The sequence below is a fragment of the Arvicola amphibius genome, chromosome 10 (assembly GCF_903992535.2).
Source record: "Arvicola amphibius chromosome 10, mArvAmp1.2, whole genome shotgun sequence".
Lineage (NCBI taxonomy): Eukaryota > Metazoa > Chordata > Mammalia > Rodentia > Cricetidae > Arvicola > Arvicola amphibius.
Window position 1 is genome coordinate 107,583,650 of NC_052056.1, and position 72,089 is coordinate 107,655,738.

The 72,089-nt window shown below is 44.1% G+C and overlaps 1 protein-coding gene and 1 non-coding gene across 3 annotated transcripts; one reads left to right on the top strand and one right to left on the bottom strand.

Annotated features, from left to right (window-relative positions):
• Positions 1 to 9,976: 9,976 nt before the first annotated feature.
• Positions 9,977 to 10,050, top strand: Trnan-guu. Its single transcript has one exon. It is a non-coding gene; the product is annotated as a tRNA-Asn (tRNA).
• Positions 10,051 to 16,791: 6,741 nt separating this feature from the next.
• Positions 16,792 to 51,664, bottom strand: Uspl1 (ubiquitin specific peptidase like 1). 2 transcript variants are annotated; one of them, XM_038346182.2, is made up of 9 exons: positions 51,439 to 51,664; positions 48,523 to 48,688; positions 47,870 to 47,998; positions 38,809 to 39,433; positions 34,922 to 35,035; positions 32,101 to 32,230; positions 28,409 to 28,534; positions 22,143 to 22,300; positions 16,792 to 19,086 (listed from the first exon to the last, which is right to left on the bottom strand). In XM_038346182.2, the coding sequence occupies exons 2-9, from the start codon at positions 48,616 to 48,618 to the stop codon at positions 17,321 to 17,323; spliced, it is 3,144 nt and encodes a 1,047-aa protein (XP_038202110.1). In that variant the 5' UTR covers positions 48,619 to 48,688; positions 51,439 to 51,664; the 3' UTR covers positions 16,792 to 17,320. The 2 variants fall into 2 exon arrangements, with proteins under 2 accessions (XP_038202110.1, XP_038202111.1); XM_038346183.2 differs by lacking the exon at positions 51,439 to 51,664 and adding an exon at positions 50,195 to 50,216.
• Positions 51,665 to 72,089: the final 20,425 nt, after the last annotated feature.

Here is a 72,089-nt window from a genome sequence, read left to right on the forward strand (position 1 = left end):
TCACACTAGCCTCGGCTTTGCATTTTTTAGAAAACATTGCCCCATTGTTCACAAAACAGAGACCACCACCTCCACGACTGTGTTAGTCATTCATTGCTGTGTTGTGACATGGAGGGCCGGCTTGTTGGGGTTTCTGTCCCGCCCGGTACCCCACAGCCGGCAAGTCCCAGAGAAAATCACACAGAGATCTCCATAAGTTATAAAACTGATTGGCCCATTAACTCAGGCTTCTTGTTAACTCTTGTAGCTTATATTAGCCCATTGTTCTTATCTATGTTAGCCACATGGCTCAGTACCTTTCTCAGCTGGGCAGATTACATCTTGCTTCTTCTGTGGTCTGGGCAGGACTGGGAGGAATGGGCTTCCTCCTTCCCAGAATTCTCCTGTTCTCATCGCCCTGCCTCTACTTCCTGTCTGGTTGACCCACCTATACTTCCTGTCTGGCTAATCAGCGTTTATTTAAAACATGATTGACATAATACAGACAATTCTCCCTCACCACTATGTAACAAATTACCCCCCAAAGTTAATGACTTATTATAGAATAAATATTATCTCTCCAGTTGGAGAAACAGCTCAGCAGTTAAGAGCACTTACTGATCCTGCAAAGGACCTAGATTTGGATCCCAGCACCCACATGGTGGCTCACAATCCTCTTCTGCTTCTGTGGACACCAGACACACATGTGGCATACATACATAAATGCAGGCCACTACTCATGCATATACAAGTCAGTAAATCTAAAGATTAAAACTAAACAAGCCAGGTGGTGGTGGCGCATGCCTTTAATCCCAGCACTTGGGAGGCAGAGGCAGGCAATCTCTGTGAGTTCAAGGCCAGCCTGGTCTACAAGAGCTAGGTCCAGGACAGGCTCCAAAGCTACAGAGAAACACTGTCTCGAAAAACAAACAAAAAACAGAAAACAAGCAAACAAACAAAAAATCTAAATAAATAAAAATTTTAAAAAGAAAAAAAGGAAAGCAAACAACAATAAACATTATCTCACTATTCCTGTGGTCAGAACTCCAGAGATATCTTAACTGAACTTTCTAGCTCAGGGTCTCTGTGGGGTTGGGTCATATGTGGCTGTGGCTACCGCTATCCTAAATCTTGATTTGTTCTGGAAGAATCACTGCTAAGATGTCTCGCTCATGTGTAGAACAAAGTTGCAGCTGGCGGTTGGCAGGAGACTCTACTTCCTCCTCCATGTGAGTTTCTCTCGAGACTTTCTGTATCCTCATGACAAGGCAGCTGGCTTCCCCCGCAAGCAGAAAGGAAGGAAAAGGCTAGGTCATCTACGGCCTGATCCTAGAAGTGTAAGAGCATCCTCTCTTCCATATGCACTTGCCCTGTCGGTCCCCAGTGATTCAAAGATTAACAAAGACATTTGCAGTGGGATGAAGGACACCAACAGGTTCGTAAATGAATGGAGGACAGCAGCAGGCATTCGGGGAGGGCCAGGAGAACAACACAGACTCCAGCGGTGATGCCAAGGTGGCTTCTTCTGGACAGGACCTTACCGCTGATGCAGCCATACATGACAACCGTAGTGACCACAAAGACACCAGGAATATGAGCTAAGGTGCATTCATCTTGCCTAGCAAGATTTAGGCACTATCTGCTGACCCCCAAATTAAACAGCTTTGCCCACACCACTCTCTTCCCATGTAGGGAAATTCAAAGAAGACAATAAAGAAAACAGAAAAGAGGATGCTTTAGCATTTGCTACGGGAAGGGTCCTTAGCATGTGAGTTGATGTAAAAATTAGTCAGTTCCCCTCTGAAATGGCCCCACAGCTGACCTTTCTCGTGTACTTGGTAGCCATCCTAGAGAGCACAGGAACACGGGTGTGTCAATTGTCACGACTCCATCGGAACTATGACGTGAGGACCAAGAACAGAAAAGCCAGGGATGGCAGCAAATTCCTGCAATCCTTGCACCCGAGGGCGGGAGCAGGAAGATTAGGAGCTTGAGGGTAATCTGAGCTACACAGAAACTGCCAGGTCAGCCTGAGGAACATGGCAGGACAGGACTGGGGGCATAGTTTATCTGTAGAGCACCTGCCTAGCATGCCCCAGGCCCTCCGTTCAAGCCCCAGCACCAGGAAGAAGAGACAGGAAAACACGCTCTGTAGCCCACAGGCCAACACGAGCCCTGTGGTGGCCATATCAGTTTTGAACCATGACTCAGGACACAGGTGCAGTCCCACTGTTTGGCACAGAGGTTCAATAATGGGATGGGAGGTTTGACTTTATCTCTGTTTTGGATTCCTGAAATATCCCCGTGCATGCTCATTTATTTTTAATGTATTTTCATGCACAGTAATATACATCGCATGCATAAAAAGTATGTGTAAGATCTACGTGCTTTTGAAAAGCTAATCAAAGGAACACCCATGTATTTACCACCTGCTTGAGAACTATATATCAGTTTATTATTATACAAACCCCTAGTATTTTCTAGGTATTTATGACGTGCAATCCTGTTGTAAGTATTGTATATATATTATCTGCAGGGTTTTCCCAGCCCCCTGTGAATTAGGTACTTTAGCATCATCTAACAAACAGAAAGGAGAATCTCAATAGGTGGAGCAGGGCCTTTAACAAAAGAGTCGTGGAGCCCAACATACCAGAAAAAGTGTTCTTAAACCTGCCCAGCATCCTAAAGGGGCACAGAAAGGAAAACGACCAAGTTACACCTTTCTGGCTTAAGATGGGCAGACCCAGCTTAACCTCAGGGTGATTCCATCATAAGGACATAAGGACTGCAGTGTGTGTGTGTGTGTGTGAGAGAGAGAGAGAGAGAGAGAGAGAGAGAGAGAGAGAGAGAGAGAGAGAGAGAGAGAGAGAGAGAGAGAGAGAGAGAGAGTAAAGAGGAGAGGAGAGGAGAGATCCGGGAAGAAAAAGTACAGCATCCCTCAGCCAGGTCACTCTACCCTGTCCCTCTGAAATGTTAGGTCTCCAGCCAGGGGATTGATTCTGGGTGGAGATTCTGTCCTTGGGACTGGAAGTGTCTCCTTAATGAGCCTTTATTGCCATGTTTGTATTGCCTTCTCCCAAGTGTTAGCCTACACAGGTGGCAGCCATCTATACTGCAAGGGAATCCTGAGAGATCTTAATAAACAAGGAACAAGATCTTAAAGACTCTAGTCCTACCCCACCTGCAACTTAAAAAATAAAAACCAAGCCACAAGGGTCTGGACAGATGGATCTGTGGTTAAAAACACCTGCTGCTCTCACAGAGGACCCAGGCTCAGTTCTCAGCAACCACGTGGCTACTCAGATTGGTAACTCCAGTTCTGTGGGATCCAATGATCTCTTCTGAGCTCTGCAGGCTCCTGTATGCAGGACTACTGACTGCATTTGCTAAAGAGAACAAATGAGTCTACGGGGAAGGATGCTCTCCAGGCTTCTGTAGAACCATTGCCTGAGAAATGGGCCTCTATTCCTGTTTGCTTGTAGTACTGGAAATCAAAGCTACGAGCTTGCCTAGGCTCTGCAAGAGCTATTCTACCACGGAGCTCAATGCCAATCAAAACAGACCTCTCGAGATATGCTCAGAAGAGCTGGCTCCACAGCCAAGAACATTTGCTCTTGTAGAGTATCTGGGTTCAGTCCCCTGAATGCATGTGATGACTCCTAACGGCCTTACAGCCTCCCTGGGGACCAACCATGCACATGGTACACACACACACACAAACAGGCAAAACACCCATGCATCTAACATAAAAATAAATGATTAGCTGGGCGGTAGTGGCTCACGTCTTTAATCCCAGCACTCAGGAGGCAGAGGCGGGTGGATCTCTGTGAGTTCGAGGCCATCCTCGTCCACAAAAGCTAGTTCCAGTACTGCTAAGGCTGTTACACAGAGAAGCCCCGTCTCAAAAAACAAACAAATAAAATAAAACAGAGCAGACAGCTTTGCCTTAATGGCCCAAGGCTACATAGTGGCTCAGCCCCTGGCCCCAGCCACAAGTGTCCCCTAACCCTCTGCTCCTCATCCCAAGACCTTGTTTTGAAGTCACCAGCAGTCAAAACTCCAGTTGTCTCTCCAGCCTGCACTGGTTCTTTTTGTTAAAAAATGTTTGGCTGATTATAGAAGCAAAGACGCACTCACTGTGGGACTTCACGTTTATTGGGAGAGTAAATCAGCAGAAACGCTGCCCCCAAAGCAATTAAAGAAACGCAATTTTTTTTTTCAAATGGAAGATACACTTATGGGTGTATTAAATTAAGAAAAATCAATAAAAATGATAAAATGCCATGCCGGGATGGTTCTAGGAGAAGCAGTCTGCTTACACAGCATGGTGGGAGGAATCCGCTGCTGGAATAGAGACCCTCGTGGGAATGAGAGGTGGGGGCCTTCCTGTCCTCAATCTACAACATGTGTTATCCACTGAGAGTTTCTTCCTTCCCCTGTCAAAAATCTTAAAATGTGCCTGTCCTTCATCTCCTTATCTTATTATCCGCCAGGTACAGGATAAGGCCAACGACAAACTGACCGCTGGTCTGTATCTTACGCCAGGAGGAAATGTGATCTGCACACCATCCTCAGGACAACAGACCTCAGCCCACTCTGCCAGCCTGTTCTTCTTCTCTGTTGCTGGCTAACCCGAGTCTGAATCTCCCACAGACAACAAGGGGCCTTTTGTAGCAACCCTTTTCCTTATCGGTTAAAACTTCTACCTGAGCTCATATTGTGGTCTTGATTTTCGTCTATAACCACGGTCAATGGTGTTTATGCTGGCTCCTGCTGTCTGTCTTCTGGAGCGCCACCCAGGGACACAGGATAGGACTGTGTCTCAGTGGATGTTGAACTTGGCGTCTAGGTGTTCTTACAGCCAATCCCGCTCCTTCCCCACTCTCCTGCTGCTTCTCCCTTGGTTCCCTCAGCCTCCCTTTGCAGCGTGGACAGAGCTCAGTGTCACTGTTCTACCTCACCTCGCTCTGCAGGAGGAACTTTCCCGTGAGTTGGTTACATTTCTCACGACTGTGATAAAGTACCTGACAAGGCCTTTTAGGGAGGAAGGTTTGACTTTGGCTCACAGTCTGGGGACTCACAATCCATCGCTCGCGGTGAGGGAGGCCCGGTGGCCCAAGTGCTGGTCACATTGCAGGCACAGTCAGGAAGCAGAGGGAAATGAAGGCTGGCGCTCTGCTTGCTTTCTCCTTTGTCTTCAGCCTGGCACACACACGCCCCCCCCCACCCCCACCCCCGTCCATGGTGGCTTTCGTGTTCAGGACGGGTCTGCTCAGTTAACCCTCTCTGGAAACACCTTCACATACATGCCAGAAATGTCCTTGCAGGTGATTCTTGAAGAGACTCTGAGCAGCTTGAGCACAGAGAGCATGGCTCAGGCAGGCCTTCCCCTTCCCCCCATTTCCTCTGCCTTGCTAAAAACAAAAAACAAAACAAACAAACAAAAAAAAAAAAAACCCTAGATTGCATTCCTAAAGCTAGCCACCAAAGTCCATTCCCTTATTTGGCCATTTCCTCCTCCTGAGGCTGACTACCCAGGTCTAGCTATCAAAGAATTAAAGTCCGGCAATCAAAAGCCCCCTCTGTCCCACCTAATTAATATGCCCAATTAAAACAAAACACCTCACCCCCACACAGAGTTTCCCTTCTTACCTTTATAAACCACCATTTTCCTATGTGCCACATCTGTCGCCTCTCTATCCAGAGGCAGTCCTTTGTCCCTCCAGGGTAAATATCCCTGCCCCTCTCCCTTGTTCCCTTCCCCTTCTCTCATCCTCTGCCTCCTGTCTTTGTCCCTTATCCCTGTCCTCTGTCCCTCTGGGGCAAAGAAATCTCCTTTGTGCTGAGACCTTGGTGTTGGGTGTCTTGAGCCAACTTTGAGGTTCCCTACAATTCTGATTTCATCAAGTTGGCTATCAACATTAACTTACAAGGCCTGGAGAGATGGCTCAGTGGTTAGGAGCTCTTGCTGTTCTTCCAGAGGACCTGGGTTCAGTTCCCAGCTCCCATGTCAGATAGTTTACAACTGCCTTTAGCTGTACCTTTCTTCTGGTCTCCATGGGTTCTGACACCCAGTCACAGAGATACATACACATAAGGTTTCTTTTTTTCACAGAAATCTTTAATAATACAAAGACTTACACTCCCTAAGCTGGGCATGGGACGTCCGTTCCCTGAGCGTCATCCTTGGTGTCACATAACTTCTGCTCTTGCTCAGACACATGTTCCCCCATCAGGTAGAGATGCCAAGCTCCCCGGGATAGATCCAAATGTCAACAGCCACTGTCCAGCCCCAGCAGCCACTCTCCTCACCAGGACTGTGGGGAGCAAACTCTAACAGCAGACTCTGAACTACGATAGATCCCATGTGCCGAGCCTAGGTAGTGTGAGCCAAGAAGGGCAGCCTTGGGTATTTGGAAGGGCATGGGCTTGGGAGGCAGAAAGATTTGTCCTCAACATTTTTTAAAAAAATATTTATTATGTATACAATATTCTGTCTGCATGTATGCCTGTAGGTCAGAAGAGGGCACCAGACCTCATTACAGATGGTTGTCATCCACCATGTGGTTGCCAGGAATTGAACTCAGGACCTTTGGAAGAGCAGGCAATGCCCTTAACCACTGAGCCATCTCTCCAGCCCTGCGCTCAACATTTTTAATTAAGTCTTTTACGGTTATAGTCTCCTGTTAACAGAATTGTATGTCTATCATGGTAAAATTAGAAAGCAGATACACACAAACACATATGGTCATGTCTGGCCATGACCCCCCTACTCTGGTAGTAATATGTGAGGTGTAAGTGCATGTGTGACATGTAACAGTGGACTGGACATGGCCAGACTCAGAGGGCGTGGCTAAAAATGTGCTTTCTATCTCTCCCTACTCTGTATCCTTTCTTTTCTCCACTGAAGCGCTATTCATGCTATGAGCTTTTGAATGCTTTGTGTGTATGTATGTGTGTACAGGGGCACACACACAAGTGTGTGTGTGTGTGTGTGCACATGCAGGCCAGAGGACAACTTCAGGTGCAAGTTTTCAGGTACCACACACGTTATTGGGTTTTTTTGTTTGTCTAGGCAGGCTTTCTCACCACCCTGGACTTTGATGGATGGATAAGGCTGGCAGCCCAGGGAGCCCCAGAGATCCACCTGTTTCCACTTCCTCAGTGCTGAAATTAGAAACACTAGGATGGCAAGCACGTGCTACCCTGCCTGGATACTCACTTATCCATTGACTGATGATTGATTGATTGGGTTCTGGGGATCCATTCAGGTCCTCAGGTGTGCACTTTATAGATGAGCTCTCTCCCCAGCCCCTTTCAAAACAGCAGCAGACAGCCTTCCTTGTAGGCATTAGAAATCCCAGGACAATCTAAAGTAAGAATTCTACCTTTCCTTCACAGCTTAGCTTTCCCCATTTTCCTAGCTTCAACCCGGAACCAGAGACAGAAGCAAGGGTGGGGGGAGGGCGGGAGGGACATACAAATTTTTCCTAAATAATTCTAAAGTAGTTCTTAAAACTATAATTAGGAAAACGTTATTTCCCCGTTTCAAGGGAAAGACGACTGGTTCCATTTCACACACACACCCCTGTCACAAGTTCCACCTACACACACACTTCTGAAGAATCAAAATAGCAGTTGGCTCCAAACATCACCCAACACATGAACCTGGCTGTTGAGGTGGAGACTGAGATAGCCCCTCTCTTGTATGCACAGGTCCAGCCTGGCAAAACCCTTCTCTCCTCTCCCTCCCTCTATTTTCATTTTATGTGTGTCTGTGCACTAGGTGTATGCAGTGCTCACAGAGACCAGAAGAGGGCGTCAGATCCCCTGGAACTGGAATTACAGGTGGTTGTGAGCTGTCATGTGGGTGCTGGGAACTGAGCCCCAGTCCTCTGGAAGAGCAGCCAGTGTTCCTAACCACTGAGCTGTAACATGAAGGGCTGGCTGCTTGTTGGTGTTTCTGTCGTTCCCCCTGTACCCCACAGCCGGCAAGCCCCAAAGAAAGAACACAGAGATATCTCTAAGTTATAAAGCTGATTGGCCCATTAGCTCTAGCTTCTTACTGGCTAACTCTCACATCTTGATTAACCCATTTTTCTGATCTATTTTAGCCATGTGGCTCAGTACCTTTTTCAGTGGGGCAGATCACATCCTGCTGCTTCAGTGATCTAGGCAGGAGTGGGAGGAATCAGCTTCCTTCTTCCCAAAATTCTCCTGTTCTCCTTGCATCATTTCTACTTCCTGTTTGGTTTTCCCGCCTATACTTCCTGCCTGGCCAATCAGCATTCATTTAAAACATGATTGACAGAATACAGACAATTCTCCCGCACCTCTGAGCCGTCTCTCCCGCCCCTGCTCTTCTCTTTTTACATTGCGTTGAGTGCTGAACCCCAGTAGCCCAGCCACCTCCTGGCTGAAACGGAGCTGGCTGTCACTGGGTGGAAGCACACATATAATTAAAAAGCAGTTCTACGATTCAAAAGAAGCGCCCAGAAAAGACACTGTTAAGGGGGAATGTGAAACACATTCGTTAGGATAGTTACCAACTTTTAAAATGCAGAGAAATTGGATGCTTGTGAATCCTTGGTGAGAATACACAATCGGACAGATCCAGAAATTCCACTTTTCGATGTGTCCCCCCAAACCAAAAGCAGGGACTCAAACAGATGCCAGTACGGCCATGCTCCTAGAAGTCAGCCATGAGAGCTGAACCACAGACAAAGTGTGGTGCAGACGAACAGGGGGACAATATTCAGGTGAGAAGAGGAAATCATGGTTACAGTGTTACTGTAGGAGTAAGTCATGAGGATGTCACTTGCTGAGACCAGCCGGTCACAAACGCGCAAAGACTGGATAATCCCACCCAGGTGAGGCATTTAAGAATAGTTCCAGTAGCTGGGTGGTGGCAGCGGCACACTCGGGAGGCAGAGGCAGAGGCAGGTAGTTCTCTGTGACTTCGAGGCCAGCCTGATCTACACCCTACCCCGGATAGACAGGACTACACAGAGAAGCAGTCTCAAAAAACCAAAAAGAAAAAAAAAAAGTTCAAGTAATAAAGCTGCTTTCTATCATTATCCTAATCTATTATCCCATCTTTACTATTATCCTAATAGAGATAGGAGACAGCTCGGCAGTGGTGGCTCGCGCCTTTAGTCTTTGATCTGATGCCCTCTTTGGTCTCTGAGGGCACCACACGCATACCATCACCCAGATACATAATTAAAATATGGTTCAAATGGTATAAAAAGGTCAGTATTAAGTGGGAAGAGCCAAGCAGAGGAGGAGGAGGAGGAAGGATATGGAAGCTTGAAGAGCATGACCTGGCATAGGTGGAGTTGGCCCCCAGTCTGTCGAGTGATGGGGGGCGAAGAGGTCCTAAGGGTGGGCACAATGCTACCTACCTCAACCTTTCCCGGACAGCCCGCTATCAGTGGGTTAAATTCAGAAGCCAGGGGAAGGAAGGCCTAGCCTTCAGTGGCTATTTAAAGGAACATTTTAATTGCCACAAATATCTTTTCGCTGTCCCCTAAACCATGCGTATTCATAGGAGTCTCCAGTCCCCTAAGGGGGTGTAAATTTGTTCTCAGGACGTGACAAAAACAACAACAACAACAATAAACCCTTTCTTTTTTCATCCGTATAAAGTGCAAAATACCTATGACCGCACACAGATCCACAGTTTATCAGCCTTGTGAAAATTTTTTTTTTCTTGCTTGCTTGCTTGGAAAGAGAGAGGTGATGAGAACACTCAAAAGGCAGGAGCGATCACGACCGCGAACAAGGGCAGGGCTCTAAACTTTGGAGCCAAGCCTGCCTGGCACAACGCCGCCTGGCTCTCGGGAGAATTTGAGCGGCGGCTCCGCCTCTCGCCGCCCTCGCGCAGCCTCAGCCCGCAGGGTTCTGCAGGTTCCTACGCCTCCCGGGAGTCCGGGGCGCCGACTCCCAGGCCGGCCGCGGAAATGTGTACACAGCTCACGGCCATCAGAGCAGCTGGGTCTCTGTGGCGCAATCGGTTAGCGCGTTCGGCTGTTAACCGAAAGGTTGGTGGTTCGAGCCCACCCAGGGACGACAGCGCTTCTTTTAACCCAAATCATTTTAGAAATGTTCTCACCGTTCTTAGATAAATGGCAACGCTCCTCTGCTTGCTGCCTAAGGCACTCACTGCGACAGCCCTATCTCCCCTACCCTTTTTCAACAGAATAAGCAAGTGCATTACTGGAGCTTGGTCCACATCTGCTCTCAAACAGCTGTGTTAACACTGGAAACCAGCAACACAGACCTCCCAGGGATAGTGAACATATAACACCACTCGTGCGGCTCAGAAAAAGAAAAGAAAAAACCCTCGAAACCAAATAGCAAATGCGGTCTGCTCTGTACAGTAGCAAACTACTACTGTACTCCCACACGGAGGAGCAGGAGATGACTGTGTGACTGCAGTCTGGGAGGGCATGCCATACTATGCCACATTTAGCTTTTGAACGATGGGTTTGGCTCTAGGAAAACATGTTACATTCAACCTTAGGCTGCTGGCAAATTTTCACCTTAAACTTAACTTTAACAGAAATTGTACGAGTTTGTGTTAAAAAAAAAAAAAGTTTTAAGACAGCCAGACACGCCTTTAATCCCAGCACTGGGGAGGCAGAGGCAGGTGGATCTCTGTGAGTTCGAGACCAGCCTGGTCTACAAGAGCTAGTTCCAGGACAGGCTCCAAAGCTACAGAGAAACCCTGTCTTGGGGGTGGGGGAAGACAGCCAGGCATGGTGGCAATCCTAGCACTTGGGTGGCAGACACAGGTGGATCTCTATGGGTTTAAACCAGCTTGGTCTACAGAACGAGTTCCAGGACAGCTGGGGCTACACAGAGTCCTCATCTCAACATAATTTTTAAAAGTTCCAAATGGGACATTTTCACCGTCAGTGCCACAGAGGACATTTCATGGTTCTTCACTGAAGACTTTCCGTAAAGACAAAAAAATCAGCTACTATGATAGCAAACTTTTCTTCCAAGACTGAGGGAGTAAAGCAAGGGCTTTGTGTCTGGCTGGACTCAACATCTTCACCAAGGTGCTAGAGGCTAGAACAGTGGTTCTCAATCTGTGGGTCGCAGTTCCTTTGGGGTTGTGTTTCAGCTATTTAACACTCCATAACAGCAGTAGAATTACAGTTATGAAGTAGCAACGAAATAATTTTGTGATTGGGGGGGGGTCACCACCACATGAAGAAGTGTATTAGCCGGGCGGCAGTGGCGCACGCCTTTAATCCCAGCACTCGGGAGGCAGAGGCAGCGGATCTCTGTGAGTTCAAGACCAGGCTGGTCTACAAGAGCTAGTTCCAGGACAGGCTCCAAAGCTACAGAGAAACCTTGTCTCGAAAAACCACAAAAAAAAAAAAAAAGAAGAAGTGTATTAAAGGGCTGTGGCATTAGGAGGGTTAAGGACCGCGCTCTAGAGTCCCCGAGGTGTCTCTTAGCAGACGTTTCCACCAAATACCTGTTGACTTAAAAGTCCTAAAGGAGCCAGGCACTGGTGGCGCACACCTTTGATCCCAGCTCTCAGGAGGCAGAGACAGGCAGGTCTCTGTGAGTTCCAGGACAGCCAGGGCTACACCTGTCTTTGAAAAAATCCAAAAGGAGGTTGGATTGCTAGGTAAAGTAGCAGGCGATTTCCTAAAATATTCTTGGGTTGAAGTCTTCCTGAAGTACTCAAAATACAAAGAATGAAGATCCCACACTGCCCACCAGTATACGCCTTATAGTAGAAGCAACAGGGCGAAAGGGAGTTGGTCAAATGATCATGTCTACACTAGAAATCGTTTTTTGTTTGGTTGGTTGGCTTATTGAGACACAGTTTCTCTGCGGAGCCTGGCTGTCCTGGAACTTGCTCTGTAGATCAGGCTGACCTCGAACTCACAGAGATCCGCCTGTCTCTGCCTCGAGAGCCACCATCACCCAGTTTACACTGTAAATCTTATCTAGCAGAACATCAGTGATTACTAGTTTTAGGTGGGTTTAGAAAGCCTGGCTTCCGTGGTGGCTCACGCCTTTAACCCCAGCACTCAGGAGGGTGTTATATCCACTGTGTATGGGCTCTTTCCAGGGTTTTGCTGCCTCTCGGCCCCCAGGATCCTTTCCCTGATGTGTTCTCCCCACCTTGAGTCCATTTGCCTCTGTTTAACAGCTGAGCCATCACCTTCTATGAAGAGCAATGCCACCCTGAAACCAGCAAGCTACTTGTGGCTAGCCCTGGACTATGAAGTCACCGAGAGTACACATCAAAAGCTTCATTCCCATCACCGCCCATGGAACGCAGACCTGCCTGTCATATGGCACACGATCAGTACAGAAGGAATCCTGCTTTCTGTTTGGGTAATGGAGAGAGAAAACACCGCACGTGATTGGTGGTGAGCATGAGGCCCACAGGAGAATACTTGCAGGCTGCTGAGGAGGCAGTCACATGGCTGGAGCTGTTCTTCCTGATGCATGTCAAACAGGTCTCCAAGATCACATAGGGGGAGCATTTAAGAACGGAAGACTCAAGGCAAAAAAGCAGGTGGGGGATGAAAACAAGCCCTTCTCTCAGCTTGTAGGACAGGCCCTGGAGACCCTGCATGACGCTGCACTTAACTGAAGTCAGGGCCTAACTGCCAGAGGTTCCTGAGGTCAAACTGAGGTCACGGGGATAGCCTGGCAATAATGCCAAGAAACAAGAGGTCAGGGAATGGCCGAGAGGCAATGATATGCCGAGGGTGAGGCAGCTCAGGACTCAGGACTTTTTAAAAACATGGATGTAATTCTAGAAGATTGGGTAAGTAGGGCTGACATAGGAATGAATGAAGGGCCAAGGTTGGACCTGCATTATAGTGTTCGTAGGTGGATGCAGACATTTGTGGGAGACATTCAGAATTTGGAGCACAGTGTAGCTGGAGGAATGTTCATTTGTCTGAGACTGGGTTTCAAGATGTTGCTCTGGTTGCTCTCATACCCCTGACTGCAGCGATCTCTCCAAGTCTCAGAGAAGGCTAGACACATGGAAGATTGTTAAGTTGTCCATTCTCAGTTTACTTCAGCTGTGTCTGATTTTCCATTATGGAGTTCTCTTTTATCCTAGGCAGGCAGGCGGATCTCTGAGGTCAAGGCTAGAGTGAGTTCCAGGACAGCCAGAGGTACGGGAAACCTTGACTTGGAAACAAACAAACAAACAAACAAAAACAGGCTAAATTTTGAACTCACTGTGTAACTGATGATCTTGATTCTCCTGCCTCCACTTCGAGTCAGCACTAAGTTTACAATTGTGCACCACAAAACTTGATCCAGAAAGTCCTGGGGTTTTTTTTGTTTGTTTGTTTGTTTTTTGTTTTTTCGAGACTGGGTTTCTCTGTATAACAGCCCTAGCTTTCCTGGAACTAGTTCTGAAGACCAGGATAGCCTCCCAAGTGCTGGGATTAAAGGTATGCGCCACCACCACCCAGCGTCTTTTTTTTTTAATTATTTTATGTGCATTGATGTGAAGGTGAGATCCCCTAGAAATGGAGTTGGTTATGAGGTGTTATGTGGGAGCCAAGAATTGAACCCGGGTCCTCTGGAGAAGCAGCCAGTGCTCTTAACCACCGAGCCATCCCTCCAAACCTTCTTCTTTTTAAAAGACATTTTAAAAGGTAAGAGTTGAGCGTAAGAGAGATATTTGGAAAGAAAGTAAGACATAGAAGCAAAGTTGAGCATAAGAGAGACATTTGGGAAGAAAGTAAGACATACTGAAGCATGGGCGTGGTCTTCTCAAAATCTCACTTCATTCTTCGTTCTTCTGGGACAGTGCCTCCTGTTCCCAGGATCGAACCCAGTCTTGTACGCATGCTAGGCAGCCATTCTACCAACTGAGCTATACTCGCCAGTCCTGCTCCCTTTTCAAGTGAATTTTCCTCTTAAATTTAAGTTAAACTTCACTTATGAAAGCCAAGCTTCCTGAAAGACTACCATAGGGTTTTGTGGAGCCCTGAGAAAATCCCAGGAAGCTATGGACTTTCCTCAAACACACTGTGATGGAATTTTGTTCTGATGTCCAAGGGACCCACAGGCTTCTGAAACATACTTGACCTCCACAGCTTGAGGCCTGGCTTTTACTTATTGAATTTGTATTCGGAGTTCTAACAAAGGCCATGAGCATGTCAAGCCCCCACAGCCTCAGCTTCGCCCAAGAGGGGTCTCACACATGGGAAGCTGGATCCTTGACCACAGGGCGGAAAACGATGTCAGATGAGTCGGGGAAGGAGTCAGGGAAGTAGTCAGGGAAGTACGTTTACGACCGATTAAGACTTGGGCTGGGCTGTTACGTCACTCAGATGATGTATTTATATAAATGTCTCATGATTAAGATTAAAAAATTAAAAATATACATATGAGCCACTTTGTTGTTCTTCACGAATCACCTCTGTAAATGCGACTATGAAGTGGTTTTGTAGGGTGTATTAACTCAGGGCTGAGAGAGCAGACAGGAGAACGAACCCACGGCTGTAATCACTCCAGCCCCATGCAAGCCTGGGTCAGTGTGTGGTCCTTACCACTCCGAAATAGCTGGGAAAATAGCGTGGGTTTTATCAGTACCATGGCAGTTTCTGAACTCTCAGCAGGAAGGTAAGCTAGGTCGTGGGGAAGGGGCATCTCCCTCCCCAGGGGACCCAGTGTCCCTGTCTTTCACTTAGGTATGGAAAACAACTAATATGAAGGTTTTTATGGCAACACAAAAATCTGAATAAGCAGCCAGTTTGATCTATTTTTTTTAACTGTTCATAAAAGATTTGAGACAGAAACAGCTGACTTGAGGGTTTAACACAATGTGTCCTTGTTACACTATGGAGTGACTGGATCGGAAGGGCTTAACAGTGACCCTTTCAGAGTGACTTCCCTGGAGATTTACATCAGCCAGCACTGATTTGCATTCCTTGCTCTCTGGCTTCCCTCAATGACACTGGAATTGCGCCAATTTTCACTGTGTGGGGTGGGTGTTAGGAGGGGGTCTCTGCAAACACCACAGCAGGGAGAGGGCTGATCCAGGAGAGTCAAGAAGGAGATTGGGTCCAACATGACTCAGTAGCCAGTGTTGGTCTGACGCTGGGGAGTTTACTTTCTAAGGCTCATCTAAGCACACAGCACAATTTGGAAAAAATTTCCTAATGATAATGAACTCAATTCCATGTGCACAACAAAGCTGAAGACAGGACTGCAGGTACAAGTGACCGTCTTCCATAAAGACAGGTCTACCAATTAAGGAAGCAGGCTGAGGCAAACAATGCCGATGAGGGTCTGGGGGGCTGGTGTGGGCTGGCTATAGACAATGCTCCACCTCTACCCCAGCCTTCTGGTTGGAAAACAGGTCATACATATTTCCTTTTGAGGAGACGAGTTTAACGTTCCTGGTTTCCTAGTGCTTATCTGTGAGCACAAGGACCTCCAGACCTCCTAAAGGTGGAGAGATAGGTGTGTGTAAGTGAGCGTAGTACCCAGGGAGGCCCAAAGAGGATGCTGGGTCCCTCGAAGCTGGAGTTACAGGTAACTGTGTGCACATACCCACAAATAACTGATAAACAGCAACTTAAAGGCATATTGGTTTGGCTCCCTGTGGGAGGGTACACAGCCCAACATGACAGGCAAGCACAGACACAGAGGCATGAGGCAGTGGTCACTTTGCATCTGGTCAGGAAGAAGAGTGGGCCAGAAATGCTGCCAGGCCCTAAAAGTCCAAGGTGCAGCGCAGTGAGCCACTTCCTCCATCAAGGCTCTACCCTGAAGTCACACAACCTTCCCCGATGCTGCTATCAGCTAGGGACCAAGCACTGCAGAACATGAGCCTGAAGGGCAAGCCTAAGAATCAACACTTGCAAGGCTTTCCACGGTCACAGGCTACAGACACATCCCCTGCTGAGGTCAGAAATCAGCACCCTCTGTGCCCATTTCAGCTTCACACGGAAACCAAGTGTTTCGTGTGTTATCATAGCCTCATTAGTGCTCTGGCTCCAAACACAGTGCTAAATGCCATGTAGTGTTGCCAACACTGGCCAGTATGATGTGCCTTAGATAAAAATACTGCTGTCCCAGAAGTTTTGTTAAGGCCTGAGTTACAGTACCACTAGCCACTGAGTCCAATGTTAACACAGAATCAATATTAAGAATGAATAAGGCGCCAGGTGGTGGTGACAGGGTTTCTCTGTAGCTTTGCAGCCTGTCCTGGAACTAACGCTGTAGATCAGGCTCACCTCGAACTCACAGAGACCTGCCTGCCTCTGCCTCCCAAGTGCTGGGATTAAAGACGTGCGCCACCACCGCCCGACTACAGCTGCTTTTGAACAGCCGACTATCTGGAACCTGAGACCAACTAGTCCAATACTCTTAACTCATTCCATCTAACTTACCAGCCATGTTCTGCTTAAATGTAAACTGTTTCTCACTCACGGGTTTTAAATGAACCAGCACTTTACATACAACAGAACTGGCCTTGTAAGCACTTCTGCGCTCTGCAGAGCAGCAGGATTAGCAGGTGCCCAGGAGGCGCAGAAACTACTGGGACCACAGACAGCATTTATGACGACACAAACCTTAAGCACATCGTCACAGACTATTTCCCGGAACCTATCATACTGATCACCTAACATCGCCCGGAGTTCTAATGATGGGCCTTCCTGCCATCTTTTGTGAGAACAGAGAGGGGTGGCAATGAAGGGCTTGGGACCCACCGGAAGCAGAAGCAACTGTCAAGGCACTCACACGCTGCATTCAACAACTTCTGTTTGTGTAAACTAGGACTTTCCTGAACCAAACGTCCATGTTTTCAAAAGGTATTTTATTTCTGTGTGTGGATACATGTGCATGGTTTAGAGGTCAGAGGTCAATGTCAGGTGTCCTCCTCAGTCCACTCCACCGCATTCCTTGGGATGGGGCTTCCATTGCAACTGGAGCGCACCAATTTGGCTCAACTGGCTGCCCAGCAAGCTCCTGAGATCCTCAGACCTGCGACTCCAGGTGTGCACTGCCACATCTGGCCTTTTACAGTGGTTCTGGGAACTGACCCAAGGGTGTCATGTCTCCAGAGTGTCTCCCCAGACCCCAACATCAATCTTAAAATCTTGAAATTTAATGTAGTCACTCTATAATCATAAAACTGATATAAAAAAAAAGGCTGAGGACTTTAATTTGCAGTAGGTCCCATGCTTCACAAGCAGAACCAAAGGGAGACCCAGTAGCTTACAGCCTTCCCCGTGGCTAGAACACAAGGTCATGCATTTCAGCTAGCACTACCCACAAGTCACATCGTCTTGCAGCAGTGATCAGTGTTAAACTAAAACATTAACACTCAGCAATTCTCAAACAGATATTCATCAAAATGAGGTATATCTAATGTGTCATTTGTTAAAGAATTCAATGTTGAAGCAGGAAAAAATTCATCAAAAATATCAGTCTTCATGGGGCTTCCCAAGTTCAAGGTTCTTATAGAGGTACTGTCTGTGAGTGAACACTGCTCGACTTCAGACTGGTTTTTCTTGGGGCTGCAGTAGTTATGGTCCTGACTCAGAGACATGTTCTGGGGAACAACACTGAACTCACTAGGTGCTGGTGTGCTGTCCCCCATCTCCAAGTACCTCAACTCAGGCTCCACACTTGCTGAGGGCTCTGACAAGGCTGCAGGCGAAAGCAATTCTGCTAAAATCTCTTCATGACTCTGGCTGTTATAAGAGGTACCTTCAGGAGCAGGGGTGCACCCGGATTTGCTGTCTGCAAGGTCAATTTGATGCTGTAGCTCACTTAACAGATCTTCTATGGACTCACTGTCGTTTGGAGACCCACAATGGGACACAGAATCTGACTGGTCACTTACAGATGTCCCATGGTTCGGGGAAGACATGAGAGCAGCCAGTTTCTTCTTCTTTGCCTTTAACTTTTTAAGAAGTTTGAGCCGAAGCTTATGAACCCCATCTTCAGCAGCATCTCCAGGGACTGCTGGGGAGGCGGTACTTTTATTGTCATGTGAGCGTTCCTGCCCCGTCAACAGGGCGGCCGAGGCCTCCCCGCCAGCATGGGCATGGGGCAGAGCAGCGGTGCTGCCTGAAGGTGGCGAGCTGCGGCCCGGGGACAGCTCGTCCTCACGCTGAGAAGCCTTCCTGGACATCCTGTTAGCCTTCCGGTTTGTATTTTTTGTCTTAAAGCCATCAAAATGACTGGCTCCTTTAACAGAGGGCTGCAGGTCAGTTACCGCTCTGTTCTGAGCCAGCACACAGGGTGGCATAAATGCACCACCCCTGCTCAGCAGCCCTTTCACCCAGCTTCCCACAAAAGCTTTCTTCTGATCATCTTTCCGAGGCTGATTCTGTGGGGAACTGGCTGTTACCATTTTAGAAGACGCTGTGGTTTCTCTTTTTCTTAAATTTGTCTGAGATTTACCAGGTTGTGCAGGTTTTAGCTTCTCAGTTGTAAGTGGCAGCAACTGTATCTGAGTGTCCTCAGCTACCATGGACTTCACTTCCTGAACAGGAGGAACAGGAACAGGGGCGTCAGTCACAGGTTTAGGAACTACAGTGTCTCCTTCCTGTGACGGCACTGCCTGCGGGTCTGTGTTCACCCCTGGTGGGACAACTAGCTTTCCTTCCCATGGGTTAGACGATGAGGTCATCAGTGAGCCCTGGGCTTGCACAGCAGGTGCTCTGACAAGCACTGCACTTCCTGCCACAGGTTTGTCTGCCAACAGGCCATCTTTGGAGTCCATCTGAGAAACAGGGGCCGTTTCGACGAAGCCCTCTGTTCCTGAAAGTGCACTAACTCCGTGAGCTACGGCTTGTACTTCTGGCAGAGTCTGAGGAGTGACTGGCATATGTGCAGGGTGGGCGGCTGAGGGTTCTGAGGTGGCAGGCCCACCCACAGAATACAGTGCTGGCGAAGCTGGCTGCTCCTCACCTGACGCAGGCTGCGCACATGGCTTTGTACACGGAAAGCAGGTGGCTTCTTCAGTTGGTACCTGCAACTTTCTTTCCCAAACAACAATATGGATCTCTGATGCTGGCACTTCACATGTCACATGCCTTTTAGCCCATGGGCCCTTTAAGTCATCACACTCCAGCCAGCTCCCTGGGAAATAGGAAACAAAGTCACAGGTGAGACCTTCCCAACACCACTCTCCCTTCCCGCTGCTCTCTCTCTGCACCCACAGCAGGAGCACAGTGAAGCAGTCTTCTCCTCGGCTCCACCGACAGTACCAGTTTTCGCTGGATCACAGAAGATACAGGCTAGGAAAAGCAGAAATCTGGAAATTAAATACACACTAAATCGCAGTGGAATCACTTTAACTTCAGAACTGCCAAAAATACTCAACATCAGAAACGAGTAAGTTGTTTTATGTATATGGCAAGTGATTGAAAAGGCTACAGAGCAAACACGGCAGCACTACAGGGAATGGGCTCAGGGGCCATCCATGGCAGCCTGGTCACTGCAGTCACAATTTCAGGGCGTGGGAGGTGTGGTAAGGGAGAGAACATGTGAAGTAGACTAAGACACAACAGGAGTAATGAAATAACTAGTTTATTCCTTAAAGAAAAAAGAAACACCTTAGAAAGATAGCTATTTTAAAAAAAAAAAGGAAAGGAAATACTGAATGCTGGCCAAGGCTATGGAAAAACCAGGTTCCTGTGTGTTGCTGGGGGGCTGCTCTATCACCCTGCACCCCAGAAGGAGCACCGTGAGGCACAGGAAGAATCTAGTCATTAGGGAGCACACTGAGCACGCGCCCAGAGAAGCGACACCAGCGCTCCCCAGCAGATGAATGGGGTCATCACTCAGCTTTGGGAAAGGAAGGGAACTTGGCACACTGTGACACTGATAAACCCAGAAAATGTGCTAAATGAAGTAAGCCAGACACGAAAGGGCAAAGCTTCTGGTTCTACCCGCATGAGGTGCCCACAGTTGTCACATTCAGAGACATAAGGGAGAACAGTGGCTACAACAGCCAGGGAAGATGGGATCGGGAGCTGGTGTCTGGTGAACACAGATTGTTTAGTGAGGAAAGAGCCGCAGACCTGGATGCTGGTGATGGATTTACAGGACTGTAAATGAAGCCAACGCCAGTGAACTTTATAAGCTTAAAATATTGAAGTGGAGAACTTTAGATTATGTCCGTTTTGATACAATAAAAAAATTAAGCAAACAGAACCCATGGTTGAAATGGAAAGAAAAGGGATGAAAGACAGTGGGGGTAGGAGGTGTTAAAGGAGATGGACCCATTCATGTCTGTTTGCATTTTAGTTTTGCCACATGATAATTTGAGAAAAGCTAACAACTCTAAGTCCGGATGGATAATAGCTTTTCAATAATTAACATGGGTTTTGACAAAGCAAACACACAGAGATGGTGAATTAAGAAAGCACTGAGCCAAATATCATGTGCACTCCGACACACTTTATGTCCCTTGGATTAGATTACAGTGGTGGTGGTGACGTCATTTTAGACATTATGGTTGAGGCAGTGGAGATGTCACTACCCACAGCACTCTCTTACAGTAGGACAGTATGCTCAGAGACATTTTCAAAACAGCACACACAGAAAACACACGGCCCCTAAAGCTGAAAGGTCCTGTTAAGAACTGATTTAATCCCAACACTTGAGGGGCAGAGGCAGTTGGATCCCTGTGAGTTTAAGGCCAACCTGGTCTACATACTGAGCTCTGGGGACAGCTAGGGCTGTTACACAGAAAAACCCTGTCTCGAAAAACCAAAAAACCAAAAAAAAAAACAAAAAAAAACAAAAAAGAAGAAAGTCCTTTCTGCCGCTGAGCTTCAGACTAATTTAGATGCTTATGTACTGGCTAATTTCTAAGGTGTCTCATTAGTGACTAACAACAAATAGAAGTCTAAAGCCCAATAGATTTTTCCCCCTTTAAATCCCTTAAAGAGAAAAATTAAAACGAGTTTTAAACACTACCAGCGAAGTGGACCATGACCAGCAGAGCTGAAAAGAGAGGTGAGTGTGAGGTTATGGGTAGGGAGAAACACAGTTAAAGCAAACTGTCACAAAGAAACTCGCTGTTCTGCAGAATTAGTATAGTGTGGGCACACATGGACGCATGTCTAAGGTGACACCACCACCAAATGCCAACAATGCTGGGGACAACAGCAACTTTTCTTCACTGGTTGTATAAAATATGACTGCAAATCTGGTCTCTTTAGAGGATAGCATGATAATTTCTCACAAAACAAAACTGCCATTTTTTGCTGGCAACCAAACTCCTTAGTTTTTATACAAATGGACTGCAAAATTACATCTGCCTAAACATGGAAACCATCAAGAAGGTTCTTTGTTTTGTATGTGTGTTTAGGAGGGTTCAGAGCAGAGAGCAGAAGAGACATCCTCGGTGGCATTCCTTAAGCGCTGTCCACCTTTATTGTGAAGAAGGGTCTCTCATTTGCTAAGCTGCTAGGCTGGCTGCCAGCAAGCTGCAGGGGTCTGCCTCTCCAGCTGAGGGACTGCAAGTGTGCACCCCACACCCAGCATTTTGTATGCGGGTTTGGGGCTAAAACTTGGGCACTCCCATGGCATTTGCAAACTGAGCCATATTCCTAGCCCCCAAGACATCTTCTTAGGTGGTGAACGTACCTAAGCTTTATCATTTAGATACAATGGGATCTCACTTGAGAAACGCAGTGTTAAGCACTGAAAAACCTTGGAAGAACACTACTTTCACATTACTAAGCGAAAGCAGTGCGCCCGCAAAGGCCGCCATGTGTCTAACTGAACGTTTACTACCCGAGAGAGCTCGACGACTGCAGTGCCTGAGATGAAGGCGATGGCCCCGAGGGAAGGCGGAGGTGGACACAGTGTATGGTGCTACACGGTGGATACATGTTGGCATAGCCACACACTTCCCAATGCACCAAGTGTGGACCACGAGCCTTTGGGTAACAGTGTACTATTACAGGTTTGCTGAATTAACAAATGTTCCATTTATCTGGCACGGAAGGGCACAGAGTTACAAAGGATACTCTAAAACACATTTTTAATAGGAAGGGCAGAGAACTTTTAATAAAGAACACAGAAAAAAAAAGAAATTCAGGTGAAGTCTGTCTTTATAACAAAACAAAACCCACAAGGCTCTATTTCCCACGCTCAGTAACATAAAACCTTTCAACACTTACCATCAGCATCTAAAATCCATGTTATAAAATGGTTATTTGCTTGGTACTGTATTATAGAGGTGACTTGGTAAAGACTGCCTTCAAAATGAAATGCATAGTGCTGCAAATCCTTCCGAGGTAAGCCTTCCACAAAGTGCAGCATGATTATGGGCGATGCTCTGTGGAAAAAAGGCACAAGTCAAACCAATTTCATGGCACGTGTCTGCCATTCATAAGACCATCCAGTCACAGACAAGGCTAGCTGCGCTACCTTTGCTCCAGCACTTACAGATGTGTGCCTTAACTAGAAAGGGAGAAGAGGCTCTAAGAAGCATGTGACACTAAGCCCTTTGGAATGGCATGAGCAGCAGCTGGGAGTCACCATAAAGCAAGACTGACAAAGACCTGAAACAACACTTGCTCTACCCACAGCTCAAAGCTCAGAGCACTAACCCGCGGAGCTCTGGAAGCAGAAGCCAAGCTCCTTCAGGGTTTTCTCTGGTATCAGGTGCCCAAATCAATCACTTCTGTCAAGTAGAAAAAGTAGTAAGTGAAAATCTTATGCCTAAGATACTCAGACACTGAGTTGGCCAATTTCTCCCTCATCTAAGGAAGAAGAGTCATTAAATTCAAATTTGCACCTAAGAAAAACTTAATTTGTACTTAAGTAGAAGAAAATGAAATTCACTAGATTTATTATAAATTACAGGATGCTCATAATTTCAAAAATACATTTGACTATTACAGTAACATGTCAAACTAGAAACGAGCCTACAGGTGGGCCTCAAATAACTAAATGTAATAGAACTCTTGGGGTTTAAGAAATGGTGAATACCCCTAAGAGTTAATCCTAATATTTAAACAGATGTCAAATTTACTTAGCTTATCAAATTTTATTCAGCTGGAAATGAACTTGAATCAGTGTCCAAACTGTAAGATCATCCAGACTGACAAGGAAAGATATGTAAATTACTCCACCAATTATCTTGCTGGACAGCAGGTCCTCAGAACTGAAAAGCCTGGAAGTTCTGTAAACCGTCTATCACCACATTCTTTGTCCTGTTTTTTTTTTTTTTTTTTTTTTTTTTCTCTTTCTTCTTGGTTTGGTTTTCGAGACAAGGTTTCTTTGCATAGCCCTGGCTTTGCTGAAACTCTGTGGACCAGGCTGGCCTCAAATGCACAGATCCACCTGGCTCTGCTTACTGAGTGCTGGGATTAAAGGGGTGTGCCACCACTGCCCAGCTAGTCCTGGTTTTAAAAATTAGACTTAATTTACCAATTCCAAGGCGTCACTGAGCACAGAGTGTGCCCACAGACACACACACACTGCCAGCTGGATATCAAGTGTGTCTTCCAGTGACGCAGCAGTGAGGCGGAGGCTCTCACAGTGGGACAGGCAGGCCGTGGACTTGGACTCTCTGCTATTAATAAAATCTTTGAATAGTAAATGCTTGTATTTAGTTCCTTGGGTCTCATACATGTGACACCTACCACTACAAGTACCTTCTGAGGTTACCTAAAACCTCATGAGTCTATACTAAAAAAAAAAATCTGTGAGTCTGCATATGAACATTTTAGAACATGCGCGCGCACACACACAAACACACACACACATACACATATGAAGGAGAGTAAATAACACAATACATGTAAGAGCACCTGCCAGACTGCATGCTTTTTACAGTCTAAGGCTTCTAAAGCAGTAGCTGGTAATGAGTCAAAGTGGAAGAACCAAGAAGAGCTTCAGCTGCAGGGACACTGACTGCTGAATGCAAGCACATGTCCCAGGAGCTGCAGGGACACTGACTGCTAGCTGAATGCAAGCACATGTCCCAGGAGCTGCAGGGACACTGACTGCTGAACGCAAGCACATGTCCCAGGAGCTGCAGGGACACTGACTGCTGAACGCAAGCACATGTCCCAGGAGCTGCAGGGACACTGACTGCTGAACGCAAGCACATGTCCCAGGAGCTGCTCTGAAACCACGGCAGGACAGACATGTCATTACCCAGCAAGGGGGAGAAGAGAATGAGCAGACTATACAAAGTGCCAAGAGGCTGACCATACAGCTCAGTTCTCTTGGGATTAATGGAGAGGGCATGCTGAACAACCTCACAGTTCTTTATAGGGCTCCTTCCTTTCAGCCTCACAGGCAAGCAAACCCTCAGAATGTCCTCCTCACTACCGGGCCTCCCAGGGGTGGAACGGGCTGCAGCTCTGGTTCTTCTCATTCTGTCTGGGGAGTTCTCAGAGACAAGTCATAACTCCCGTGCTTTACCACATTCAAGGTCACAATGGCCTCCGCTGCCGGGGCAGTTCACCATTAAAGACGGCACAAGTTTCAAACGGTGGCATAATGAGCGTCCTCCACTCTTTGCTGTTTCTGGGTCTCTAGACTCTAGCATCTTCTACAACTCCAAACCTCAGCTTGTCCAACCCATCGTCTCAGGAACTAAGCCCTGTTTTGTTTCCAGGCTTGTTCCTACCCATGACCCTATGCAGGAGTGTCAGCCATGGAGGATGCTCAGATCTGAGGAGAGCCAGTTTAGGCTTTACCACAACCATGGGAAACAGACCTAGAACTAGAGTCAACAAAGACTCAGAGCTAAGAGTCCTTGGCACCTGGGTGTACCTCTCTTAAAAGGATGAACCTAAGGAAAAGCAAAGAATATGACTCCCCTGGCCACCTCAAGACAGCAGGACTACCAATCTTTACCCACCAGGAACAGCCACATCTTATACTAAGAGTAAGATCACAAAGTCAATTTCTATCGAAACTTCTCTAATAACTCAAAGCTTAGACAAGGCAAATTTAATAATTCCTTATCAGTACTGCAGTAACATCAGTTTCAGGCAAAAAGAACGGTATATAAAGCCTATTTTTAAGCCATTGTCCACTTTGTATCATTTCCAATCTTACAGACAATAAGAAAAGCCTGAGTCAAATCAGATTTAGTTCAAAGAACACAATCATGAGGGGGCTGGAGAGATGGCTCAGAGGTTAAGAGCACTGATTGCTCTTCCAGAGGTCCTGAGTTCAATTCCCAGCAACCACATGGTGGCTCACAACCATCTGTAATGGGGTCTGGTGCCCTCTTCTGGCATATGGGCATACATGGAGGCAGAATGTTGTATACATAATAAATAAATAAATCTTTAAAAACAAAAAAAGAACACAATCATGAGCTACAATAAAGAAAAGCATCTTCAGAAAGTGCAACTGCCCCACAAAGGGGTACAGCTGTCCTCTGGAGATAGTTCAGGAGCTGTAAAGCATTTCAATTAAGAAACAGACTCTTAGGCCATGGATGGTTGTGTTAGCAGTCCCAGAATTCTGGAGGCAGGGTGAGTGGATCTTGAGTCTGAAGCCAGCCTGAGTTACACACACAATTCCAGGTCAGTCGAAGCTACAAAGCAAGACCCTGTCTCGTCAGCTAAGATGACATAAAGACCCTATACCCTGTCTCCAAAACAAAAACAAAAACAGAAACCAAAACAAAAAGCAACTACCAGCAAGCCTGATAAGATGGTACTCACCTATTATCTCACCTATTATCTCAGCACTCAAGAGTTTGGGGCCAAGAGGATTCTAAGTTCCAAGATTAGCATAGACTACACAATGAAACTATGTTGAAACACAACAAAAAACAGACAACAGGAAAGCAAAACAAACAAATAAGAATAATAAAAGCTGGTTAAACAGCAGGCTGGCTGGACCATGTATGTCCAAGAGTGGACGATCTCCTGAGATTGTGGCAAGAGCTACAGGCTCATTTCAGTAATTTAGGAAGTCAAGTCTGAGCCCAGGCAACCAGTGCCCACACCATCATACTCAGAGAAGAATTCCTCAACAACTCACTTATAGAGATACTGGAGTTGGATCCAGGAGTCATGATTTACGACTGGATTTTCCTCAAAGGGTATGTATTAAACATGTGGGTGATCTATGATCAGGTGCTGGGGTGTGTGTGTGGTGGAAAGGGCTTACACTGTGGATCTTAGAATGATATATGGCCAAATTATGGTCTCATGATGAATTTACTGTTTAGGGTCTCATGACAGATGGATCTATCTGCCTGCCCACCCACCTATCTACCTCTCTATTGCTGGCTGGTCTGGAACTCACTCTGTAGACCAAACTAGTCTTGAACTCATGAGCTCCACCTGCCTCTACCTCCCAGGTGCTGGGGTAGAAGATGTGAGCCACCACATCTAGCTGATAAATTTTCTCTTATATTATATTATATTATTCGTAAAATCCGTGTTAAATTTGCTTCTAAGTCTACTAAATACCAGCAAGTCAAGTTGTACTAATTTCAAAGCAAAACAGCCTTATACAAATATCTTGTCATTTAAAATTTAAGTATAATTTTACATAAATTTAATTTACCTTTGAAAAAAATAGGAAATGTCCAAATTATAAATTTGGCTTACTAACTGGTCCACTGGAATTTAAAATAATTTTAAATTCAAACATGACTGTATCTAATGGAAATGGATACATTTGCTGATCAGAGAATGAATCTTTTATGTAAGTAAAAGCAACATATTTATATAATTAAAAAATATATGTCACAAGGCAATCAATTAGCGGATCAAACAACATAATACAAAGTAAATCCTCAAGCCCCAAGCCAGAGAGAAAGCAGATACGATCGTCAGCTGCGTTTATGAACACCAAGATGCTCAGGCAATCCCGCGGCTATGTAGGAAAACACCAGTCATGCACTGCTGCCTTTTACTGCTTGGTCCCCAGGCGGTCAGGCCAGACTACTGACTTCAGGGTAAGGCAGCTGCTCCTTCCCACTCTGCCTTACTCAGACACTACTGAGTGTCAGGAAGCAAAGGACAAAAAAAGCTAAGAGTCAACAAGGACAAAGATAGGAACAAGCCTGAAGCCACTAATAAGCATTTAAAAGGCGGAGAGGGAGCCAGGTGGTGGGAGACTGTAGCAGGTGGGTCTCTGAATTTAAGGCCCCTTGTCTACAAAGCATGTTCCAGAACAGAGGACATGGATGGGGGAGGGGATGGCCCTGGACAGGGGAAGGAACATTAATTATCTAGCAGAATGGAGGAAACGATGGCATGAGTGCCACACAGCAGGTACGGTGATGAAGAGAGCTCATTGTCAACAGACTCACTTCTGTGCACACTAACCAGAGGGAATGACATGGGCACATCAGTGCAGTTCTACTCACAGAGGAAGGACATGAACACCTGAGCAAAGGTCGGGTCATAGCAGACGCAGGAGCCACTTGCCAAGGGAGGCATAGGGATGGCAATTCTGAGCCTACCCTAGGCCAATAGCAAGGACTAAAAAACGAAGCAAAGCAAAACAAAAAGAGCACAATTAAACAAAACTGACTGCGGGGGAGGGGGAGTGCAGACTGGAATGTCTGAAGGGGAAGCCTAGAAAGGGGAGGGAAACAGGCAGGTGCCTGATTTCAATTTAAGGCTACAGTACTATTAAATTAAAGGAGAATCCAATAATTTAATGAGAATAACTCTTTAGAAATATTCTGAGGAACTTCTGCAGATTTGAAGAATTTGGCATTGCAGATTGGACATTGACAGAGGTTAGTTAATGTCACTGGGTTGCTTCCTCCATCAGATTATAGCTCATCCCATTAGTGCAGTCAGCCTGAGCTGGAAGGCTCCAGAACGCACACAACTGAATGGACAGGGTTGTTCACTGTGAAGAGCTGATGCCTCACACTTCCCTAGCCTCCACCCACCAGAAGCAGCAACCACACAGATCAAAGCCAATAGCTGGCAAATACAACAAAAACACTTGCTCAACAGCAGCAAAAAGCCTATAAGATGATAAAGAATCAGCAGGATGATACCTAGGAGATGGGGCTGGAGAGACAGCTCAGCAGTTAAGAGCACTGGCTGCTCTTGCAGAGGAACCGGACTTAATTCTTAACACAGGAATACAGGGCAGCTCACACCTGTCTGTAACTCCAATCCCAGGGTTTCTCACACCCTCACACATACATATAGGCAAAACACCAATGCACATAAAACACACACACACACACACACACACACACACACACGAGAGAGGGGCCAACCCCACAGCAACCCTACTGCAGTGTTTCATCTGGTACAGCTTGCCTACCAGTCAGTTCTTTAAATGATAAGCATTTGGCAGTTCGTATGTATGTGTTCACTCAAACTTCTAAAATGTAGGTTGTAGACACTATTTTCTTTCTCAACACATGAAAAAAATGTAAACCCATCTTCATTGTATCCTAAAAATATAAATTAAGTAAATTTAAACTCACCTTTCCAACACCATTTTTCTTATCTGTGATTTACTGTTGCAACTGTTACATGGACCAAAATGGGCGGCATTGAGTGGATGCCACTCAGGAACAACATTTGTAAAGGTGACCAGATTCTTCAAACACCTACAAAAACAGGCAAAACTTGAACCCATTTGCTAAAATCATTTGTATTCCTTTAACAAATTCAACTACTTACTCGAGCTTTGATCCCAATCATGTATTAGTACCGTGGTACCCTCTCCCGTCAAGCTGGACTGTGGAGACTGCACACGGACTGGCTTTTCAGCTAGAAGCACAAACAGCAGCCTTCCAGCATGAATGCCAGTGACACTTCACTCCAGAGATTATCTGTGAGGTCCCCACTGGGCACACCGGAGGTTTAGGGTCACTCCTGGTCTCTACTTATCACATTCCGGGACCAGTTTCCAGCTTCAGCAGCAGTGTCTCTAGACACCGCCGGCTACCCAAAGCAGCAGCAAGGCTCTTGGTGAGCATCACTTCTAGAAGGTTGTTGAATTTACAGCTCAGTGCATGTAGTGCAAATTGGCTAACCATCACTGACAACAAAGAGGGTGGTATTTTCAAGTTACGTACAACTTAACTTTCTTATCTGTTAGACAAAAAGAATTCCTTTGTAGAACACTTCTGCCTTTACACATGCTGTTCAAGTACTGGATTCACTTTAGCTTGAATACCCAAAAGCAAGAGTCAAGATGATCTTCAATGGTGTACACTGAATCTTAGTTGCATCAACTCTAACAAAAATGTTTTAATTAAAACAAGTACACTGCCAAAGAAACACACAAGTTTTTCCCTTCTAAATAACAAATAATATTGGCATATGGTACCTGAGCAAAGAAAGCATTGGCAGTTAACAACTGATCAGTTTGCAGAAAAGCTAACCTTTTAAATGCAAAGCAACAGACAGGTTGCTCTGTGTGCCCAGATTGTATTCCACATGCCTCATTCTTTAAGATACTATTAAGTAAAGATTCCTAGCTTTTAGACAATAACAAGGATTTTGTCTCAATTAGTGCTCATGTTCCATGTGAAGAGTGACACTTCTGAGCACCCAATGCATGTACCATTAGGCACAGAACTTGGCACTCTCCTAGTGCTCCCGCCTTTGTAAGACAACGAGTGGCAGACAAAATGGGGTCTGACTCAAGACCACCAGGCGCTACAGACCAGGTTTTTATCCTCTCCAGAAAATAACTACGCAATCAAATAAAAGCCTTTACAATAGCACACAAATCAGAGGCACTAAAATGAAAGGATTAGCTGGGCAGTTTCTGTAGCAAGTAGAAGTATTTGTGACCTCGATGTACACTGATTAAATGCCACTGCATCTTGGCTTTGACTCCGTAATTGGTTTTACTTTTCAAATTAAAGATTACTCTAAAGAAACTTTAACAATTACTTTTTTGTGCATGTGGTTTTTTGAGACAGGGTTTCTCTGTGAAACAGTCCTGGATGTAGATCAGGATGTCCTGGAACTCACAGATATCTGCCTGCCTCTGCCTTCTGAGTGCTGGGATTAAAGAGGTTGGCCACCACTCCCGGCTAACAACTCTTTTAAAGAAATAAAAACAAGGGACTGGAGAGATGGCTCAGTGGTTAAGAGCACTGCTGCTCTTCCAGAGGACCTCGGTTCAATTCCCACATGGGCAGCTCACAACTGTCTCTAACTTCTGTTCCAGGGTATCTGATGCCCTCATACAGACATGCATGCAGGCAAAACACCAATATACATAAAATAAAAATAAACAGTTAATTTAAGGGAAAAAAAAAACAAAACAAGAAAAGACATAAAAACAAGATACCAAAGTGGCTGGTGGCTTCCCTTGGAGCTCTCTGAGCTCCGTGCAAGTGCTGCTCAAGCCACTTCACCTTATGGATAAAGATGCAGAGCCGACAAAGACTGCACTAACTGCTGAGCCACTAACCCTCTCTCATGAGCTCATAACTACTTTTCTAAGCATCTAGTCAGCTGAACTGGCCACAACAGGAATCACTCCCAGTGCCTAGGTGAGCTCCTGGCACACAGAACACACTCAATGAGAATCTGTCGAAGCGCTAGCCTGTGAATTCTAGAAAAGCTGTAATTAAGCTGATTTTAATCATCAGCTCTGTTTATATTATTAAAAACAGGTAGTGATTACAGAGTTTAGCACAGTGAGCACAGGAGCCACGGAGGCAAGAAACAACGCTAGAGGTCACCTGATTCTGCTACTGACTAGTGAGTTTCTCACTCAGTTACTATGGAGAGAAAACCAGAGCATTTGTACAAATCAATGGAGACCTAGGAATGAAATATTCACTTGCTTCCACAAATATTTCAAGTCCTAGTGTGAATTCTTACCCCTTCCTAGCAGTTTTAAAACACCTGACTAAAAAGCAAACTTTGTCGCCGTCATTCCCTACAGCATTTCCTACTGTCCAGAACAGCCCTGTGAGACACGGCTATCCATACAACAATTTCCTCATGTCGTTTTACCTTCTAACTTTTGAAGCTTGCTTGTAGGTGAGCTGTGGCAGGAAGGACTGACTGACTGACTTCTACTACAATATTCTGAATGACCTGCAAGGCAGGTTGTCTTTTTACAACCCTGGCTGTCCTGGAATTTGCTCTGTAGACCAGGCTGGCCTTGAACTCACAGAGATCCTCCTGCTTCTGCCTCCTGAGTGCTGGGTTTAAAGGCAGGCACCACCGCCACCCAGCTGGCAAGTCATCTATTAATAGCCAGCTAGCAGCTTCCCTGGTCTGCTCAAGCGGGGGCCTGTCAGACAAGTACCTACCCTCTCTGCTCTCTTGAACTGGAAAACAGAGGCAACCTATGCTGGATGCTACCGTACACTGGGAGCAGCTCCACAATAGAGGCTTAAAGCAAACAAAAGCCTTGTCTCTAACAGAAGAATAAACAAAACACAGCTCCAAGGACTTCTAAGCAGAAGCGCAGCTAAGAACATTCTAGATATGAAGGGTGCAATTCTTATTTGTTTCTAAGTTCCCAATAAGGAAATAAGAAAATGCATTTTAGCTATCCTTCAAGCTGTGAATTTTTTTGAGCTAATTACAGTAGCACGCCACCTATAGTCTCTTGTGTTGCAAACTGTTCCTTTAGCTTTAGTGGAGAGAGTTTAAGATGTGAAAGCCAGCTGTGATCCATGCCTCCATTTTCAGAACTCAGAAGGCTCAAGCAAGAAAGTGGCAAATGTGGGCTGGAGAAATGGCTCAGAGGTTAAGGTTCAATTCCCAGCAACTATGTAGTGGCTCATAACTATCTACAATGAGATCTAGTTCCCTCTTCTGGCATGTAGGCAAATATGCTGGTAGAATATTGTAACATAAAAAATAAATCTTTTAAAAAAAAAAAGAGGAAGAAAGTGGCAAGTCTGAGGTCAGCCTGAGCTACTTAGCAAGATCCTATCTTAGAAAAACAAACAAAAAGAAAATGTGTTGGGGTCTAAGACATGGTGACACAGGCTTCTGCCTCTACCATTCTGGACTCCAAGGCAGAAAACCTCGGGTCTGTCACCTTGTCTTGGGGTGGGGGTGGGGGGTGAAGGGTGTATCGAGGATGGAAGTGCCAAGACAGAGCATACTATAGGTACAAAATTTGTTGTTTAAATTATGCTGTTACAAACCATTTCAGCAGAAAGGATCCATTAAAAAACCCAAAACTGACCTGTTTTGATACTGGTGCCCACAACGGGAACATTCAAAATTCCAAGAAAAGGAGTATGTAAAGAGCTTTTCAGCATGGGGTTCTAGTTTCAACAGTGCGGGAAATGCAAACACAGGACTTTCCATCTCACCTGCAAAAGAGACAAGATAGAAGGAGAGATTAGAAGCCAGAACTGGAACTGGAAAAGAAAACCCAATCACCAGTCAACTCCCGAAAGTATACAGCGCCTATGTGAGAACACAGCTGGGCAGAGTCAGTCGGTCAAGATGGAACTGGAGGAAGGTTGAGCACCTCGCCAAACACAACCAGCATGAACTCAGCTCCCATGCTAGTCTCTTCATTTTTAAATGTCATGAACATAGGACAAGAACATTCGGGACCCATTCTGCCTTCCTTCTTAAAGGGGAAAGCCCGCAGAACTATAACCCTGTCCATTAAAATAAAAACTATGGAAATGGTTTGCTACAAATAGTGAAAGTTAGTGAAAACATTAGAGAATCGCATCAGAATTAGTCAAAACCATTAAATTACCACTTCACTTCTATTCGGATCCACTATCTCTACAGTGGAAGAGGTTTAATATACAAGGATCAAGGATCAATTCTGAATCTCCCCACTTATCTTAACCTTTAATCCAATTCTTGAATAATTAAATTCCTGCCACTTTAAGACTAGAGGTGGTGGGGATTCTGCTGCCCTTAAACAAAAATAAAACCATGCGTGCCAGCTTTGAGATCAAGAAGGCCGTTTAACAACTGATCCCATTCTTACAGCCCCACTCCAGCTGGTTTCTTGCCTTCTCATCCTCAGGGCTTGCAAGGCCCAGGAGACGGACTGCAGATGCTTCCTGCCTCCTCCCTAGACCAAGCCTGTTCTCAGGGTCCTGGTCTTCCCTAATCTGGAACTACAGGTGCCCAAAACATAGGCAGCAACTGTTGTGATGGAAGGACCAGAAGCATTACCAGGAACAGGCTGCATTATCCAAGCATGTGCTGCAAACACCTGCAATTACAAATGCTATTTTGCTATTTTAATAGTTGATTTTGTGATACAATCCCATTTTTTTTTTTTTGAGACAGGGTCTCAGTAGATAGTAGTGGATATCCTGAAACTATGTAAATGAGGATGGCCTTGAAGTCACAGAGATCTGCCTGCCTCTGCTTCCCAAATGCTGGGATTAAAAGCATGTGCCATAGTTATTTTTATATAAAAATACAAATCAAAATAATGTATTTCTTATAAAGAAAAATATAAATCAGCCTCCTAGAAAGGACAACTGTATGAATTGTGGATATTTAGTACACATTTGTGATTAAGTCACAGGTTTTAAATTTCAACTCTGCTGTAACTAAACATTAAGAAACAATTTACAATTCACAACAGCATTGAATCTTCACATCTAGCCGGGCAGTGGTGGCGCATGACTTTAATCTCAGCACACAGGGAGGCAGAGGCAGGCGGATCTCTGTGAGTTCCAGGATAGCCAAAGATATAGAGAAACCCTGTCTCTAAAAACAAACAAACAAACAAACAAACAACAAAAACCTTCACATTTAACATATGTTCTGACATATATATTAGATATTTGTTTTATTTTAATTTTGAGGCAGGGTCTCACTGTGTCGTTCTGGCTGTCCTGAACTCATTATGTAGACCAGGCTGGCCTTGAACTCACAGAGATGCACTTGCCTCTGCCTCCCACGTGACATTACACCTGGCTTCTGATACATATTTAAAAAGTGGAGAAATATTTGAGGTCAATCTCTGTCATCTAGTGTGTGGTAGTGCACACTTTCAGGTCCAGCTACTTCAGAGGCCTAGGCGAAAAGACTCAGGAGTTCAAGTGAGAGCCTGGGCAATTTAATTAGTAAGACAATAAAAATAAAACTGAGACTAAAAACACTAGCTTTCCTTTTCAGAACATTACAAAGCCTGGAAAGACCTGGACAGAGACTTTAGCTCTGGCCTCACTCTGCTCCCAGAGTCACAAAGGACAGAGCAAGTCCACCCTGTGCTCCTCTAGTAGTGAGAAAGAGATCCGAGACAGCAGAATGGAGACATCCTAGGAGGCACTTGCGCTCTCCCTTTCTGCAGTCGGAACACTTGAAACCATGGTCAGGAATCTTGTGCTGGGGGGAGGGAAAGGCTGAGGCTCTGGTGCCTGACAGGTAGAAGCCTGTCTCCCCTGAAGAGATTCATACCCCCTGACAACTTGCTAGCCCACCCTGCAGGAGAAACTCAAGCCCACACAAAGATGGACCAGTGATGGGCAGGATCACACCCTGCATAAGACTTACCTCCTGCCCTCAAATAAAACCTAAAATTCAACTTGGGACCCTGACAGTCACTGGCCCACTTGTTCCTCTTCTAGACGTGGGCAATATTAAACAAACCTCTTTTCCTGGCTTTTCATTATTTCCTGTAAAAATGGCCTACTGAGCACTAGTGGCTGAGCCAGTTGGAGCTCCCAGGACCCTAACAATTCTAGTTACATGTGCATGTTATAACGTATTCATGACTAAAACGGTACCACAATTTAATCTTGGGTTGTGCAGGTGGAGATTTGGTTTAAAAGCTCAGAAGAGCCAACTATATACCAACTCTTTAGCACACTTTACAGGGGTCTGGATTAGGCTGCCTGGCTTTGAGGACTCAGGAGGTGAACAGCCTGCATACTTACACAGAACAGGAGTGGACAACAGGACGTAAGCAGTGGTAGGTTCCTAAGTAAACTACCACTGCCAGACTCCCCCGAAAGAACCCTATACCAAGTACCAAAATAATGCATTTCCTTTTGCCGTACTTCTATACAATTACTTACCTAATGTGCATCTAAGCTTAGGCTGAAGTTTAATGAAAATTTCATCTCTAACTTCATTCAGACAGCGCTCTATCTCTGCAAGTATTTCTGATGTCAGTTTTTTAGAATCTTCACCTTAAAAAAGAAAGTCAGAATGTTATCATCTCATTAATGCATCTTTCCAGAAAAAAAACTGAGATAATAATAAGAATGAAAGTTTATCAGTCCATTTTGCAGACAAAACGCAAAACACTTTTCTTTGATTTTTTTTCAAGATAAGGTTTCTCTGTGTAATCTTGGCTGATCTGGAACTTATTTTGAAGAGCAGGCTAACTTCAAACTCAGAGACCACCTGCCTCTGCCTCTGCCTCCCAAGGACTGGGATTAAAGGCGTGTTCCCTCACTGCCCAGCAAAACACATTTCTTATTACGCCTCCCCTGCGATATGCCATAGGTTCCACTGACACCTGTCATCAGGTGCCATCTGCCCTTACTACCTGGATGAAATCTCAAGGAAAGTCTTTCTCAAAAACAACAGATGCAGTAATATGCACGTCAGAACGACAAGTGCTTGACATTCCCATCTCTGACCTGAGAAATCATTCCTACAGCTTCATCACACTCGGAAAAGCTTACATTCTCAATTAAATGAGCATTAGGCAAGACTTGTGCTATCTGTTCCTAGAAAGTAAAAGGAAGAAAGGAAAATACACAACACAGAACAATGAAGCCCATACACAGTTAACAAGATGAAAAAAACTAATTATTCTGTATGTGGTTAATATAAACTAAAAGCAAAAAATTAAAATTCCAGTATCAAATTTTGCTCTTCTCAAATCATCAGTGAACTGTCACCTACTCAGCACCGAGGTTCTTGTAACTATTTATTTAAAAACCGGTACGCTGGGGCTGGAGAGATGGCTCAGAGGTTAAGAGCATTGCCTGCTCTTCCAAAGGTCCTGAGTTCAATTCCCAGCAACCACTGGTGGCTCACAACCATCTGTAATGGGGTCTGGTGCTCTCTTCTGGCCTGCAGGCATACACACAGACAGAATATTGTATACATAATAAATAAATAAATATTTAAAAAATAAATAAAATAAAAAAAAACCGGTGCGCTAAAGGCGATAATGCCTGTGAAGAACTGTAAACCCACAAATGACTGATGCATGAAGAGTCTCAAAATCAAATTAAAACAAAGTCTTACTTAATAAATCATAACTTCTAAATATTTATGCCCAAAATTGGTTAAGGAACCTGAGATATGTTTTTCCATGTAATAAAAGAAGCATATTTTTAATTTTTCTTGAAGATTTATTTTATCTATATATGTGTGTTCCTGATTGTATATATGTCTACGGCATGTGGGCATGTAACTGTGGAGACCAGAAGAGGGTGTTAGATCCCCTGGAACTAGAATTACAGGCTGGAGTGTTGGGAACTGAACCCTGCAAGAGCAGCTAGTGCTCTTGACTGCTGTGTATCTCTACAGCCCTGAGAAGCTATTTTAATAATTCTTTTGGGAAGCCACTCAACAAAAACTTTAATAGGCACATTCAATAACCTTCTAGGATACTAATCTGCAAAGTATTCAAGAGTTCCATGGCTAGGGTCATGATGTGAACTCATAATAGCAAACGCAACAGGGAAGCAATGCACAGCATCCACAAGTGACCTAGCAATCCCCATTACACCTTTTAGGATTTTAACAAAGAAATACCTACAGTGCTCAGGAAAAAAAGCTTGCAACACCAGCAAGTCTGTCAAAGAATAAAAACAAACGAACAACCTATGTGCAAGCAAAGTCAGATAAACACACACAAAGAGACTTCAGAAAATTTCCAAAAGGTGAGGAGTCTCGACAAATATGAGACTTCGAGAGCCACAGTCTCAGTGTGGGTGCAGGGAGAGGCCAGGTGATCACAACCAAAAAAGGAGCAGAGATATGCAATGCTGGTGTGCGACAAAGGTGACACCAGAAAAGGTGTCTGAAAATGAAGAGAAAATGGACTTGGCCTCATGCCATACACAATTAACCATTTCAGTACCAGGGCCAGCAAGCTGTCTCAGCAGGTGAAGGCCCTCATTGCAAGGCTGACACCTGAGCTCAATTCCTAGGACCCACATGATCAAAGGAGAGACTGACTCCTGAAAGTTGATTTCTGGCACGCGTGCGCGCACACACACCCACCCCACCAAATGTAATTTTTTTTTGTTACCGTTGTCTTTTTTTTTTTTTGAGACAGGGTTTTTCACACCACACCAAATTTAATATTTTGTTGTTATTTTCTGAAACAGGGCTTCTCTGTGTAGCCCATGCTGTCCTGGGCTCTGTAGACCAGGCTGGCCTCAAACTCAGAGATCTGCCTGCCTCTGCCTCCAGAATGCTGGGGATTAAAAAACTGTACCACCATCACCTGGTATAAAGTATTTTTTTAAGTAAAATACAAGTTGTAAACTAGGAGAGGAATCAGCAACATATATCTAACATAACATAGCAACAAAGATATAAAAATTGCATCCAAATAAGAACATGACAATCAACAGAACTGATATTTCACAGAAAGTTGGAGGGAATGAAAAAATACATTTATGTTAATAAGTACACAAAGGGGCAACAGATCAATATTTTCCAATTCTGAGAGAGTCAAAGCCAGTCTGAAGACCATTGTATGCACTAATAGCAAACTCTGAGTGTGAAAACATTGCAGGGAATATGTGGATTGGGAAGGCATTGCGGGAGAAGTGACACTGCCCACTGGCAGCTGAGTAAACACACAACTGGACTCCATACCAGGAGGTCCCACTATCCCATTCCCAAGCAACCAGACTGAAATACTTGGGAGAGAAAAACAGCATTTGCACTAATCAAGCAGACCTCCTTATCAGTATTGTCTACACACTATATAATCAGTATTTGCATAGCATTCACACTGCATTAGGAATAAGTAATCTAGAGATGATTTAAAATGCATGGGATGGGCTTAGGGTAGAGCTCTATCTTAGCATGTGCAATGAGGGACTGATTCAGCATCACAAAGTAAAATAATCTTGAACATGATTTCAACATGGGCAACAGGCCTAAGCAGATCAACCCTAAGTTCATTAAAATGTAAAGTATATGGGACAATATGCAACTGCATTATATAAGCATCATGCCATTTCTAACAGAGAACCCTGGTATCTGCAGGATGTCCTAGAGCTTTGGTGTTCCATAGACACCAAAGGATGACTGTATTGATGTGTTTCTACCATTCATTCATTCATTCATTCATTCATTCATTCATTCATTCATTCATTCATGTGTGCCTGGAGGGTGTGTTGGACGCTTTTGTCAGGAGTGTGTCTTCTCCTTTCACTGTATGGCTTCTGGGGATTTATACCAGATCATCAAGCTTAGTGGCAAGCACTTTTACCCACTGAGCTATCTTATGGGCCTGAGGATGTTTTAATGCTTTTTGGAATTAAAGAAGGAACTAAAATATGGTTCAATGATGCATGCTAATAATTGAGCATGCCGGAGGCTAAGGCAGTAGAAATGCAAGTTCCAGGCTAGCTTGGGCAATTAGAAAGACACTGTCTCAAAATCAAAACACACAACCTGTACAGATGTATGTGTATATATACACACACAGATATCCAAGGAGTGTCGTCAAGGGCAGAGTGCTGGGAATTACAGGTGGCTCCATTTACTACGACACTAGTTGTTCCACCTTACAAACTTCAGATCTGACTGAACAGCACTGCAGTGGCAGCTCTGGGGTCAGTCACATGCTGGCACTATCTCCAGGGTCCCTGCCTAGGTCTCTACAGAGAACAAAGACTGCCCCTGGCTTCTTTTCCACATGCTGTGAGACAAAACTCGACATTGACATCTTCCAACTTAAGAAGAATACATTAGCACAAACCTGTGACACCATGCAGGTGATGTGTGTACCAAAGTTTATCTGCTTGGTGGTATTTTCCAAACAGCCTCCCAAATACACACTCCTCTCTGGAGCACACCTCCGCCACAGCGTTCCTCAGCGTCTCCAGGTGCACCAGGGCTGAAAGGATACAGTCTAGCCAGCAGAGCGCCTCAGAGTTTTTCCACTGGACACACAGAGTCCGGCAAAGTGATAAACATCTGCTCACAGACGGCGTTTCCAGGGCAGAGCCTTCACTCTGGAGGAGCATTCCAGAGGCACGAACTGTGGCAGGGTCTTCTGTAGGAACCACGTCCATATTAGCAGCTTCCAAAGTCTCATTCTGCTCCAAGGAAGCAACAGTCCTGGCAGGATTCTGGTGACCAGTGTTTTCTGTTGAGTTTGATGTGGTGTCACCACACACCTTTCCATTGTATTTACCATTCAAACTCTGTTCACCACCAGTGACAACGTGACTTCTAGTCTTCTTAGAATGCACTGGAAGAGGTGAATTCTTACAGGTGGTTTCCAATCTCTTTCTTTTTTGAGGCTTATTTTGAGTGTGACAGTCTTCCAAATCAGGAGAAATTAAATTAGTAAGTGATTCAGACCCCAAAGGATAAATGCACTAGAAAGAAAACATAAAATTGTTTTTTTAAAAAGGCAAACAAACCTCAATGATAATCCTGTCATAAAAAAAACACCACAATTTTACCATTCATGTGTTGTGAGAATATCTCTAACAACCCAAATTTCAGAGAACTAGAGGTAATCAAAGTCTGCCCTCCCCAAGGAAAATTTCCCTAGTTAATTTGCATCATCAGATCATGAAGCCTGGCATAAAGACACATGCCTTTAATCCCAGCACTTGGAAAGTAGAGTAACGTGGATTTCTTTGAATGAGGCCAGCCTGGTCTATATAGTGAATTCCAGAATAGCTAGGACTACATAGAGAAATCCTGTCGGGGGTGGGGGGGGGGGAGAATTACAGTAAATTAAACTAAAAGAAAGCATTACTTTGGCTTTAATTAAAAATACATAAATAAATGTTAAGTAAATAAAAATGTCAGCAACGTAAAGAAAGACTATGTGTGCTACTTTGGAGAGAGAGATGTAACCTATGTCATTTAAAGCTGGGAAAGTTTGGGGTTTTTTGTTTGTTTTTTCAATATAGGGTTTCTCTGTGTAATAGTCATGGCTGTCCTGAATTTGCTGTGTAGACCAGGCTGGCCTTGAAATCAGAGATCCACCTGCCTCTGCCTCTCAAGTGCTGGGATTAAAGGCATGCGCCACCATGCCTGACGGCTAAAGTATTTTTTAATATTTATTTATTTATTTATTATGTGTACAGCATTCCTTCCATGTGTGTCCACATACCAGAAGGGGGTGCCAGGTCTCGTTATACATGGCTGTGAGCCACCATGTGGTTGCTGGGAATTGAACTCGGGTCCTCTGGAAGAGCAGTCAGTGCTCTTAACCACTGAGCCATATCTCCAGCCCGAAAGTATTTTTTACATAAAAAATTTGCCAAGTACTTTCTATGTATCTTATATGTTCTGAGATCCATTTTTATTATTCTTACTTATGTGTGTCTATGTCTGAGTGAATGTGGTGTATGTGGATGCCCAGAGGGCAGAAGAAGGTTTTGGATCCCTAGGAGGTGGAAGTCACAGGCAAAAAAGAACTACCTAAGGTGGGTTCTGAGACTGAACTCAAGTACTCTTAACCTCTGAGCCATTGCTCCAGTCCCTGTATCCTACATTTGAAACAAGTCCAAGGGCTTGCAAATATCTCATTTTAAAAAGCAGGTATGGGAGCACATACCTTTGATCCCAGCATCTAAGAGGTGGAGGCAAGAGGATCTCTGAGTTTGAGTTTGGGGTCAAGCCTGGTTGACAAACCTAGCTTCCGGACAGCCAGGGCTGTTACACAGAGAAAGCCTGTCTTAAAAGGCCATAAACAAACAAACAAATAATAAAAAACCTATGCCTTCAACACTGGTATGGCACACTGGTGTCCTTGAGGGAACTGAAGAGTCTCATGTTCCTCAGTCAGTCCTCCGGACTGTGCTCAGCTGTTTACAACTTTGGGGGGACAGCAGGATACATGAGGCACAGGAAGCCTGCTAGGCTCTGTCTCATCATGCTGGAGCCTCAGGAAAAACTAAGATTCCCAACTGACTGCCTACATGGAGCTAGCTCAACAGCAGCAAGCACTATGGCTAACACTTGGTTGTTCCAGCAGACACTACTATATCCATCAGAAGCCTTGCCTGGTCAACCCAAAGAATAACAATACTAAATCATGTCATTACTCAGGAAGCTAGGACGTTCTCAGGTAATTTACCTCATAGCTACAAGTATGAGGCCCACACTAAATTTCCTTTCCTTTCACACAATGAACTCCATGTGAGCACTTGCATTTTCAGCATGCAGACCAGCTCTGTACTAACCTGACCCTAAACCTCATGCCCCCAGAGTTTCTAAATCCTGCTTTGCCTGAGAACAACACTTAAAAGTAAGTAGTGAGCCAGGAGTGGCAACATATGCCTGTAATCCTAGCACTTCAGTGGCTGAAGTGGGAAGACTGTAAATTCTAGATCAGTTTGGAATATACTGCTTGCCTCGAAAACCAAATCTATCTCAAAATACAAAGAAACGAAGTAAGCAAATCACTGTGTATAACTGAGTACCAAAGTACTCCTTATCACTGTACCAAAGACTTAAAATGTTAATAAGTAAATCCATAGCACAGCAAAGCCTCCCTCCTGAGGGCTGGGATTGAAAGATCTTGACTAAAGGCTAAATGGGAATGTATCGTTCAAGGGTGGGTGGTACTATGAATAATATCCATTGTTCTCAATGTGTTGTCAAACTGCAAGATCAACCCAACCCTTCCATTGGTCGCCTCTGCTCCACAGGGTAGCCTGAGCCATTTACCCCTCTCTGATAGGATCAGCATATAAATGTCTAGGTAGTTTTTAGAAGGAAGGGAGGGAGGGAGGGAGGGGAGGGAGAAAGGAAGGAAGGAAGACAACACAGCTCTTCCTTCTCACCTGGTTCACTTTCCTCACCACTCCTTCACCCCAGCTGGGCTGAGGAGGTCCTCCCCTTGAGCTCCTTTTCATGTGACTTGACAATGCCTGTCTCCTTGGCTTTCTTCTTACCAAACTGTCTGTGATTCCTGGAGTTTTTCTAAAATCTTCAACCTCTTAATATTGGCTCAAGACTCAACCCCAGTCCTAGTTTAACTAACCATTCACATGTATAATTAAGTTAGCTACATGTTTTGTATTCATGACTACCAAATCTTTACCACAATCTCAAATTCTCCATCAACTGTTGGACGTATGGCTTCAACTGTTTATTCCATCTACCTCGTTGATCTCAGTCTTCCTCCAAATCTTGCTTTTCAAACATCTTTCCTAGCTCACCAACTGTCACTCAATTCATCCAAGTGATCAGAAGGAACAACTGGGAGTCATTCTTGCTCCTGCTCTGCTCCATGCTGTTTCCCAAACCTCCTGCAAATCCTGTTTTGCCTTCGAGAACAGCTGGCCCTCTGTATCTACAGGCTCCACAGCTATGTAGTTAGGCCTATGACCACTGTGTCTGTACTGAGCATGTATAGCTTCCTTGTCAGATCCCCAAACAATATAGGTCAACATTCCATTTACATTGTAATGTGTCATGAATTATCTAGAAATGTTTTCAAGTGATGCAGGAGGATGCAGATTGGTCATATGCAAATATACTCTGCCATTTTACAGAAGGAACTTGAGTGTCCCTTTTATAAAAGAAAGGCAGCCTGAGAGGGACTATATAAATGCAATCCATCCATGGTCCATCATCTCTGCATTTACCCTTTTCCCCTGGAATACTGCACTTGCCTTTCAACTAGCCAGAAGGGAAAAAAAACAGCTTGTTTGCTTTCTGCACTGCTCTCAGAACCTTGCAACATTCTGTGAGCAAATACTCTGGGTTTTATCTCTATACAAGCAATCCATTCTGTAGAGATACCAAGTATGCATCCTATAATTAATTGTTATGCTTTCTACCACCAAGTGTTTCTGAAATGGAAGTAAGCAAACATCCTCTAAACCTGCCATCCAGGTCTTGTACTTACAATGAACTGGATACAAACTACATTTTCCACGACTCTTGAATGTCAAGAAAATGTGTTCACGGGTATATTCTAGAGAACATAGTAAGAGCACAGATAAAGCAATACACAGGCAGCTGTGGAGCAAGGAAAGCAGTGGTGTGGCTCTGTCCCATGTGGTCACTCCAGCCTGAAGATTCGGACTACTCCTGTTACTGCAGCACTTGGTGTTCAGCCCTCCCCTTTCCTATGGGTCAGTGGATGAGCTCAAAGTGCCAACAGTCTGCCCATGTGGTCTTTCTGGGACATCCTGAAGCTACCTACAGGCACGACCATAAGTCACCCACTGGGAAGTCAAAGGGGTTCATTATGAATGACAAGACAGTGCTATCACAGAGAAACCAGAGCTGTTAACTCTGGCAGAAACTGGAGACAGAGACAACTGGAGCCCCACCCATTACCTAGCCAGTCAATCCAGAGGCAGGCAATCTCACACAAACAGGAGACTATACCGCCCTTGCACCAGTTCCTCCAGATGCCTCACCCACCCATCCTTACTATGGACAGTTAGACTGTTCCTTTCTGTTCCCCAATCACTCTTCTGATCTATCTGCTATCACTCTGCCTGCCTTGCACTCAAGTACAGTTCCCGTGCTCTCAATGTAGAAGCACAAACATGACTGGCAGTTTCAGGCCTCCCAGTCTTAGCTATGCCTGCTTCTCCCCATGACCACAAGACTATCCTCCTCTGATGGAGGAGGGTCTTCTATCAAATGAAATCTGTTGATTTCATTGGTTAATTAATAAAGAAAACTGCTTGGCCTGATAGGTTAGAAGATAGGTGGGTGGAGTAGACAGAACAGAATGCTGGGAAGAAGGGAAGTGAGTCAGATGCGATGAAGCTCCAGCCCAAGATGGACGTACATTAGAATCTTCCCGGTAAGCCACCACCATGTGGTGCTACACAGATTATTAGAAATGGGTTAATCAAGATGTGAGAATTAGACAATAAGAGGCTGAAACTAATGGGCCAGGCAGTGTTTAAATGAATACAATTTGTGTGTTGTTATTTCAGGACGTAAGCTAGTCAGGCAGCCAGGAGCAAGGCAGGACGCAAAGCAGGCCTGCGCGCCTCCTCACTACAGAATGGCGCCCCCGTGCATAACTGAATCCACAGAAAGCTTGAGAAAGCTTGGAAAAATAGAGTAAAGCATGTTTTCTTGGTAGCAGCAATTTCTCGGGTCTGGCTCTGCTTGCTAGAGGCAAGCAAGCGCTCTCATCTAAGAGAGGCTTCCTGACTCAGTTTTAGCTACAAAACCCTGCAGCTCTTTTAAGAGGTCCTGCCTCAAAACACTTAAACGGTATTGATGAAAAGCTGAACGCATGCTTTTCGGTTTTCAGCCGTAGCAGGAAAAAAGCTGTGCCGTTTTAAAATGCCGGCTTTCTGGGCCGTCCTGCCAAGGCAAACTCTGACTCTTTCAAGCAGGCGGTCCTGACTAGGGAGCTTTTGAGTGTTGTTTAACACTGTTGCTGCTTGCTTGCTGGCAAGAACATTGAAATGCCAGAGTTATGGCAATAAAAATGGCTACAGCCGGTACCTCTGCCATGAGGCTGGAAAGCTAAAGAATGGGCTGGATCCAGCCACCAGAGTCACGGCTTTAGTCCTACCGATATTGTTTGGTAAATTAAAGACTCATGTGGTCACAAAAAGAGAAATAAACAGTAAAAGAAAGATTCAAAGTCGAAGAAAATGTCTAAATGGTTTACAGTGTGTTAAAAATATATGCAGGCTAAAGGTTAAAGTTCTTAAAAGTCAAAAAAAAAAAGAAAAAAAGGAAGTAACTAGGGTGTGGTGGTACACACCTTTAATCCCAACACTTGGGAGGCAAGGTAAATGGACCTCTGAGACTTCAAGGGGCAGAGGTAGATTGACCCGACTTCAAGGTGTGGTAGTACACACCTTTAATCCCAATGCCTGGGAGGCAGAGACAGACAGATCTCCGTGAGTTCAAGGTGTTGTAGCACACACCTTTAATCCCAGGCTGAGGCAACTGGATCTCTGTGAATTCAAGGACAGCCTGGTCTACAGAGTTATTCCAGGACAAAGATATACAGAGAACCCGTCTCAAAAAATAAAAGTAAAAATAAACGAAATAGAGTTAAAATAAAGCCACATAAAGATGGAAAATATACAGAGAATCTTGATACTGTATGCTATTATGCTCTCTTTGAATTGTTTGAATGCTGAGGAAGGAGCAACAGCTGCTAAAAGATATTTGTTTATAAATGCTGCTGAACTAATCCAACATAGATATTTTGAAAATACCTTGACTTCAGAATTTGGATATAAGGATAGGATACTTTGGAAAAGAGATTCTTCTTTTGTTTTCATAGAGGATGAGACCCTATGGATTGCTTCTATCCCAATTTGGTATGATAGACCACACCCTCCTGAAAGGTTGCTGTGGACACCCTCAAAAAATTACTTCAACTGCTGACTGAGATGAATCTAACACACAGGTTATATACCATAAAAGACCTAATTAACTGCGCCCCTATACAACAGGAAGAAATTTGGAGAGAAATAACTATGTCCATATTCCCAAATATTGTTTATAAATGTTCTTTTACATTTAAAGGTGGATATGATATAGATATGAATAATTTGCATTGGTATGGATTTTAAGGTCAATTTTGTTATATGTATATGTATTTCTGATCTTGATTAAGGTATTGTGTATATCCTTCTGGAGTTTTTGATGGAGTTGAAGAATAGATAGATAGTAATAGTTGTTTTCCTTTGTTACGATAAAAGATAAAATAGATATAAATATTGTAACTGTAATTCTTGCTTGACAACTGTTTTGTTATATGTAATTTTACTATGTTAAAGTGAAAGCCTTTTTTTTTGTTTAAACAGAAAAAGGGGAAATGATGGAGGAGGGTCTTCTATCAATCTGTTGATTTCATTGGTTAATTGATAAAGAAAACTGCTTGGCCTGATAGGTTAGAAGATAGGTGGGTGGAGTAGACAGAACAGAATGCTGGGAAGAAGGGAAGTGAGTCAGATGCGATGAAGCTCTGGCACAAGATGGATGTATGCTAGAATCTTCCCGGTAGGCCACCACCATGTGGTGCTACACAGATTATTAGAAATGGGTTAATCAAGAGTGAGAATTAGACAATAAGAGGCTGAAACTAATGGGCCAGGCAGTGTTTAAATGAAAACAATTTGTGTGTTGTTATTTCAGGGCATAAGCTAGCCAGGCAGCCGGGAGCCAGGTGGGAATGCAGACCGCTGCTCCCTTCTACACTCCTCTTTCCCTTAGGCCTTTGCTCGAATTTCACTTTTTCTCTCTCTTTTTTATTCTTTTGGTGTTTTGATTTAGTCTACTATTTTAGATTTAGTCTACTATTCTCCTAACTCAGTTGGTCATCAGACCTCAAATGACAAAATTACAGAATTCTGGGCAAACTCTACTAAGTCAGTTTCTGCAAGTGAGACCAGAAATCTGCTTGGTTTATCTGGGGCAGACAGAGCTGGAATTAGAAGCCCGCAATCACAACTCTGCAGATCTATGAAACGTCCTGTTTCTAGAACATGTGAATCTACTTGTTAGTTTAAAAAAAGTATCTATTTTGCAAAAATAACTGTTTTGATAATTAAGCATGCATAAACTGTTCATGAACAAGACCCTCAATCCCAAGTACCACAAACCAAAAGCCAACATCAAAGCAAAGCCATTCTACAATTATGGGCCTCACCTTGGAAAAGGTGGCGTGGCACACCACACTGTGTTCAGTGTCCTCTAAAGTCATTGCCTAATGGTTCTGATGTCCTAGGGCAGTCCCTACAGGGACTTGTAGACCCAACAGAAAGCATGTAAAATGATGGCATTGTCCTCTTTATGTGGTTTCATTGATGCCTAATGTCATATATCATATATAAACTTAAAATAACTATTTTGTGGGATTAACACTGGTTATTTTTTTTCTTTTTAGATTCTGTTTGTATCTGAGTGTTTTGCCTGCATATATGTACATGCACCCAGGAACTGGAATTACAGGTGGCTGTGAGCCATCATATGAGTGCTGGGAATAGAACCCGGGTCCTCTGCAACATTATTAAATGCTGAGCCACCTCTCCCTATTTTTTATTTGACAATATTTTAGAAATAAGATGACAGCTTTATATCAGCAAAAAATATGATGTGTAAAGTTCTGTATATGAGGATAAAATATAAATGGATCTGAGAGTGTTATCTTTGATGGGAGGAGGGCTATGTATTTTCTAAAATGCCAAATTAGTTTGTGGATCTCTTTAACACCACAAACTTTTGTTTGTTTTTGTTTTTTTGAGACAGGGTTTCCCTGGGAAAAAGTTTTAGCTGTCCTGGAACTCACTCTGTATACCAGGTTGGCCTTCAACTCACAGAGAACCTTCCCAAATACTGGAATTAAAGGCATGCACCACCACTGCTTGGCTATACACTGTTTTGATATAACCAATTACCAAAATACCCTTCCAGGTAAAATGGAGATTAATAAATACTATATGCCAAGGTATAGTGGTGCACACCTTTAATCCCAGTGCTAGGAAGCAGAGGAAGGCGGATTACTATGAGCTGAGGCCAGCCTGCCCGACATAATGAGTTCCAAGATAGCCAAAGCTACACAAGTGAGACCCTGGGAAGGTTGGGGAAAGGGAGTAGAAGGAAAAAATAACTACTATATGCCAAAAACTTATAAGGATCCCTACAAGGTTAATAGCAAGTAACAATAACAATAAGTTCAATTGGAAAACAGTAAATGACTTAAAATTATTTGTCAGAGATATTTAGAAATTGACATTACCTATGCATTCAAAGTCTATACTCTGAAAAAGATAAAATTAGTAAAAATTTAAACAATGAAGAAAAGTAAAATGCTGAAAGCTATATACTATGTAACATTAGTACTTTACCTGAAGATCCTCACACAGAAACACAGATTCTTGGAAGTTAATCTGGTAAGTTTTTAAGGTGTTTAGCTTTCCTTTTGCTCTACAAGCAGGGCAATACCCATCTGTTGTAACTTTAGCTGAACCATAATTCTAAAAGAGAAATAAAGCAAATTAAAAGACATTCCTAAAGTATATTAATTTAGAAAAGAGTTAAATGGAAGGGTAACCAAAAAAAATGCACAATTTCCCACTAGAAGGATTCTGGCAAGATTAAACACAGCAAACAAATGAAATCTTGTATAGTCTTAAACAGTTATTTCCAAGTAAGATGTTTATAACTTTAAATATTAAATTTTGAGTGAAAAATACCATCAGTTTAGTTTATAAGAAAAAAGTAACATCAACTGCCAAGGAAAATATATAATGTACATATTTTCAAAGAGTAGAAAACCGTAAGATCTAGGCATCATTTCTACTTTCACACATCAATAAAAGAGAGGTAAACAAATTATAATAATCTTTCGCCATTGCTGTAAGATTTCCGTGGAAGACAGAATTTTTTAGGACTTCATAAAATGAAATTTAAAATTTTAAGTTTCATTTATAATTTAAATTTCAAATACAAGAGGGGAAAAAACCAATTTTTCACTGAGGCCAAAAATAAGTTCACTAACTTTTCCCAAGTACCCCAGCGTGGGGAGTGAAGATATCCCTATATCAGTCCCTGGTCCAACCCGTGGCAAACCATTTCCAATCTTCAGAGAATCCATCAATCCGAGTCATTGGCTAATTTATGCCACTTGGAACATGCCAATAGCACTAATGATTTTTCAATGAATCCTGCAAAAAAAAGTCAACAATTAAATAAAAATCCTATTTACTCTAAAAAGAGCTTTGCTATTTTATGAGAGATATTATGAGTATTTGTGAGCTACAAATCCTTAGATAAACATCATAAAACTATGGTCCTGAAAATACCTAAATGCATTTAGATATTTGCAAATGGTTGAGGAGAGTGATCACAGGATGCATTTTTCTAACACACAGAAAATTAAAACTTTTCATAGAGATGGCTACTGGTTAAAACAAGCGAGTCAATTAAGTGTAAGGCCCTAAGCTTTCAGTGTGTGTGCAGTTTGAAGCAACCCTGTCAGCATTATAAAGAACCTGAATCTTTCGGGCGGATTGTTCTACCACAGAAAGAAAATAACAAAATGAACAACACATTTTATACCTTCCTACAGTTTTCGACCACTAATTCTTCACCAGTTGGGAATACTTTTTTGTTTGAAGACAGGGTCTCACTAAATAGCCCTGCCTGGCCTTGAATTTGCTACATTTGTGGACCAGGCAGACCTTGAACTCTGTTTGTGGCTGCCTCCCTAGAGTTGGGATTAAAAGCCTGCAACTAAAACCAGCAGAACACTGCATTTAAAAAGTCAGCAACAAAACAGTATGCTCTTTGTAAATGATCTGTATCAGAACAAACACATAAGTATGTCTATAGCACAAATTATATGTGATAAGCAGGTATTGAGTATATACAGAGCTGACCCCATTCAGAAGATTTAGGAGACGGAAAATTCTTAGACACAGCTCAATACAAGGGGGAAAAGTGCCTAAAAACACTTTAAGTACGTACTTAAAATACAACAAAACCAGATCAAAAAGTTCTTTTAGGCCTTAGAGAGAAGCTAGTACTTAGCCAGGGAGTTGTTAAGCGTAAATCTTGCTGAAACAGGTGGCCAGCCTCATCTACAGAGCAAGTTCCAGGATAGTCACAGAGTTACACAGACAAACCTTGTCTCAGAAACAAAACAAAAACATATACACACACAAATACATATATGGAGTGTGCCCACACCTGTAACCACAGCACTTGGGAGGAGAAAGTATGTAAAATTTAAAGCCAGCCTCAGCTATAAATGAATTCTGTCTTCCTGAGCTACATGAGAACCTGACAAAAGAAAAGAAAAAAGAAAAGAAAGGAGGGGAAGGGAGAGGATGGAAATGAGGAAGAAAAGGAAAGGAAGGAAAGAAGGGTCGGAAAGTAAATGAAGCTGTACTGTAACACCTAAGTTACAGTTACCATCCGAGCTACTTCCCGATGATGGAAATGGTGCACCTTCCGTCAGTCTGCATTCACTATCAAAGAGAAACCTGCAGGCTCCCGAGTAAGTCATCAATGAAACTTTTATCTACCTGAGGATCTAGGAAACTGTCTGGAATGATTCTTTCTCAGTGTGGAAGTAAAAATAAGAATCCTCCAATCTGCTCTCCTGATCCTAGTATCACCCACTATTTCAATAGGAGGACAAGGCATATCCAAGCATGGTTGGTACACACCTTTAAGCCTTTAATTCCAGAGCATGGATCTCTGTGATCCCACCCAGGCTAGGGAGTCTACATAGTGAGACCTTGTCTAAAATAAAAAAGGATTTAAGAAAGTTAGAAAAGGATGGAAGGAAGGGAGAAGGAAGGGGGAAAGGAGGAAGACCGACTCAGCAAGAAAGTGGTAAAAAACACCAAACAGTATTAAGACACTCCCCTCCCCCAAAGAACATGCATGTTTAAAATACCAAAAGTAGACTCTCCATGTCTTTCACTCTGTCTTATACAAAATCCTGGGGTGGTTCTTAAATTTCAATTTGTCCCGTAACAACTAGCTTCATTATCTTTTCTCCAAAAGTAACCTGCTCCTTCCTGTATGGTGCCTAAAATTTGCCATCTTTGAGCTTGCAAACACACTAGAAAAGTCTGACTCTTTTACTCTCATCTTTCTCACGCATGCCCCGTAAACGCCATCTGTTGTGGACGGCGCTTTGGAAATATTTTGAACCCATCACTCTTTCCATTCCTATCATTGTCAAAATGACAGCTCAGCTTCCAATCACCTACTTAATCCACCCAAACAGCTCAGAACAACCTAAAGGTCATGACACGAGCTTGTTACAAGGGGGAGACCAACCAAGTTTTCCAGTCCTCATCCCCAGCACTTTCCTCTCACACCCCGCCCCCGTCAATGTCCGTAAACATTGCAGAGACCCTAAAGGGAGTTATCAGCCTAGAATGGATCCAGTTAGCAAACAATCACGAGAGGGACGCGATTAATTAAATTTAATTCACTGCATGTGCAGTGTGGAAACTTATAAGAGCTTTGTACCCGTCGGAGATTTATCTCCCAGCTAGGCATATGAGGGGTCAAAGGCAAGGCCAACAGACTTAAGTCCGAAGCAAGGGGTCGACTTTCGGAGTCCAGTTCTGCTTGGTACCCAACCCAGCTTCCCGAATTTGAGACGGACAGGGCCACGCGAGGTGAGCTTCAAAAGCCAACCAGGGAAGCCCAAGAGGCGCGGCGTTCCGTTACCCTGCCCATTTTCCACACTCTTCGTGGAGCGGACACAAACTCTGGTTTCTGTTCAGTGTTTACCTCTTTAAGCCCAAACGAACCCTGATCCCAGTCCGCACCTCCATTCTTTACACCAGAACCTCGTTCTCAGCCCATCCTTTCACCGTGTCAACGTCCCACCCGGGGCACTGCAGCCGCCCCAATTTCTACTTCCCGAGGAAATTAACTCTCTCTCCCTTACCGGCCCGTTGCACACCCCTTCTTCGTGTAGAATCGGTCCGAACTCCTGTTCCAGCTTGAGCTCCACACCATCAACCCGTAACGTTCAACCCACGTTCCCCTCGGATGGCTCCTCCCCCACCGCCGTCTCCGCTAGGAAAGCAACTTCCGCTCGGGAGTCCGCAGCCAAAGAGTCCCCCCCCGTAACACCTTCCTGAAGAGCGCGCCCGGCTTGAAAGCCCACGGGCACGGCGGCGGGGAAGGGGAAGACGAGAGCACTTCCGGCAAGGCTCCGCAGAGGCGTGGCTTGGCCTCCCGGGAGGCGCAGGCGCACTCGGGACTGCGGCGCCCGTAGGGGCGGGGCCCGCAGCTGCAGGGCTGGCGAGAAGATGAGGGGGAGGGGACGTTTCTGGAAGCTGCTGGAAAGCGCTTGAGCGACGGAGGTGACGTCAGCGGCCAGAGGGCGGGGCCTGATTAAAATTAGTGCGCGGAGGGATTACGCGGCCGAGGAAGCGGCCGCCGGCGTGCAGGCCTAGTGACCTGTGTGTGGTCCTCCCCGGCCCGGCCATCATGGCGGCTGGCGTGAGCCGGGACCGTGGTTCCCCCAGTGCGTCCTCCCGGCCGGGGCGCCGCCGTACGTGTTCACAAAGGGTCACCACACACGGAGCTGTCCCTCCCTTCCCTAAACCCGTCCTTGGAGGCCAGGGGCTTTTCCTTTCTTCCCTCTCAGATCTGCTCACGGTAAGGGGAGTAGCGAGAGACAAGCCCAGGGACGTGGTGAGCCTCGACCCGCGCAGCTCGGCAGCCCTGCCTCCTCCGACTTCCGAGGAGGGCCGTTCTCGAGTGGCCAAGTTTTCCGAACTGCCTTCGTAGGGAGGTCATGTGGTGCTTAGGACGTCGTGCCTGACTGCGTTCTCGAGGACATCCTAGGCCGGGAGTCCTCTGGGTCGAGTGTTTCCGTGGCCTGGGACGAACACTTGGGAGTCATGCCTGGCATTGTGGACTGCGGTGCTGTGGGGTTGCCTAGGCGGTCTTAAACGCCTGCGATCTGGCGGAGTGCTGATGGCTTTGGTAGCGTGCTGTGGAGAGGGGAACGAGTCCGCTGTAGGAAGAAATTAGCCAATAAAAGAATTTCAGTTTGTGGTACTTAGGAATGCAGATCGCTGAGCGGCCCAACAGACTTTGTTAGGGTTTTTTTTTTCCCCCTCCCTCAAGACAAAAATAAAGTGGTTAGGTTTTGCTTTTTTGCGTTTCACTATATAATTAATGTACCGGTATATTTGCTCTAAGAACGAACTAGCTAGATTTCTTTTTGTATGGATTATGAAATTTTGAGGAAGTATTTGTTAATGAAGTAGTCAAGATTAATAGGAATATTTCTTGTTTAACATGTTATTTCCATTTTTAGAGTGGGGCACACTCTCCATAAACACTTGCTGAATGTCAACTTATAAACTGAACAATCTAATTGGTTCAGTTAAAATGTAACTCAGCTTTTGAGATGTAAAACAACATCCCCTTAATGATTATAATCATAATTAAAATAAAAATTGATGATTGCAGTCATTAATGTAAATTTTATTTATTTATTTTTGTTTAGAAAAAGAGAATTAACAGTGACCAACGAAATGGAGGTGGGAAGTGGAGATTAAAAAGAAAATCCCCTTTTTGCTAGAGGCTTATAGACCCTAGCTGAGAAGATACCATGCTAGTTCTTCCCAGTGTATTTAGAATGCCCATTTTCATGTATACTGGCCCCAAAGGGAGTGTAGTTACATCTCCAGTAGGTTAAGGCCAGAAGTTTATCTACTTCCACTTAGAAACTCACATTTGCTAAAAGGAAGCTTTTGTGCCCTACATATCATTTTGTGGGCTCTTGGACTCTTCTATGTTGCATTTCTTAAACCTTTAGCCCCAACCTGGGATATAAATGCTCTACCTCAGAGCCAGGTATGGGGTGAATACCTCTGTAATCCCAGCACTCAGGAGATGAAGGCAGGACAATCTTGGATTGGAGGCCAGCTTGGGCTATATTAACAAATGAGTCCATAGCAGATTTGAGACCCTGTCTTAAACCCAAAATCTTACCTGCTGTGATTGTTTATTCTGGTCTCATTAAAAAATTACTGAGTTGGAAAAATGACTCCATGAGTAAATTACTTGACCTACCATAATGAGGTCCTGAATTGGATCCCTGGCTCTTACGTAAAAAGCCTGGCCCAGGTGTGTAGACCTGTTATTATTCCAGGCTGGGAAGGGACAGATGTGGATCCCAGAGCCTCACTGGCCGTTCAGCTGAGCTCCTCTGTGAGCACCGGATTCAGTTAGAGGCCCTGTCTCAAAAAATGAGGCATGTACAGTTTCTAGGATGAGAAAAGCATTTGTCAGTGCAGTCATATATGGAGCCAGACATTACATTAGTTGTCCCAAGGTGTTTTATACTCTTACAACTTTTATGTAGACCATGATAGCTCATGTGTCCACACACCTGGTTCTCTTTTCCCCAAATGAGCAGGTAATAGAATCACAGAGGAGGTTCTAGAGTATCTGATGTCAAGTTCTGTCTCCTTTGCTGTGTACTTTATGCAAGTGGTTTAATTTTGGTGCCCTGAGTTTACACATCTATACAGTGAGAAGTTTGGAGCAGCTAAAGGAAATTCCCCTACAGTTCTAAACATTACCCGCAGATACGTACTCTTGGGACTACCACCTACGTTTTAAAATGTTTTCCACGAAGGACATCATCCATTTCATATCATACTGGTCTTGCTGGTCAGAGTTTATTGTTTAAATTAATACATAGCTCAGACGTCATACAATAAAAGTCTTCATGCTACATCTGGCTGTCAGTCACCCAGTTCCCTGCCTAGGATCAGTAAAAGCTTTGGGGGGGGGGGGCTGTAGTATGCATATGTAAATAAACAAGTAAGAACTATTAAGGTATATTTCCTCCTTCCCTTATATATGTGTTGCATAATATGTGCCTGTTTACCTTACGTGTTTATTTGTCTTAGAGGTAGTTTCCTATTGTGTCTGCCTCTTCTGTTTTGGGATATTTAGGTTTCTTTCAGATACTGTTTTGGTTGCTTTTCTTGTTGCTGTAATAAAATACCATGATAATAGCAACTTAAGGAAGAAAGGGTTTATTTTGGCGCGCACTTTCAGGCTAGTAGCTAGTGGGGAAGCCACTGCAGCAGGAACTTGAAGTTGTAGGTCACATTGCGTGCGCATTCAAGGAGTAGAGAGCTATTTTAAGTCTCATTAAGTTGACATTACTGAGTAGGGTCAGCAAGATAGCTCAACAAGTAAAGGCACTTGCTGCTAATCCTGATGACCTGAGTTCAGTTCATGGGACCCACATGGTGGAAAGAGAAAACTGTCTCTCAAAAGTTCCCCACAATGTGCTGTTGTTGCATGTATATACACACACACATACACACAATAAAGTGGGATAAAAATTTAAAGCCTTGTAATTTTATCATATATTCATCATCTTCCACATGTGTGAATCTATCTCTGCCCTAAATAGTAGCACAACTGACTTCTGTCTGCTTTGGCTTTTGCATCTCTGTGCTGGGGTCATGGGATTAGCTAGTGGTGCTAACATCCTACCTGAGTCTAAAGTGAACAAAATAGATTAATCATATCGTCTGAGTGACTTCTTCATTTGAAACTAGAGGAGGAAAAGGGGTGGACTGTGGTTAGGGGCCTTGATCCAACAGACAGATTTCCCTGTCTTTAAGCAGTCACGCAGCATGGCAGGACTGACAGCGAGGCCCGTGAGTTAGCGGCAGACCAGCTTTCAAACTTGTGCTCATGCACACCAAATCCTAGTTACGCTTAGTTTTTCTTTTTAACAGTTTTGCTCCACACTGTATTTGGATTTAAAATGCAACTTCTTTGTATTGCCACTTTATTAAAGATTTACTGTTACTAGTTTTTTAAATTATGTGTGTTGTGTGGTGATGGGGCATGGTGCCTGCCAGGGAGCTGGAGTTAAAGGAGACTGTAAGCTAGTTCATGTGGGTACTAGGAACTGAACTGTTGTCCTCTGCCAGAGCAGTACATGCTCTTAGCTGTTGAACCACCTCTCCAGAGCGGTCCCGCTTCATGACAGAAAACTAAGCCCAGAAGAGGGAAACAGTTTCCCCAAGCTTGTGCATTAGACTGCCTGCGTCTTCTAATTTCTAACCCAGGGCTTTTTTCCAGCCTTTTCCAGCCTACTATCCACCCCCATAGCTGGACTGTGCGTGCCGTCGACCGTCCACCCCCACAGCTGGACTGAGCATGCCGTAGTGTAGAGAGCTAGCGCTGCTCTTCCTAGCCCAGACCGTCCACCCCCACAGCTGGACTGAGCGTGTTGTTGAGTGTGGATAGCTAGCGCTGCTCTTCCTAGCCCAGACCGTCCACCCCCACAGCTGGACTGAGCGTGTTGTTGAGTGTGGATAGCTAGCGCTGCTCTTCCTAGCACAGACCGGCCTGGGTTCAGAAACGAGCCGTGCGTACTTGAGTGACAAAACCGCATTCTACAAGCACTTATTGAAAGTAATCACGCAGCACGCTGATTAGCAATCAAGAGTCCTCCACATTAAAAAAATTAAACTCATAGAGAAACACTTTCCTAATTGGGACGTAGTTGTCACTTCAAAATGAATTTATCAGTCAGAAGGACTGGACTGAATTTAGGCCTATTTAGAAATAGATAGTCTTACTTCTTAATAGTTCATGATGTCATTTGGTTTAGCCAGGATATTTAAAACAGGAAATCACCAAATAATAATAGTAAATAAGTGAAAGTAAATGAATAAAGAGAATTAAACTCACTGTTTTATCTAGATTGGTAATAGACAAGTATCAAAATTGCCTAGTAATTAATAAATGAATTAAAATAACTGGAATGAAAGTTTTTTTTTTTTTTTTTAGAAAGCATTGGTAATTTTAAGTCATTGGTAATGCTTACTGTGTGATTCTCTGAACTGTATCACAAGTCAAAATCTGGACTCTGGTGACTGGAAAGATAGCAAGAAAGAAATCTAAGTGTTAAATTTGGCCTGCCAGCTGGACAGTTTTGGCACACACCTTTAATCCCAGCACTCACGAGGCAGAGTTCTAGGACAGCCAGGGCTACACAGAGAGACCCTGTCTCTGGCGGGCTCTACTCCAGTTTCTTTACTTGTGCTGTTACCACCTCTGTTTTCCTAAGCAATGAAGACCTCCTCCCACTCTTAGAATAAGAGCGAGCCAGGGATGCATAGGCTACAGACTCAGCCCTGATTTCAAATATTTAACTTCTCCAAGGCTCAATTTCATCTAGAAAATGAAAATATCTGCTAATCCCAGTTCTGTCATTTAGCTAGTTTTGTGACCTCAGAAAAATTATTTCACATCTCTGAGCCCAAGTTTCCCATTATAAGAAATAAAACTGTCTTAAATAAGGTAATATGTAAACTAGCGTCTGGCAGTTAGTAAGCCCTCGGCACATGGCAGTCTTGCCTTGTCCTCCACATCCCACTGGCCCTTTAAGGTACCAGTTGCTCTAGTTCCATCATTGTGCTGTCCTCTGCCAGGACTCCTCTGGCTTCTGCTCACGTGGATGCACTTGCCCAGGAACAATGAATGGGTCCTCGAGTAACTGTGGACCTGTGAAAACTAACCACATGGTCCTCTCCTGACCTCAGGGTTTGGATGGGTTCTGAGCATCTGTATTTTTTCCTCACATTTTCTAATGCTTGCTAATAGCCATGGCTTCCCACCTATCTGTTAATAAACATGTGTTCCTACAGCTGGTTGTGTGGTTCTCATGGTATAGCCCTTCAGGTGTTCTGAGTCTTACCTCAAAGATATTGGAAACTCCATTAGGCACAAAATGTTTATTTAGAAACTGGTAAGACTACTTCCCTTCTTTCTTCCTCTGCATACATTTGAATCCAATTGTGTTAGATAAGATGAAGTCTGAAATGTAAGTTCATACACACACACACACACACACACACACACACACGGAAAAAAGTTGTTTGGAAAATGTGGCTGAGGTTTGCAGCAGCACTGAGTTGATTGGCACCACACTTCAGAAACAGGCAGATCCAGTCATTCTCAAGAAGGCTCCAAGAACATGGCTTATCCCCTATAGTTACAAGTGCCAGAGAGCAGCCCTCAGCAAACAACTCCCTTAGTTGTTGTAGGAGTGGGCCCCTTGTTTGTCCCGGCAGCCCGGCTAGCTTACACCTGAAATAACCACACAGAAACTGTATTCAGTTAAACACTGCTTGGCCATTATTATTATCTTATTAGCTAACACTTACCTCTTGATTTAGCTCATTTCTGTTAATCTATGTATCGCCACATGGCAGTGGCTTACCGGAGATTCTATTCGGCATCCATCTCCAGTGGAGGAGCGATGGCTTCTTTCTGCCCATTTTCCTCCCAGCATTTAGTTCTTGCCCCCAACCCTGCTGCCTACCTAAGTTCTGCCCTACCAAAAGGCCAAGGCAGTTTCTTTATTCATTAACCAATGAAAGCTACACATAAACAGAAGGGCTCTTATACCATTTCCCCTTTTCTGTTTAAACAAAGAGGAAGGCTTTAACATAGTAAAATTACACATAACAGATATCAAGAAAGAATTACAGTTACAATATATCTACTTTATTTATTATATAACCAATATTCTGTCTGCATGTATGCCTACAGGCCAGAAGAAGGCATCAGACCTCATTACAGATGGTTGTGAGCCACCATGTGGTTGCTGGGAATTGAACTCAGGACCTTTGGGAGAGCAGAGAGCCATCTCGCCAGCCCCCATCTATTCTTTAACTCCATCAAAGACTCCAGAAGGATATATTATCTAAGTAAATAGGAAGTGCATTATAAACAACTTTCAAAACTCTAGAATCGACAGAGACATCTCGCCTCCTGCACATTTACCCAAAGTTTTTCTGTACCGTTGGGGCATCCATCTTCAGCCTACTGGCCTATAATATCCATCAGACTTTCCCATGAAGCTGAAAATTTCCAAAACAGTTCAGTCACTTTTTTTCTGTGTCCTGTAGAATGTCTCGCAGACTCTTTTATGAAGCAGGAACCCCGAAAGATCATCTCACCTTTAGACAAGTTCAGCAGTCATCTCTCTGTGGGTCCTGCATGTCCAGTGAAGCAGTCCAGGCAAGAGAAGTTTCTTGCCCAAATGGCTAAGAAAAGTCCTAAAGTTTAAAAACATTTAAATGCTGTGTTCTGAAGGTGTCTGAAAGATTTGAAGAATCCCTATTTATCTGAAATACTTCTCTGTACATCTAGAAAGTCTAACATGACTACAAGCCTGACTATTATAGAGGATTATCTATTAACCTATAGTTTTACATTATACATTACATTTTTAAAGGAACTACACCATCATAACACCTCGATCAAGAGCAGAAATATACATATAACAAGATTGACCTTAAATTTATATCACTAAACCAAGATCCATACCAATGTAAATTATTTATATCTATATCATATCACCCTTTAAATGTAAAAGAACATTTATAAACAATATTTGGGAATATGTTGTAGTTTTTTTCTCTCCAAATTGTTTTGTGCTGTATGGGGGTGCTGTTAATCAGGTCTTTTATGGTGTATCCTGTGTGCTAGGTTCATCTCAGTCAGCAATTGAGCAAAGTGAGTTTTTGAGGGTGTTTACGGCAACCCTTCAGGAGGCTTTGGTCCATGAAACTACTTAGTCTTCCAGATCCAAGAAAAATAGTGAAGAGCTGAGTGTCGATTTCTTCTCCCAGACTGTCTATCAGATAGTTCCCCTTCTACCCTGGGAAGGAGTTAGTGAGAAAGGTCAGGTCAGCGGGAATATTGGCATGTGTGGCAGGAAAGGCTTCTGCCCTCGGCAGCGTGTATCTACACAGTACAGTGTCCCCTTCTAATACATGTAGAGATCAGACTAAGGCAACTCGTAACTTACCTCAGACATACTTCTTTCTGAACATCCTGCTAGCCTTTACGATATTCACTTGTGGTTGGTCATAGTTATCCTATACAGCATGAGAAAGCGTGCCTCCCCCTCGCTGTTCCTGCGAAGGTGGTTTGTTGTTGTTTTTAAGGCCTTATTACATTAAAAGTTAGAAAGTTGGGGCTGGTGTCAGTAGTTAAGGGCAGTGACTGATCTTGCAGAGGACCTGGATTCGGTTCTCAGCACCCTTGTGACTGCTCACAACCACCTGTAGCTCCAGTTCCAGGGCATCCAACACCCTTTTCTAGGTCTCTGCAGGTACTACATGCAAATGATGCACAGATATACATGTAGACAAAACACCCATATCCATAAAGAAAAAACTAATTTTTTAAAGTTATACAACTTAAGCGAAGCATCTTACATATTATCCTCTGCCATGTAGCGAATTACTTCCAATGAGCCTAAAATAGGCATCGATTAATTTACATTGTTTCTGATAGTTAGGCATCTGGAAGTAGTAAGGATGGTTCTGGTTCAGTCTCATATGGGTCTAGACATCAGAGGCTACTTTTCTGTCCGTTCAGCATGACCCCTTGATTCCCTCTAGAGAGCAGGAGATCTGAGAGACAGGCAGAAGCCACAGCTCCTTCTGTCGCCCACCTCGCTCGCGTCAGAAGTGGCACATCATCCCTGCTGTATTCTGTAGATTGCACCACCCTGCCCTGCTAGACTGCGAAGGGACCTCGAAAAGGTAGGAATACCAGGAGGCGGGATTCACTGTGGCCTGGTAGCCACAATTACATTGCATGTTTTGTACTTGACAGAGCAAGTAATTCGATACTGCTTAATAGCCCATTATAAGGTTATTAAAATATTAGGAACTTTCCTGAAATAATTGCATTTTGTATATACTGCATGTAGTAGTCTAGCTGAGAAGTAAGTTGACAGTGGCTGTCTACAGGACATCCCCCTTCCTCTCCAGCTTTGTGTCTAAATCTGTAGCATAGACACAGTCAAGGGCTACTCGTTTGCATGGTCTTCCAGACAGGTGTGAAAATTCAGGCGATCTGTAGGCAGACTTATAAGATGAGGATAACTACAATATTTATTTGAGTGCAAATTAATAATTCTGGTTCCCCTAAGAAGTTCCTTATAAAGTTTGAGTTCTGTGCTCTGCTTTATTCTGGTGAGGGTCTTTTTGTTGTTTTGTTTTTTTTCAGTAGTGATCAGAATGAGGTGGGCGAACGTAACTGACTAATGGAGGTCCTTTACCTTATTCAAAGTGTCCTTAGGCTCGAAGGAATTGGAAGCAATCTCTTGAAGGGTCAGTGGTTTGATTAAAATACAAACGCCAGACCAGTAAAGAAGTCCAAGTAAATGAAATAAAATAGATAAGAATATAACTTCCTTTCCTATAGCACACTAAGTAATTTTTAGGTTTGTAATAAAGCAAAAAACAAACAAAAAAACAAACAAAAAAAAAACCCTAATTATAACATGAGAGAAAACCTGAAACGTTTATTTGCCCTCCATTTTCGCAGCCTAAGAGCAACTGACAGTGGCGTAATGTTCAGGTGACATAAGCACTTCTGACTCCCTTGGCAGTTTTCATTGCTTCCGGAGGCTGAGTGCCAGCCTGTATGCCCAGACTCTGCAGATCGAGGAGAGCACCACCAGACCAAGGCTTGGCTTGAAGGCCAAGAATGAGGCGGTAGTGAAGCTCGGCTACTTACGTAGTCCGTGTTTTCCATCTGGACGCAGTCTGCGCTGCACTGGAGCGCGCAGAGCGTGGCAGCACGGTCGTAGCCCGTTCAGTTATGGTAATTTCCAAGCACGTAGGCAGTTCTGACAGCAGCATTCACCCTCAAGTTTTAGGAGGGACTAGTTTGCTAATCAGAAAAGAAATTTGGGGCAATTCATTTTACTTTCTAAGTGTGACTTGATGTGATTAATCAATAACATGGTGCTTGGTTTCGTGCTGATTGGCTTTAAGATGACATCTCAGTTCTTACAGTGAGTGAGAGGCAGTAGCGCATGCTTTGTGCCTGCAGCGCACGTAAGCTCTGGGATTTTCTCACTGTAGCCTTTTCACCTACTCAGTAGTGGCTGTGTTTAAAAAAACAAAAACAGTTTAAAAAGAGAACAGAGTAAGTTAAGGTTTTCTGAAAAGGAAAGGACGAATTGATACAGAAAGTTGGAGAATTGTAACTTTAGAATATTGTACCAATAGCTGAGCGGGGGTGGCGCATGTCCTTAAATCCCAGCACTCGGGAGGCAGAGGCAGGTGGGTCTCTGTGAGTTTGAGGCCAGCCTGGGCTACAAGAGCTAATTCCAGAACAGCCAGGACTGTTACACAGAGAAACTCTTTCTGAAAAAAAAAAAAAAAAAAAAAAAAAAAAAAAAAAAAAAACCTTTTCCAAAAGGGGAAAAAAAGACTATTGTGCCGAAAACAGTAAATCTAGTCAATGTTTTCAAAAACTCTCCTCCAGAGTAGAATAAGTTCAGTTGTGTAACAAAGAATCGGTCAAATTCCATTCTCTAAGAAAGAGACCAAAGAAAGAAACGTAACCGACAAATGCACTGTGTGGACTTTGATTATACCCTTGCGAGACATGTTAGGAAAACTTGAATATGCCCAGTTACAGGATAGAACACAGGAGAGAGTTTTAACTTTCCTAGATGTACCAGTGATGGCTGGGTAACAGTGGACTGGACCGAGGATGCCCAGAGTGTGCCTAGAGGAAGAACACGTTCCACAGTGCACACACGTGCCTAAGTGCCGACAGCTACAGCAGCATGACTGAGACCCTAAACACTGGGCTGTGTCAGGGCAGTCATGCTGTTCTTTCAGCTTTTCTGTATGACTGAAGGATTAAAAATACGGGCGACAACAGGTAACCTTGTTTTGTGGCTTTACAAGAAAAGGCCTCAAGAAAATATGCCATTGCTTAGGTCACTGTGCTTCCCTTCTGCTCTCGTGTGTTTTGGATCCGTTCAGCTAGGCTTTTAGCCCTGCCTCCTTGCCAAGACAACCATTTCCACATCAGCCTTGGCCTCTCTTTGTTAGGTCTGGTGGTGGTTTCTGTCCTCGTTTCCCTTGACCTCTTAGCAGCCTGAGCACAACCGACCATTCCTCGTGTACTCCCTTCTACTCAGCTTCTTCTTTCTGTCTTTGGCTGGTCCTTCTTAAATATTGGCATGCGCCAGGGCTGAGATGGCTTCTGAGCTTCCAGGAAGAATCTTATCCTATCCTAAAGCTTTAAATATGTATTTGGCCTGGGCAGGGTGGCACACGCCTTTAGTCCCAGCACTTGGGAGGCAGAGACTGGTGGATCTCTGAGTTCGAGGCCAACCTGGACTACAGAATGTCTTCCAGGGCAACCAGGGCTACAGAGAGAAACCCTGTCTTGAAAAACAAAACAATAATATAATAAATAAAATTTTAAAATGTAGATGCTAAGACTCAAGTTCATAAGCCTTCAGACTCTCTTATCTGTCTGTCTGCCTGACAGTCTCACTTAATGCTAAGTTGACAATTTCAAAATTAATGTGTCTGAAATAGTGTCAGTGAGCCCCGTGTCTCAAGCAAATCACCTGCTCCCTATCCAGTGCTCCTGTACTCTCCCTTATGATGGACTTCTTTCTCCTAATTGCTCAAGTGAAAAACCTCGGGGCAACTTTGACTCCTCTGTCTGCCTTGTTGTCTCCCCTCAGCAAGTGTGCTTTGCCCTTTAACAATACATCCCAAAGCAAAACACATCTGCCCTGCCATCACGGCTTCCCCCTCTTCCCTTTCCTCCTCCTCTTCCTTTGCTGAAGCTTGAACCCAGCCAGGGCCTTGCTCCTGCTAGGCAAGCTCATCCTCTGAGCTGTAGCCATGCCTTCCTGCCCACCACTGTTAGTCCCGCCTACGTCATCACAGATTAGAGCAGAATTGTTCAGCTTCAGCGCTGGCATTGGGGCCAGCAGTGTGGGCAGGCCCTGTCCTGTGTAGTGTGTGCTAGTATGTTGAGTAGTACCCACTAGGTGCAAGGGGCAGCTCATTCCTACACTGCCGACGTGTTCCTTGAAGGCAAACTGCTGAGTTATAAATAGCGCTCTCCTCATGGCCTCTGTGGTACTTTCCTTCATTTGTAGTCCAGCAGTGGGTGCGTCATGCAAAACAAAGCAGGTCTAGAACATTCCTGTGACTTACCAGCTCATTAGGATCAGTCTGTACTGCCTACAAATGCAACACAACACACACACACACACACACACACACACACACGAGAGCAGTCTTGTATTTTTGTGCAAATCCCCTTCCGCTAGGTGGACACTGCACAGCCATCCTGGGCTTTCTTTCTCTCCCTGTGTATCTTTCCGCACTTCTCATGTTGAACAGTGTTACTGAACGCTAAGGCGAGAAGTACAGTCGTGGTGATACATGTAGTTTCTAAGTGACTCACGGTGATTCTGAACCCAGTTTGAGAGCACCAAGAAGAGCTTAGCACCCATCTCTGAGATTCTGTAGGAATCTCCCAGAGGAAAGGACACCCGGCCACAGTTAGTCTGATAGCTTGAAAGGAGAGACAGGGCAGAGAAGAGCAGATGTTAGATTTGTTGGAACTCACTGGAGAGTCCTAGAGGGAAATCTCCTGTCGGGTTGCTATGAGAGACAGGCGTATGGACTGCAAATACAAATCTGAGAATATCCATTTAAGAAGCAGAAATAAGAGAACACTCTGCATGTCAGAACTGAAAGAAAAGCCTTGAGATTCCATCTGCTAAGCAGGTACAAGAGAGACGTATATGGAAAACTGAAGATGGGAACCTGGTGGTATGTTTCTCTAGGACAGGAAATCACAAGAGGCCTGGAGAGGTTTGTGAGTTTGGAGCACCGCTTGCTCTTGCAGTCCATCTGGGTTCATTTTCCAGGACCTACATGGTAGCCCACAACCGTGTATAACTCCAGTTCCAGAGGACCCAATGCCCTTCTCTCTCCCTCATGGGCACCAGGTACACATATACATACATGTAGGCAATACACTCATACACATAAGATAAAAACAAAATTTAAAGACAGAGAGAAAGAGAGATCACAGGATATGAAGTCACTCGGTCACCTGTACTTCAGGACTCCATTATGCCAATCCCTGTTTTAAGCTAAATAACAGTTCTTCCTTGGCAATTATTAAATTGTTGAATATACCCAACAAATGAAGCTGCTGGCGATGGCTATGCAGCTATGTCCTATGACTATTTTAGGTTTTATGCTGTAGAAAAATTAGTTTTCACAATTGGTGGTCCTTGGAGAAAGACTTTGGGGTTAGGAAGTGTTTTCCCTCCTTCTTTGCTCTTTAATTGGGTTGTGTGGGGATAGGCTGACTGCAGGAGCCATCTGTAGTGCTACAAACCACCCCAAAATTCTGTGGCTAAAATGCTCTGTGGCTAAAATGCTTTGTCACAACCCTGCGGGAGACTGGCAGTGGCCTGTCTCAGCCAGCCCCCCCTCCCCCTCCCCAGCCAGAGTGACACGTCTGAGGTTGTGGCAAGGTGTGTCATCAGGTCTCCTCGCGCTGCCCCTCCCAGGCATTCTCTTCATTCATTCTTTCCTGGGCTGGGTGGGGTTTTGTTTTCTGTTGTGTTTGTGGTGCTCAGAAGTAAACCTAAGGCCTCATGCATGCACCAGGCAGACATTCTACCTCTGGGCCAACCAAATTCGCAGACTCCCACCCCCAGGATTTTGAGATGTGGCAGCAGGAAGGAATGTTACAGGAAGGCTAAGGTAAAAGCTACAAGACCTCCTAGGGTCGTGCCGAGACACACCAGCTCTGCTGTGTTCTGCTGTACTGTGCTGACGATAGGGTTACTCCTGTAAACCTCACAGTGATTCTGTACAAAACAGGTCCCTCGGGCTTCCAGCCTCGCCTTAGTTTTGTGTCTGGCCGTGGCCCTGCCGTTTAGAACAGCAGTGCCGGGTAGAAGTAAATCTCTAGATGCTAATCACCCTGTGAGATGTGAAAGAAGCACGCTGTCAAGAGTAGGTCTAGGAACTGCACAGGGTGCTGGGGCTCCTGAGAGTCATTTGCATAGACACGCCTCTCAGGGGAGCGTCTAAAGGAAAACGGGAAGGCTGCTAACTAGAGACTGGTGCTAGCTACTGGCCTTTAGGAGCCTGCTTAGGTTAGTCCTTGGATAGGAAAGCTGAGGAAAGAGCCTGAGGGCTAATTAACCACTAAGCAAGGGGTCCGCTCGGAGTCACCTCTGGAGAGAGGCCTGTGTTTAAGTGGCCCTTGGGCTACAAATGGCTTTTGTGTTTTTAAAAAACTAATGGCAGCATCCATAAAAAGGCTTCATATGACGCATACAGCCTAAGATGTTCGGGTGTATGTATGGCTGTGCATGCATATAGAGGCCAGAGAACTTATTTCCTTCGGCCGCAATTACAGGAACCAGGAGACTCAGTAGTTGTAGTGAGTTCCATTAAAAATAATTTTGAGTATTTGAAGTATGTAAGTGAAACCAAAATTTATACGAGTCTTAAGAAAGATGTAAAGTAGAACCAGGAAAAACTGAACAAGTTTTACTTGCTTTTGGGTTTTACTTAGATACTATTTAAAACTTTAACGTTTGAAAGAACACTCAAAAGAACCCCTTGTATACCTTCTACCGAGACTCACCAGTCATTCACATTCCATGCTAGATGCCTTATGACTCAGGCTTGGGAGTACACGTGCCACTTGCTTGCTCCTTCAGTGCACGCGTGTATGCTTGCAAATACATATTCATATATAGGACTTCCTCTAAGTCATTTGAGCATCATTTCAATATATTATACCATCGTACGGCCAAATACTCAGATGAGTTATGCTTGAAAACTTCAGTGTTTAATACTAAACCTTTACTGTTTGTTATCCAGCTTTACCAGTGACTCCAAGAATGACCTTGGTGCTGTCCTCCTTCTAGCACGGATAATTATTTAATTGCACGGAGGCTGCTCGTTGGCGCCAATTTGTAGGAGGAGGCCACTTGTTCATCCCAGCTGCCCAGAACCAAAATAATGACACAGAAACTGTATTATTTAAAACACTGCTTGGCCCATTAGCTCCAGCTTCTTATTGGGTAACTCTTACATATTAATTTAACTCATTTCTATTAATCTGTACATCACCACGAGGTCATGGCCTGCCAGCAAACTTTCAGCATGTCAACCTTCAGTGGCGGCTCCATGGCATCTCTCTGACTCCGCTTTCCTCCTCCCATGCTATAGGCCAAAGCAGTTTTTTTCTTCATTAACCAATAAAAGCAACACATAGACAGAAGGACCTCCTACACCACACGGACTCCTGCTTGGGGTCACTTACCCACACTTCTCTATGTCCAGGGCCTCTCTGTGTCTCTCATGATGTTCTCTTTGTAGAAGGACAAGGACATACTCTTCCCCACCCCTCTTACGTAGAATTTGAGTTGGTTTCCTTGAGATTAGATTAGAATTGTATAGTAAAAAAATCTTTTATGATTTCTCAGAAAATTAGGAAACAACCTTCCTCAAGACCCAGTAATACCAGTTTTGGGTATATATCCAAAGGATGCTCAATCATACCACAAGGACATGTGCTCAGCTATGTTCATAGCAGCTTTGTTTGTCATAGACAGAACATGAAAACAACCTAAATGCCCTTTGACTGAAAAAATGGATAAGGAAAATGTGGTACATTTGCACAGTGGAGTACTACACAGCAGAAAAGAATAACGACATCTTGAATTTTGCAGGCAAATGGATGGAGATAGAAAAAATATTGAGTGAGGTAACCCAGACACAGAAAGACAGTTATCACATGTACTCACTCATAAGTGGTTTTTAAAGATAAAGCAAAGAAAACCAGCTTACAAATCACAATCCCAGATAACGTAGACAACAATGAGGACCCTAAGAAAGACTCACATAGATCTAATCTACATGGGAAGTAGAAAAAGACAAGATCTCTTGAGTAAATTGGGAGCATGGGGACCTTAGGAGAAGGTTGAGGGGAGGGGAGAGGTAGAAAGGGGAGCAGAGAAAAATGTAGAGCTCAATAAAAGTCAGTAAAATTAGAGAGAGGAAAAAACTCTCCTAAATGATCTAAAAATGTGAAAATAGTATGTTATCCTAAAGAACAATTTAGATGAAATTCAGGTCACATAAAGAGAGTACAAATTGAAATAGGAAATAAAAATGTGCTATAGATCAACTTCCAAGAAAATATTTAGAATGCTGTGATTTTTCAATCTTTACAGTTATTATAGATGTTTGATTCAGCACCTGAATTTAAAAAGAAATTCAAAAAAACCCTTTGTCTTTAAGTGACCTTACATGGTTTTATTTAGCTTCATTGTGAACTCTGCTTCCCAGGAAGCCATTGGTACCTTCCTGAGAAAACAGTAGGTTTACTTCCAACTTTTGCTGAATGTATTCAGCAAACATTATTAAGTTCTTATTATCTGCCCAGCACTGAGGTGGCACTGGAAATACAGAGGAGAATATAACAGACTCTGTCTTCCACAGGACGCCTTAAATGACAGTCAGGGTGGCTGCCACGGAGAACAGGCGCTCCCACTGGGCATGGCTGTAGCTGCTGCCAGGGAAATGGCCTAAATGCCTTTCCAGCCAGAGAAGGCTGTCCCTGTGGTTGCTATAAGAGGAACATCCATCTGTAAGGAAATGTGGACTTGGCATTTCCCTGTTCTGGTGCATTAAAGATGACTTTTAGTATGGAATCCTTTTCAGAGATGGTGTGATAAGACGGAGTTCTTACAGTTCTTCAATTTTTGAGGTTTGTATGATCTGCCTTGAGGGTTCACTTTTTAAAGAAAAACAGCAACACTGAATTTGAGTTTGTCTATGTATTTATTCATCTTTCCCAACAGTATCATGGATGAATGTGTTAATATTGTTTTAAAATAGGAAACAGTTTTAAATTTTACATCTTTATTTATTTTGTGTGTGCATGTGTAGAGGTCAGAGGACAGCTTGCAGGAGTTGATCTTCTCCTCTCCACCAAATGGGTCCTGGGGATCAAACTCAAGTTGTCAGGCTTGGTTACAGACACTGAGCCATCTCTCTGGTCTAGAGAAAATTACTCTTGAGTGCTAGGCAACTTTTTAAAGAGAAGCTCAATTTGAAGATTGGTTTATTTTATGTGAATGAGTTTTGCCTGTACGTATGTAGTGTACAATATGCACAGGTCTGTGCCCACAGAGCCCAAAGTAGATCTCTGAGAACTGAGTTACAGGTAGTTATAAAGCTACCATGTGGGTGCTGGGAACTAAATCCAGGTTCTCTGCAGGGGCAGCGAGAGCTCTTAAGGTCTGAGCCATCTCTCCTGCTGTCTAGCACTTGTGATGCTGTGGTGATGTGGCTTTATTCCAGACTCTTCCATTCTGCAGGGTCTTACAGAGTTCATTTCCTCCGAGGACTAAGGCGTCCTCAGTCACTTCGTGAGTCGGATTCCCATTGGGAAATATCATTGGCTACTGAAAATGCTGAAATTTAAGTCTGGAGTCAAAATACTAGTAATATGCTGAGTAGCATACCACTAAAAACTGAGTGTTCTTATAAACGTAGCTTTGCTAAGTAAGTATAGTTGTGCTATTTAATTGTTCTTTAAGTTAAATTGTATTACCTAGAAAGGTTGATAAATTTCATGACATTCTCCATACAAGAATAAGGAAAATGTAATATTTACCTGTCTAAATCTTGTGTTGTATATTTTACTTTTATTTTCTTTATTTTTTATTTTTTATTTTCATAGGGTCTCACTATGTAGCCCTGCCGAGCCTGGAACTTGCTATGTGGACCAGGTGGCCTCAAATTCACAGAGATCCACCTGCCTCTGTCCCCTGAATGTTGGGGTTAAAGGTATGCGCTATTCTTTTAATACAGTAACTAAGTTTAAATACAGCACACAACCAAGCCAGCTTTGATTTAAAAAAAATAAAAAAAAAACCAGTTTTATAGATTTATCCCAGAGCTTTATACATGCTAGGCAGGTTCTATATGAAGCACTGCTTTTATGTTTTCAAAAATACGACTTTGAAAGGCACTAAGGTACCTGAAAGGCATTTAAAAAGGACCAGAAATTTATTCAAAAAAGAGGAAATATCTGTTTTGTTAAGTTACTAGATATAAATCTTTTTTCTTTTATTAAATACTTATCAAAGAGAACTATTTTTTTAAAAAAAATATGTATGTATGTATGTGTATATGTATGTATGTATTCTAGCCTGGTAGTGGTGGCCTATCCCTTTAATCCAAGGGAGACAGAGACAGGCAGGTCTCTGTGAGTTCCAGGACAGCCCGGGGCTACCCAGAGAAACTCCGTCTTGACAAAGAAAAAGAATACATGTATTTCAATAAAAATAGTTCTGTGATAGAACACTCAAACGAATTTTGACAATTTACCTTCTATTAAAATACCTGGTTAGGTATCAGAAATAATGTGTGATTTAGCGTCTCTGTAAGAGATCCTGCTTGCAGGACTGGAGAGATGGCTCAGTGGTTAAGAGCCCTGGCTGCTCCAGAGGACCTTGGTTCAAGTCTCAGCACCTATGCGGCAGCTCACACCCTTCTGTGACTACAGTTCCAGGGGATCTGGCTCTGTCACAGACACACAGGCAGGCAAAACACCAGTGCACATAAAATAAAATTAAAAACAAAAAGAAGTCCCTTCTTCAGGCTGCTGACTGCCTTCACCTTTGTGCTGGTTCATGTAAGATGCTCTAACAAAATACTCAGTGCCTTGGGAACAACAAAAATTTATCCCTCAGTTTGGGAGACCAGGAAAATCAAAACAGCAGCGATTGGTGCCTTGTGAGAGTTCACTGTGCTTCTGGTGCCACCAAACCCTAGAAAGGGCAGGCCAGTGCCCTCTGGCCTCTGGCGAGTGAACTTGGGGGAACACAAACACCCTAACCAAAGCAGGGCTGAACTTCATCCCCCAATCCTGAATTGCTTATAATTTACTTCTTCCCATTTATTTAACGTTGTTTAAATTTTTTATTTGTTTTTTTCTTTTCTTTCTTTCTTTCTTTCTTTCTTTCTTTCTTTCTTTCTTTCTTTTTTCTTTTTTTTCTCTGAGACAGAGTCTCTCTTTGTAGCCTGGCTGTCCTGGAACTTGATCTATAGACTAGGCTGGCCTCAAACTCACAGAGATCTATCTGTCTCTGCCTCCCAAGTGCTGGGATTAAAGGAATGGCCCGACTAATAATTCCAGAACTCAGAAGCCTGAGGAGGCAGGATCATGAGTCCTAGCCTAGTGTGATCTTCCCAGTAAGGCCCGGTTTCTGTTTCATGCTAGTGTCTGAACTCAGGACTTTCTGCATACTGAGTGCCGTCTCCACTCCTGTGCTACCGTTAGGGCCTAGAATTAATTTGATGTTCATCCCTGGGTTGCACTAGCCACATTTAAAGTATTCAGAAGGCAGATGTGACTAGTAGTAAGAGGTCTTGGAGTGTTCGCAGGAGTATGTCCATCATCATAGAAAGTGATTTATTGTCCAAGAGCCTTTTGTTCTGTTGCCTCTCTATATCTACCATGCTTTTCTCTCCTTTCTTACCTGTTTAAAAACCAGCTTATTCTTAGAGATTTGAATATCAGGTGTTAGTTAATGTAAGCACTGGTTCTAGACAGTCCTATTCATTCCTACTTTCTGGGTTAAATGCCTTGGCTTGCACTTTCATATTGGCCCTGTGTGAAAATCTAGGTTGACATATGTCAGACTTTGAGACAGTATACTTCTTGTCACCTTTTAAATACTTTGCTCTGTCCACTTCACTCTAAATATAATAAAAAATGGGAGAAACTTAAGATCCAGAAATAAAGACATGGCTTGGTGACACGTAGCTTCAGTACCAGCACTTAAAGAACAGAGGCGGTGGCATTCTGGGAGTTCACAGCCAGCCTAGTCTACGTAGCAAGTTCCAGGCCATTCAGGGCTGTATAGAGAGACTCTGTCTCAAAAACAAGCAAACAAAAAGAACCCAAGAATATTTTGGATTCTGGCCCCTCCCCTTACCATATTTGTGACTCTGAACAGCTTTAGTGCTGTTAGGTCTTGGTTTTCTAATGTGTCATTGGTCACATTCATTTAATTACAAAAGAATAATAATTTTCAAAGCTGTAAGTGCAGGGCTAAGGAGAAGACTCAGTCATCGCTAAAGTGCTTGCTCTGAGAAAATGAGGATCTGAGCCCATATTCCAGGCACCCACAGAAAGACTGGGTATAGCAGTGTGACCCTGTAAACGACACTGGAAACACAGGAAGATCCTGGAAGCTCACTGGGCAGCCATCGTAGGCAGCAGTGAGCCACTGTGATAAAGAGATCTTAAAGAAAAGACGTTGAGAGCAATAGAGGAAGACATCTGACTTCAACCTCTGGGCCCTACACACAAGTACACGACCCCACATGTGTAAGCTGGACACAAAAGACAAAAAGTACAGCAAGGGGGTAGTGCATAAGAGTAAAACCTATTTTTGCTTCTGATTTGTTTTTCAATAGTTTTTATTGAACTAATACGGGCCAGTGAGATGGCCCAGTGGGAAAAGCACTTGCCACAAAAGCCCGTTGACCTGAGTTCAGCCCCTAGAACCCACAGTGGAAGGAAAAACTAACTCCCAAAAGTCCCCTGTGGCCTTCAGATATGTGCTTTGACCTTCAGATGTGTGCTGTAGCGTCCACACATCCACATTCATACACACGTGCAAAC

Bases quoted from the DNA above. Each gene is read 5' to 3' on its own strand.
- Uspl1 (XM_038346182.2), bottom strand. From the start codon at position 48,618: ATGGATTCTCTGAAGATTGGAAATGGTTTGCCACGGGTTGGACCAGGG. The intron at 28,535-32,100 runs GTCAGTTTTGGG...CTGTTTTTGTAG, and splicing joins GGGCACCAGTATCAAAACAG to GTGTTTGAAGAATCTGGTCA. The intron at 19,087-22,142 runs GTAAGTGTTGAA...CCTATTTCCCAG, and splicing joins ATGGATTTTAGATGCTGATG to GGAGCTGGCTGGAGTGTGAT.